We start from the raw sequence: 69,402 nt of genomic DNA, 5'->3' as shown, positions 1-69,402 counted from the left end.
TGCCAGTTTTTGGCAAGGGTGTCAGTGTGATCTTTAAAGTCCTTGTCTAGACTTGGTAGCTTCGAGTGTCCTTTTGCCTTCCAGTACACGATCACATTGTGTGTTTTTGTGATGTTATCACATTGCTGGAACAGGTGTTGGTGTTTTGACATGCTTGTTGTTTGCAAGTGTGAGTCCGAGTTCCACACATTCAGGTGAGGATTGGAAGAAACCCAGCGTGTGGTGTAAGGTTTGAACACATTGCAGGTTAAGCCGAAACAGCGACCCCTTTGGTGTAAGCTGGTACCACCGTACCATGTATGTTGTCTAGGGTACAGAGGCATGAACTTGAGCTTGTCGTAAGGGTGTTGTACTCATGGCTGGCTGCTGGGGTTCCCGTGACCTCTGTGACCTGACCGTCTGGCTCTGTGGGAATTAAAGGTTCTCGCACTTGAGCAAAGTCTTTTTAGCTGTTTGAAGTTCAGAAAAGGGTCAAAGTGTTCTAGCAGGTCTTTGTCGATGAGAAATGTATGAGTGTTCATTGGTGGGACATACATTGGACGTATAAGACTCATCAGAACGATTGTCAGGTGAATGGAAACAACCTGTTCAAACTGGATGTCATTCTGTCTGTACGCCTGTACATTCAGTTCATAAGTTTGAGGTGTAAGAGTTCGATCTTGTCTCTTAGCTTCAAATTGGAGTCTTTTGAAAAGGTGAGATGGGATCACCGTCAGGTTAAATCCTGTGTCGATCAGGGTCTTCCCTGCTGACTCCTTTTCGGTCCACCCCCTTTTTGACCAGGCTGCCCAGGAATGTTGGCATCAGGGCAGGTGTGACGATCGGTGGGTGGTGAGGACCGGTCTTGTGTAGCTCGCTGCGAAGGCAGGTAGTCAAAACAGCATTTTCTGGTACCTTGTGTTTGTGGTACCTGGTGTGAGGACCTGTGCTGTCTCGTTCAGGGTGTGCAGCTGTCGGCTGTGGAGCTTGGGTGATGCTGTCACTTTGTGCTGCGACGGTTAGCTCTGTGGTCTGTAGATGACAGCAGTGTTCTGGGTGCTTGGCTCATCTTCCTTGTGAGTTTTCATGTGAAGAAGCTCTTTCAGCACCCTCAGGATCTCTGCTGTCTCAGACGTGGCTGCACTGTGTTTTTCTGGACCTGGGCTCAGGGTTGAGCTTACCAGTGTCGTGTCGAGAGTGGTTCCACTGCCGGCTGTTGGGGCTTTGTGTCCTGGCTGTAGGAATCGCTCGCTCTGGTGCGTTGGATGAGCACCACCACGATTGTGTTGCCCTCTGCTGGCTTGGAACGGTATTGACTCTCTGTGAAAATGTATGTGACTGTGGTGTTGTAGGGCGCCATCTAGGGATAACTCCAAGCAGTGTTCAGAGACAGAGATTTGGGGTTTTTCACAGTCTTTTCACAAATAGTCTTTTGCTTGGTGCAAGCTTTGTGGGCTAAGTTCCGTAACTCTTGTGTAGTCCTGTTACGTGGACACGCTGGGACTCTGAGATGAAAACTCCAACTGGCATGTAGGTTTTAGGGGAACAGAGTTTTTAAGTTGACATCCTGCTCCATACCTGGTTCGTTGCATGCTCCGAAGTAGGGCTTTTCGTAGTTGATTACAGAAAGTCTGTGGGTTTTCAAATCGGCCCTGTTTGAGGTCCATAGCAATAAGGAGCCCATGGTCTGAGTTTGGGATCAGAGAATTCAAGAATCAAAGTCTGTAGCGGTTGCTGGTAGTACGCTTTGACAGTCTCTAGTTGACGATCCAGAAGACAATGCACATCATGGCTGGACGTGATTTTTAACAGGTACAATGTGTTCACATCTGTCACGTTGGCGACAGTTTGCAAATGAAAGTCAATGGCTTGTAAAGAAGCATGAACGTCATGTCCTCCTGCAGGATCTAGATTGAATGTAGAGATGCTTCTGGCTAGCTTGTGAAGTTCTCTGTGAGCAGTGCAGGGTTTAGTGACATGCGTTCTCTGGACGGGTTCTCTCCCCTCCGTTGTTGACAGGTGTTCTTGTAAGCTGGCTGGTGATTTCGTTAGAAGTGAGCTTACACCCCGTTTTTCAGCTCTGGGTTCTTGGCTGAAAAGGTTGGAGTGGCGGGCCGGGAGAAACTTTGTGGTGTGCGTTTCTCCGATGCAGCCACTCTGTAATCTGTGAGATTGTCTCAGTTCTGTGTGAACAGTGTCAAGTTCATCTTGGAGCTTGTCTCTCTGCAGAATAAGCTTGTTTAATTTAGCTCGGGCCGCTTGCAAGTGTGTTTTGCAGGCCCAGGTTTTATAGTCTCTTTCTTTCAGTTCACTCTCTGCTCTTTTTAGGAGAGCGTCACCTTGCTGGAGTTTTTTGTTCAGTTCTTTTCTGGCTTCTCTCTCCAGCTGTTCTTTTTGATCTGTGTCGAGGCGAAGATCTTGCAGGGCATTGTGAAGTCTTTCAACTCCTTTCTGTAGCTCTGGATCTGTGTCGTCCTCTTTCTCGCGCTGGTTCTGGGTCTCGAGGAGGAGCTGATCAAGATGACTCTGGGTTGGGGCCTGGTCCTTCCAGGCCTCCTCCGCGATGTTGCTCCGTTCACTGAGCCGTGCCTGGGCGACGAGAATGTGAACTAGGCTTCCGAAGATCCTGGCGAGTTCTTTGTAGTAGTCGCTTTGGGTTGGATCGTGTGCCGTCAGTTCATCTAGCTCGGTGTCTAGTTGCTCTGGGTGCTGCAGGTTACTGGCGTCCTTGGGCAGGAAGGGGGTCGTCACTGCTTTTCAACCATGTCGAGAGGTGGCCCCCATGGACTGCTGGACTGGATGACTGGAACATCCTGATTCTCTGTCAGTGAGAGAAGCACAGCACACACACACACAAAAAGACCAATGCAAGTTCGTTCTACGTTTAACGAGCTATACTCATACGGGCTGTGCCGTTTATGAGAATTTTGGGGCTAACTGATGCAAACAGTCAGACAGTTAAGTAGCCAATTAACTTGGGTCAACGAAGGACCTGAAATGGAGATTTGACAGGCAGTAGCCTAGCGGGTCGTGTGATGACACCGGCTGCTGGTGGTCGCTCTACTATTTCACTTCGTTGGTGGCTCACAGGTTACTGTCTCTATGTGAAAATGAAAGAAACAAATCACAACAGAACAGAGGGTGGAAAAAAAAAATCAAAGTGAAACAACACTTGAAATGAGATAAAAACAATAGAAACACAATGTGTTAGTGAGAAATAAGGAGGCCTAAGCCTACTGCTAGGTTTTAAGATAGGGCCAACAGGTGAGTGGGCTATCTGGGTAGGAAACCTAGAAATATGGTGTGGCTTAAAGAAGCAAAAGGGTCAAACACTTAAAATATATCCGGGGAATATCTAATATTCTGTGGCTTATAATAAGTGGATGGGTTTTATCACATTTGGTTCACCTGGTTGGAATCCAGCGGCACGGTCAGCCTCCCTGGTGCTCCCAAACACTCAACCGCAGTGTCCCCGGCCCTCCGTTACTCTGACGCTGCGCCCTCTCAAACAGCTTGTGACTTTTAACACAACCGGCAACACCAAGATGTCAACCGCCAGACAGCACTACAAAATTGGGCTGTTCCCCAGAACCCTCTCTTCGAAAAGAAAGTGGGCCCCGATTTAGCCCCCGGTTTAGGTACTGGTCCCAGAGATTGCGTCGTGTGTCGGCTGGACTGATTGATCACCGTTGGAGTGCCAAATTGCTGATGTCTCCACTGCGTGCCGCAAACGAACAGAGATAGGAGGGACCGAGTTTCACTCACAGCCAGTGTTGGTAACGCCGGTCGGCCCCCTTGCTCACTGGAAACCTGAGATGATTGTCCAATCACCAAGGGAGTTCTACAATCAAATACACAAAGAATGAACAAAGGAAACTTTAAGTTAATTAAGGTTTGGTTTGTTTAACATCAATTGAGTAACTATGTAGAAAGGAAAGGTAACAGCTTTACCTAATAATGATAAAACAAAGAAAGGGAATTATAATAATGGTAATTATTAAAATAACCTAAATCAAAAGAGAGAAGAAAAAAATAATACAAATCAAAATAAAAGACAGGAATGAAACAAAGGAGAAGGAGTAGCTGGTTTTCACCACAAGGTGGGGGTAAGTACTGCTTCTCTGTCTTTAACCTGCTGAGCAGAAAACTTAATTCAAATTAAAAATTCAAAACTGGTTTAAATCAAAATTTAAAATAAGCATGTAAGAATTAAAAGGAAAATCTGAATAATATCCTATAATAACCCATTAAAGCTTGTAAGTTATCATTAATAATTATGAAATTAATCAAACAGGGTGAGATTAATTAAAAAGGGTAGAAGTGGGCATGCACTTCAAAACAGAATGGAAAAGACAGAGGTCTGTTAGTCGATTTAACAGGGGACTGCCACTAGATGGCTTACCTTCTAAGTGGGTAAATCAGTAGTTGACCTGAAACATCTAGATTTCCACTATTAAACAATTACAGTTTAACTCAAATCATGTTTGAACCAAACTCAAAGTAAATGTAAACAATCAAAGGCAGGGAAAAAAAAAATTGTTCCCTGTAATAATATTCGCACTAGCAAAGCTGTAAATGCAAATAATTATCGAGAATTTAAACATCTAATTCAAATACATCACAGGGGATTCGAAATTAGCAATCAGAGCGCCTTATCTGAAACGGCCACAGGATGGCGACTTTGCACTCATGCAAGCTGGAATCAGAAGACAGGGCAACTTGAAACTCCTAAACTTCCCTCTGGTGTTTAGATAGCGGAATTACACCAAGTTTCACTATGATCTAATCTCTGTGCGCTCGTCAGCGCTGATTTTCTGCATTAAAATCGCAACTCACAAACAGACACATTAAGGTGCTAGATTAAACAGCGCGTGAGGCTTTCACTAACCAACACACGACTGTGACAAAACAGGTTTTGTCCATCTGTTGACCTCCCATAAACATTTAACAAAATAGCACTTATGATTTAAATGTTTTAGGTTCAAAATCGGGTAGCTAAGCCAATTTAGACCAGGAGTTTTTTATCGTTTAAATTTTGAATATTACTGTGGTTCACCACGAATTCAATAACGATACTTAAGTAAGGCCTTTTTAACTGAATCAGAGGAACATCGCTCTGTTCAGATTTACATGTTGCAACTAATAAAAGATTTCTTCATCTTTTAATTATTCATATTAAAATGTTCTCACTGTAAAAAGATTTTGGTCTTTCTTAACAGGATACTTTTAATATTATACTGCAGTTTACTTTCATTAAAAATAACAGTGACTATACTGTTAAGTATACCTAGGTGCTTACTGACCAGCTTTTTGCCTCAGTCAGTTAGGAGTGAGTTCGCGTCTTGCGACTTATCTCACAAGTAACGTTACATAATTTCATAGCGCCCGTGCAGAAATTATTAAAAACCATATACACAGATTGATTGCTCACAAAACGAAGTTTGAAATAGCCGCGTTCCTCCACCATTAAATGTAACAACAATGAGTTTTACATAGTAATTAACTCAAATGATATATAGGGAATTCGAATAATTAATCAGGAATATGATTAATATAGCTCTCAGGTGACAGTTACATTTAATTTTATTGATTATGAAAAATAGCTCAATTGCCTATACTAATAACTAATCACAGGGCACTGTAACTTACTCATTAATATGTCAATATGCCATTCTTCATATCAATTATTGTGATATCTCTTACTGTAAATTACTGCAAATCAAACGTGGTTTGTCCAGCAAACCAGATTGACCTATCAATTTCCAATAACGTTATCACTTTTTATAATTCAAGGAAAAATATTCTCTGGCCATGAAAACATTATCCTATCATTATGATAATTTTAGTTTCTAAATTTAAAGCTTGTAGCTAAAGACCAAAACATTTCAGTGACTCGTAATGTGAGTGGGGTGGAGTCCAAGCCAATCATTTATATATGGGTTTTTAATAATTCAACTAGTAATACATCAAACTACAAATCACACAGAGTAAATATGCGTACGAAAATACAGACAATAAACATTTACAAGACATAACGGAATCCAAATAAAAGAGAGAGAGAGAGAGAGCGAGAGCGAGAGAGAGAGAGAGAGAAATGGAGAAAGCGAGAGAGATCACAGAATAAGCTCAGGTATGAAAATCAGTCAGTAACCTTTTTGGAAGCCAACAACGATCAGATCATAGCAACACTTTAAAGCAGCATTTAAATCTCCATAGAAAACGATACTTGCATGGCCCAGTGGGTGAGCGTGGTACCGGCGACGCACGTGTGATGTCACGTGGTCCTTTGAAAACTGCGCGCGTGGGCCGGAGGCCATGTGACGCGCGTGCAAGCTGCGCTGGATCTTGGCGTGAGCGTGGAGTCACGTGGTCCTTTGTTGCAAAGAGATGTTCGTTCATCTTCGCGCGGTGTTTGAAAGGTTCAACAAACAATGTTCCAGAATTCGTCTTCCTTGTGTGGCGAGGCGAATAGTTGAATAAACTTAGTAAAGAAAAGAAAAGAAAACAACGAAAATGAAAGTTTCCAAATGAGCCATGAAAATGGCTTTCTTCTCCTCAGTCCGTGTGCTGAGGGGGGAGGAGAAAATGAGCGCGGCCCGACGTGTCCGAAAACCAAGAACAAGAGAAAAGAACTAGGCGGGCCTTGTTCGGTCGACTCTTATAGATTGAGATGTTCACGCCCCTTTTCACGTGAACCACCCAATGAACATCCGCGATCTGAAGCGGCGGGAAAGTTCCTTTGTCTCTGGAACCAACCCCCTGGATGATTTAGGACTTGTCAGATTTCGTAAAGGGATTATTCTAGCAAGTTTGTAATTCAGATTACATACATTTTTCATTACTTTGCTCTAGATAAATGGGTTTGTCAGAACATGACGATCACAACGATACTAAACATATGTATAAATGATCAAAACATGAAGTTACATTCAAATGCAGAATTACACATATTTAAAGATTTGATTAACACATGATAACACTGCAGATCGTCCCAATTTATAGGGGAAACCTCTAATGTACCGCAAAAACAATACTATACACATTAAGACTACATTTGAGTATATTTTATAATTCTTTTGTAAGGACTAGGTTTCCTGTCCTGTGGTCCTGTGTGGTCGTAGAATTTTACGAGCTGCCCAGGAGTGTGGGGGTTGCAGAACATTTCTTTTTGAGAAAGTATAAGAATGAAGTCAAGCATTTCCACTCATAAGTCAGCACTTTAACCATTTACCCAGGATTAACCATTTTATGCAATACACAAACATTCAAAATACATATTAATAAAGGACTTACAAAAGTAAGGAACAAAAAGAAAGGTTTCATTTTGTGTGTGTTAAGGAATTTGGTGGGGGGTTTTCAGGTTTCCTTTGAGGCTCGCATGGGTATCGTAAAATAATTTAAGTCCAGCCAGGCTGGCGCCAGGCCAGGCCAGGGTTTATTTGTAAAACAGAATTTAACCCATGAATCGCTGACCTGCATATCTGTTACACCATTCACCAGTTTTTTAAGTTCCTTCAACTTAGTGGTGTGACCCAGTCGCTGGTGCCACAAGCTGGTTGCTACTAATGCACTTGATGCACAGTGACAGGTGGGCGAACTTCCCTCAACATCCAGCTGATACAATCCATCAGATCTTTGTGTTCCCATTCCTCTGAGATTTCCATTTTTATCACGGATGTAACAGCGAGACTTCTTGAACTGTACCGTATTTCCTTTTTTTACAGCAGCTCCCACTGAGAAGAGATTCCCGGATAACTTGGGAACATACAGCACATCAAACATTGTGACATTTTTTACATCACTGATTTTTAATGCCATTCTCAGTTTAACATTACCAAGTCCTAGAGCGTCAACCACTCTGCCATCACCAAGTTTCACAGACTGTGTTTTTGGAAATTTCTGGTAGTCTTGAAGAATTTCTTTATGACACGTCATGTGCTTTGAAGCTCCAGAGTCGATCAACCACTCTACCTGTTGTGTCATCTTATCCTGATTTGCCACACTGGCGACGAAGGCACTCTCAGATGAGTCTTCATCATGTTCACATGTTACATTTTTGGCTTTGTGAGTTTTAGTCTGTTTTTTCTTACTTGGACAGTCACGCTTGATATGTCCTTCTTTCCCACACTTGTAACATCTCCACGAGCCGGATCTGTCAGCTCTCACTGCCTTGGAGTTAGCCTGCATATCACTACGAACTTGTGTTGACATTGCTGATGCGCCTCCAGACGCAGCACCACTGGACATAGCACCGCCATAGTTACCATCAGCAGACACTCGTTTTTGTTCTTCGTTTATTAATGCTTGCTGAACAAACTGCAGTGTTAAACTGTCCAACTTAGTTTCCAGTGCAGTAACAATTGTAGCATAGCTTGCTGGCAAGCTACCCAGCAATGTTACAATCTGGTCCTCCTCTTCAATCACCGCACCTATTGCCCCTAGCTGGTCAGTTAGCTCCTTCATTCGTTTCAAATGTTCAGTTATGTTTTCTCCTTCCTTCATTTCACATCTGAAGTATTTTTTCTTCAGAAACAGCTTGTTTGCAAGAGTGTCTCTCTCAAACTGTCCTTTTAGCGTGTCCCACGCTTCCTTAGGGGTCTTACAGCTTGTTATCAGGTACAACTGAGACGTACTCACATTCAGCACCAACACAGAAAATGCTTTTTCTTTCCGTTTTTCAAATTCTGCTCTTGCCTGTGCATTTGCTCCTTCTGCCACGTTGTCAGTCTCCATCACCATGCCCCATAGTCCTTTAGCTTTCATCAAATGTTCCATTTGAAATTTCCACGTTGCCCAGTTCTATGGCCCACTCAGCTTTTCAATAAACAGTTTTTCCTCCATTGTGAGTTCCACAACACTGTCTATTTCACACACAAAAAAAAAAATTGTGTAAAACTACCTCTTTTTTGCTTTAGCGAAGATCTGGGCCCATAACCTATTGAAGTTGCATGTGCTCTTTATTATATCCAACGAAGAAGAATGAACAAAGAAGAAGAATGAATAACAGAACTGTAGTGACACAACTACATGGCAATACAACAGTGACACCTATTGGCAAATTACTATATTACAACAATAATGCCACTAATAATATGCATAACATATTAAAGTGTCTTTGGGGTTTCATGTTTTCAACAAAATAAAACCAGAAAAATAGACAATTATGGCATCATTGACAGGCGACGCAATGACATTATGGATACTGTCCATTACACTAGTTAAAATTGCTTATTTCTCTGGATTTAAAAATCCTTCAAAATATTTGAGAGAATGTAAGTAAGTTAACAAAATACATAACACTGTTTTAAGTGTCTAACCTTTTACTTGTAGTCTCTTTATTGTCTTTAAGAAAAAAAAAAAGTGAGGTTGGTTAGTGGTCACAGTCGCTGTGCTGGTCGAGTGGAGGTTCTTCATAGAGGTCAGTGGGGAACAGTGTGTGACCTTGGCTGGGATTTGGCTGATGCTGCAGTGGTGTGTAGAGAGCTGGACTGTGGAGACCCTGTAGATGCTCTGGGTGCTGCTCATTTTGGATCAGGATCAGGACCGATCTGGATGAGTCTTGTGTTATGTACTGGATCAGAAACTACACTGAAGAACTGTGGATCATCAGGATGGAGCAAACATGACTGTACTCACTATTCTGATTCTGGAGTCATCTGTTCAGGTAAATAATTTAACTTGTTGTCCATGGACATAGTGACACAAACTGGGAGATTAAAGATAATGGATGATGATCAGACATGGATGTCAGTGTGTGATGCCGCCTTTGACCAGCAGGATGCAGAGGTTGTGTGTAGAGAGCTGGACTGTGGGGCTCCTGTACAGGTGCTGGGAGCAGCTGCTTTTGACAAAGGAGACACTCAGATGTGGACACAAGAGATTCAGTGCAATTTTGTTCATTATCGTCATCACACAAACAGAACTGCAGCAGTGACAACATTGTGGGACTGGTCTGCTCTAGTTCAGTATCAATATTCAGGGTCTTTTTTTTTTTTTTTTATTAAGTATAATTTTTTTTTGTCAACTGGATTATACTTTATTCCTATTCTCTCTCTTCTTTATTCAGGTTACACTGATCTCCGACTAGAAAATGGTTCAGACTCTTGTTCTGGTCGAGTTGAACGTCAGTACTTTCGTAAATGGGGCACAGTGTGTGATGCATGCTGGGATATGAGAGCTGCCAGTGTCCTCTGTAGACAGCTGAATTGTGGGATTGCTATGTCTGTTGTGGGATCAGACTGGTTTGGAGAGGGCAGTGGTGAAATCTGGGCTGATGTGTTTGATTGTGACGGGAATGAAACAAAAGTCTCAGAATGTTCCATCTCTTCATGGAGTCGAGCTGAATGTTCTCATAGACGAGATGTTGGAGTCATCTGCTCTAGTGAGAGGATTTTAATGAAAAATATATTATAAATTGCCATGCAACATCTTAATAAATTGCCACACCTTCTTCTTAGATTCCTCTCTGGCTCTTCATGATGGTCTGGTGCGGTTGTCTGGAGAGAGACAGTGTGAGGGGGAGGTGGAAGTTTTCATCCATCAGGTCTGGAGGAGAGTTCTGCTGGACTCCTGGAGTCTCTCTGAATCCTCTGTGGTCTGCAGACAGCTGGGCTGTGGCTCTGTGCTGAACTTCTACAGCTCCTCTTCATCCAGTCCTGAACACAGTCACGAGTGTGTGACAGGCTTCCAGTGCTCTGGGAGTGAAGCTCATCTGGGGAACTGCAGATCTCCACAAACTCTCAACTGCAGCTCCACACAACAGCTGTCAATCACCTGCCTTGGTGAGAAGAACAACATCTGGACAGATTCTTCAGTTGTTTGTGATCAATAAAGTGTTTTTCTTTCTCTGAATATCAGGTCGGGGGTCCATCAGGCTGGTGGGTTCTGGGGGAGACTGTGCAGGGAGGCTGGAGGTTTTTCACAATGGCTCATGGGGGACAGTGTGTGATGACTCCTGGGATATTAAAGATGCTCATGTGGTGTGCAGACAGCTGCAGTGTGGAGTGGCCCTCAGTAACCAGCAGGTACCAGCCTGGTTTGGTCCTGGTTCTGGACCCATATGGCTGGATGAGGTGGAGTGTAAGGGGAATGAGACGTCTCTGTGGAGCTGCTCTTCTCCAGGCTGGGGAAAACATGACTGTCAAACAAAGGAGGATGTAGGAGTTGTGTGCTCAGGTAAACAGTAAACGATAATTTAATAGTATTTCAATAACACATATACAGTATGGCACCGATGGTTAGCATTATCCATTGAATTGGCATTGTATGTTAAGAACACCATTAATCAACTGAGAATTTATTCTTATTCAGATGCTGTGTCATCATCCATCAAAAATAAAATAAAAAAGCGAACTGATTCTGCACATCAAATGTCATGATGCAGATGGAATGCTGTACTGCTTCCATATTGGTGCTGCAGCACAACACTGCTGAACACAGCATGATCAATAGTCTAATTCCCAGATGACTCAAATGAATTGGTTATTTTAGTGATAGATCCAGTGTCTGATCCTATAATGAATAAGAACATGAAGTTTACAACTGAAGCTTAAATCAGTCTACTTAATGACTGGATATTCATGTAACAAAGGGAAGCTAAAGATACACATTATACATTTGATCAATAGTTTTAATGACTGAAATATTTTTGCACATTTTTTGTTTATTGATAATATATTCAAATTTCCTCTAAAAAGACTGGAATTGTTGAAATTATCTTAAAATATTTTATCATTAATTATATCATTATTTGTTAATGGAACTGGAATTTTTGTTTTTCCAAAATAGACTCTCTCTTTCTCTCTCTCTCTCTCACACACACACACACACACACACACACAAACACACAAATAGTAATGATGGAATTGTTAAATTATTTTTTTATTCAGATTCCTAATTAACACACTGGAGGTTGATTTTCATTCTTTTCCATCTAGAGTTTAAAGAGATCAGGTTAACTGAGGGCTGTGAAGGGAATGTAGAGGTTTTCTACAATGGATCCTGGGGTAATGTGTGCTGGAACCACATGGACAGAGACACAGCGAGTCTGATCTGTCAAGAGCTGAACTGTGGAAGATCTGGCAGTGAACCCGGTAATTCAGAGAGACTTAAGTCTCGTAACTGGCTTGATAAACTTAAATGTCGACGACATGATTCCACTTTATGGCAGTTTCCATCATCACCCTGGGGTCAAAACTATTGTAATAACGATGAAGTGGCCAAGATCACCTGCTCAGGTAAGATGATATTTAACTTATTTATGATGGTTTGAAATTATCATGTTTTGTTTGTTTAAATATGATTATTTTATGTATTATATATAAAGTAAAATATCGTTGTTTTGTGATGTTTGCAAATATAATTTTTTTGTAATGTCAGAGGAGGAGAGTGATGAGTCTCCGCGGAGTCATCTGACATGTGCTATCTCATCATCTCCTCACCAGAGACAGTGTACAAGTAAGGTTATTATATGTTTGTATTTTATAAATTATTTACATATGCACAGATTTAAACTGTTAGAAAACAGGTTGTATCCTTATTGTTGTTAATGTTGTGCTGAAGCTGGTCTGTTCTGGTTGATGTGTGTTTTAGATCATGTTCCTCTCAGACTGAGTGGAGGGGACGGCCGGTGCTCTGGGAGGCTGGAGGTGTATCATAACGCTGTGTGGGGCTCAGTCTGTGATGATCACTGGGACATCAGCGACGCTCAGGTGGTCTGCAGGCAGCTGGGTTGTGGAGCAGCACTGAGGGCTGATGGGAATTCAGTCTTTGGTGCTGGTGAAGGTGTTGTGTGGATGAACAAAGTCGAGTGCAGAGGGAATGAGATTCACCTGTGGGACTGTCCTCTCTCCCTGAATAACCACACTGACTGCTCACACAAAGAGCATGCTGGACTCACCTGTGCAGGTCACAACAAACACTTAGGAATAATATTACTTTTTAGATTATTTTATGTATTTGTGATTTTGAATGTGTTTGTGTCTGTTTTGTCAGATATGTCACTGTCCACTACTCCTGCCACAACATCATCAGCTTCTTCTCCAGTTTCTCCTTCAGTGCGCTCAACATCAGTCTCTCCTTCACAAACTCCTCCACCAGAGTCTCCCTCAGTGCTTGTGATTGTTCTGGGAGTTGTGCTCTTACTGCTCTTAGTGCCACTGCTTATACTGATTCAGCAGAACAGAGTGATTAGGAGAGGTAGGAGAGATCCAGAGACTGTCATATTGTGTCTTATTCAGTGTGTGATCAGTCATGTGTTGTGAACTGACAGCAGGTTTGTCTGTCTTCACAGCTACCTCTAAGAGGAGACACAGGATGGCGACTGAGGCCGTTTATGAGGAGATTCAGCACAGACCCACAAATAGCTTCAATCTCTTCACTCAGAGGGGTGAGTAAGTGTCACTGTGTCAAAATTGTGGATATCCATATGGTAATCTTTTTATTCAGAGGGTGAGTGGAGTAAATCACAATAATTTATTTGTGGGACCTTGTTTGTGTCACCCGTAATGAAATTATATGGTTAGTGTTAAGTGAGCTAAAGGATATGGGGGTGGGGAGGGGGTTGTTTAATGGGCTGAGGGCTGATTTTGATTGCAAACTTGTTTCTGATTGTCCTATTACTTAATAACAGGAAGTGTTGTTTCTACTGAACATCAATCTGGATATGAAGATGCTGATGAGCTTCTTTCAGGTTAGAGGACTGAAATATAATAATGTTATCATTTACATACAGAAAAGTATGTGTATGTGTATTAAATTAATTCAAAACATCCATCTTAGCAGAGTTTAAATTCTATAAATCATTCAGTACATAAATTAGATAAGGTATTATTATTATTATAATTATCAATAATAATAATAATATCAATAATAATAATAATAATATTAATATATGTATATATTTTCTTTTTCAAAGCAGAATCTGTCGTAGAAGTTAAAACTGACTACTATAATGACACCACCTTTAAAAGTCCAACAGGTCAGTGACTTTAAAGGGGGGGGGGGGGGGGGTGAAATGCTATTTCATGCATACTGAGTTTTTTATACTGTTAAAGAGTTGGATTCCCATGCTAAACATGGACAAAGTTTCAAAAATTAAGTTGTACGTTTGAAGGAGTATTTTTGTTCCAAAAATACTCCTTCCGGTTTGTCACAAGTTTCGGAAAGTTTTTTTCGAGTATGGGTCTGTGTGACGTTAGATGGAGCGGAATTTCCTTTTATGGGTCCAAAGGGCACTTCTGCTGGAAGAGCGCGCGCTCCCGTAGTGCAGAGCACTGAGAGCAGAGACATTCACTGATCAGAGCGACAGCGAAATGTCACAAAAGAAGTGTGTTTTTGGTTGCGAGGGCAAGACAACCCTGCACAGATTACCAAAAAAAAAAAAAAAAAAACATTAAGGAACCAGTGGACGGAGTTTATTTTTACAGAGCATCGACGGAGTTGTGCAAGTGTTTTTGTTTGTTCCCTGCTTTTCGAAGATGCTTGTTTTACAAACAAGGCCCAGTTTGACGCCGGATTTGCGCATCGTTTATTTCTTAAGGATGATGCAATCACAACGAAAAAGGTTCACGATTGTATGTTGGAACCACAGACGGTGAGTAAAACTGCTTCAAATATCTCTGTGTTGTTAACTTAGCTATCGGCGCGTAAGCACATCAAGTAAACAACATGCGATGTTGTCATCAAACTGCACTTTTGCACATGTACACCTTAAAAAAAAAAAGACGACATAAAGTGGAACTAAGTCATTTTCCAAAACCGCTAAGCAAATATATACAGTTTCAATACATACCACACAGAGACGTCCTGCTGTAGTCGTTGCTGCTGCTGTTCTCGTTCAGTTTCAGCCTCTGGATCAGATTCTGGATCATAAATAAACGGCTGAATCTGACTGTTAGCCATGGTTTGTTTTGGATGATGTTTTTTTCCTCACGGTAATGTCACAGCTTCCAAACGCTCTCAACGCGAAAGCCTACTCGTGCTCGTGATTCTTTAGCTCCGCCCACATGTCACACCTCCAGCGGCTCGTGTTTTTCCGAAAAAATTCGGCACAGACTATTTTTCTCTTATAAATATAATAAAACTAAAGACTTTTTGGAGATATGAAGGATGCAGTACTACTGTATAGGTACTCAAGATTAACAGGAGATTGAGTGAAATTAACTGATTGCAGGGTTTCACTTAATTTATTTTCCAAATGAGTTTGTTTATATTCATGTTAAATAATTTAGTTAGTAGAGCAACAAATCACACCAGAGAATTATGATGATGATGATGATGATGATGATGATGATGATATTAATGCTGAACAGATACATTTATATTTAGTCATTTAGCAGATGCTTTTATCCAAATTGACTTACAAATGAGGACAGCAGAAGCAATCAAAACTAACAAAAGAGCAACAATCAGTGTTGGGAAAGTTCACTTTCTACATGAACTAGTTCAAAGTTCAATTCACAAATTTTAAAATGAACTAGTTCAGTTCATAGTTCAAACTACAAAATTTTGAACTAAGTTCACTAAGTTCCAAAAATGAACTAGTTCATAGTTCTTTTTTTCCATATGTTGCTGCGAGCTATTATTATATTTTCACAATTATTGCCACAGCCCATATAGAATCACAGACAGCAATTATTTTATCAGTTTTAACAATGAAGCTATGCGTCAGATTTCGTCAGATTTCATCTTCATATCCAATTTTGATTCCTTATCCAACCAGGGTTTACATTAGCATTGAGGGGACAGCATTTCCCCATTGTTGCTTTAATGCTTTGTCTCCCATTCTCGCCGACCTTGTCATAAACATCATAAAATTATTTTAAATGATCATACGCCCTCTTGCTACATGCTGCTGTCGCCTCCATGCTTTTTTTTGTGTTTTTGTTTTTGATGACGCGTCACGCATGCGGCGGACGGCGGTGTGACACTGCACCCAGCAAACATTGGTCCGACGGCGACGTCGTGTGGCCGGCCAAAAATAGTCGCGGTAGGACGGCATAAATCGGTAGAAATATGTATGGCAGAAGATTTCCTAAAAATGCATTCAGATATGTTTGTACACGTTTATAGTTATATGGGGTTTCATGTATAATTGTTTCTTTGACTTTTAGATACGTGTAGTTCAATATTTACCCGCGTTGTGAATCGGTTGTGAGAGGACGTCACCTAGTGACGTCATTTACACGTGCGTTACACGTCCATCATGACCCTCTGTGAAATCCTTGTGGAATATGCAAAAGCTGTGCTTAAACACCTTGATTAATACTGCAATATTTAATTAAAGTGCACCAAGTAGTTTTTAAGAGGTTTTAAAGAGGTTGTGAATAGACGTCCACTGACGTCTTTTACACGTCTATTCATGGTTTGTGAAAAGATGTCCAAGCAAGACTAGCAGGGAAAAAAAAATTATATACAAAGTAAATATATTCACTTTATCTTGTTTAAAAAAATTATAATCACAGAGAGCCCAGTGTGGTTAAGTGATTGCAAAGCAATGCTGCAATTTAGTCATTATTTCAACCTGTTTTATGTATTTGTTGTTATTATTTTTATTGAATCTATGCATATACATGTAAAACAGATATATATACCCGGTCACAATTTCGGTCTGAGTTGGATGTAATTGCCAAAACGGTGCTGCCAAGATGTAGACACAAAACATACTGATGTATTTCGTGATATTACAAAATCCCGCGATAGGATAGATTATCTCGCGAGATCTCGCTTTCTTCCGGAAGTTCCCTTCCGGAAGTTCCGGTACATCAAGCAGGCAACCACCACGAGGAGGAGAGGACTCGAAGAGGGCTCTTGGAGGGAGATTTGTCGATATAAATTACATAAAATCTACCGTGGGGTAAGTACATTTTGTATTATTTGATTAACGTGCTTGAGTTTTAGTTGTTTGACACGAAGGAACCGAGAGAAATGATGCCCACGTTGTCAACTGAAATTCACGGAGTATGGCTAAAATTAGCTAAAGTTAGAAGGCTAAAAGTTACTTATATTTATGTGATTTTTATTGGTACGCTTTAATTAATTATTCAGGGACATCACAGCCCTCCTGTCTTATCAGAAATGTCCTGTTCACTTTCTCACAGTTACACTGTGAGTGTTTCTCAAGGGCATCACATTAAAGCATAACACCTTTTGTATAATAAAAATAAAATCTAATGCTTGTTGATTACCTTTTTTTCCTAATGTTTCATTCATGATTTATTCATCTTGGTCCAAGTTTTTTTTTTTTTTGTTGTAGACCATAAAGATATTTTGAAAATAAGTGCATGTCATCTATCTCAAATGTTTTATTTTATTTATTTTAAAAATACATGTATTCTCTTCCCTCAGATGCTGTGAAGAGGTGGAGACTCTGAATGGGATGCAGCGATGGCAGAACACCTGAAGCTCGCTCCAGGAAGAGATGGGGGTGGAGGTTACAAGAAATGAGCCAAACAACTGTAATGTGTTTAAGGGATAGTTCACCCAAAAATGAAAATAGTCATAATTTTCTCACCCTCATGTTACGATTGTAATAATTTTTCCTACAGTGGCAGTTAATGGATTGTGAGATCTGCTTGGTTACAAACATTCTTCCAAATATCTTTGTGTTTATAAGACAACTGTGTAAGTCAATGACAAGATTAATAAAGAATTGATAAAAAGAAACCATCTTTTATATATGTTATAATATTATATGATTAATGTATTTAAAAAAAATGCAATTAATATTGATTTATATTATATATTAAAAACATTAATAAACACTGCAAATATAAATTTTTAACAATAATAATGGACTTTAAGATTGAGTATTTCAGCACTTTTTATTCAGTGATGACCCTCATTAAATCATATTTCTGATGAAAAAAATGGTAGGCCTGTAAACGTATTTCAGAAATCCAAAATGGATACAAAGATAACATTTGAAAAACAAATTTTTAAATATATTATCATCTTTTTTTCTTATTTGTCATTGTCCCAGTAAAGCAAACATGAAAACAATATGGTCAGAACACAGAAAGGTATACAGGTTTGAAACATGAGTTAGAGTAAATGAAAGAATTTTCCCTTTATATAATAATTCCGTATTTTGTAATTAGTATTTTATTTTGGTTAACAGATGCTAAACTGTTCAAAAACAATAAAATGTGCTAAATCAGAACATGCTTCTTTGTTTGCATATGTCCACAAATAATGTGTTATTGTTAGTGATGTACACGTGATTAAGATGTTTTATGGACGTTCATGTCTGACTGGACCGATCTTGTACTTCTGTCAAGATGTGTTAAACCTCAAGACATAATTGATTGCCTTGCACGATGTTACACAGTGGGTGTGTGATTATTTTATATGCAGGCTTTTATATACATACACTTAAACTATGCAGCAACGCATTTAAAAATCCAGAAGACAACGACGTCCAGAAATCGACGCATTTAGACGTCCAGGGACGTGCAGAAAAGACGTGCAGTTCACGTCTAGAAGACGTCAAAGACGTCGGTTCTACTTTCATTTTGGAACTATTTTTCAACCATGACGGGACGTCTCGGATGGACGTCTTTTCAACGGTCAAAAGACGTCCAAATGTTTGCTGGGTGGTGGCGGGTGTTGCCAGATTGGGTGCTTTTCCGCTACATATTAAGACCCGTTTACGGTGTGTTTTAGCCGGGTTTTCGCCTGGGAGGCTCTATAGAAATCTGGCACCCTATTGAACGAAGTTAACCTGAGAGAGCGTGCCGTTCACAGACACCAAAATGTACGAGTTAACAGTAGGCTAATGTTCATCAGGCATTAATAAAGCACGTTCAGTTCACGTTCGTCCAAAATATGAACGAGTTCATGAACTATCGTTCAATGAACGCGTTCAGGCACAACACTGGCAACAATATAGTGCAAATGACAAGTCTTGGTTAGCCTATAGGTTTAGCCTACACACACACACACACACACACACACACACACACACACACACACACACACACACACACATATATATATATATTATATATATATATATATATATATATATATATATATATATATATATATATATATATATATATAAAATACTTATTTTGTACATTAATGGATGCATTTATTTTTTCTTTCTTTTGATGTAGATGACATACCAGGAGACTATGATGATGTCATCATTGTACCACAGTTCTGCAATGATAAAGCAGGTCTATATTTTGAATTATACACTTCTACATGAGAAAAGTTTTTTTTTTTTTTTGCTTATGTTTTATGTTATTAATAGTAGCCACATTTATTTCAGAAGGTGTTCAGGAGGAGTATGATGATGTTAAGAATGTCAGGGAATATATGAGTGACTTTGGTATGTTATTAACACTTTTTGTTACTGAATAATTTTGGTTTGGTTTTTATATAAGCTTTATCAGTTTCTCTTATTCTAACAATTTCTGATGTCACAATAGTTAATTTAAATGGACCGCAAACATTTTGTTCATTATACTTTTTAAAGCATGCATTGCTAATACATGAATTTCCCCTTGTTTTCTAATAACAGACTATGATGATGTGGAGGACGATCCAGTAAAACAGGGATGGATTGAATAATTTAAACCACACCCACTGCCTCAAAGCAGCATTTAAGTGGCCTGCAGAGTTTAAGTGTTTAAGTTCTATATACTGTATTTTAGCTGCAATCCACCAATATTCTGTCACATTGTGTATCAAAATCTTCTAAATCAGTTTTAATTTCTGGAGGGAAAAAATGTGTGCTTTCATGGCCTTTTCCAAATGTATTACTGCATTTTACATTGAAACATTTCTGTCATGTATCCTTTGCGAGAAAAAAACAAACAAAAAACTATTCAACCATTTTCTATATAATTGTGATGAGTTCAGAATTTCTGCCTTTAAGCTGCTACCACCTCAATCTGTAACAGTTCACAGAATCTTCAACTTATGAAATTGTTACTTTTAAATGTAGACCCACTTGTGGTGGACTTTTATACTTTGCTAAAAGTCATTGGAATCTACTTAGCGTGAAGTCTACTTTTAAAAACATAAGCTCTGAGCAATTATCGGAAAAAGCATGTTGTTCACTTTATGTCCTGCTGAGGGGGTTTCTGACAGTCAAAAATACATGACATGCACTCTGAGCTGATGTAATTGTTTACAATAGTTTTTTAAACAGACCTTGTTTGCTAAATATTTTTGTCTTAGGTTTGCTTGCTATGTGATTCTTTTGAATAGATTATGTTTTCTAATAAAGAGTTAAAATCAGACTACTGTATGTGCATGGGCTTTTTTTTCTTATTTTAACGTGTACACAAAAAGCAAACATTCAGTATAATTTTGTGAAATAATGTTTCTTGTTATTCACAAATTGACTTTACTATGTCTCTCTTTCTAAGCATGTGATAAACACCCAGTGCTCCTCAAACCAGGGCTGTTGTCAGTGTTTGTCATCAGCAGTTAGTTATCAGTGCTTGTATCTCTTCACTGCAGGTGTCAGACTTTGATGCTGAATGTACACTTAAGTGTTTCCCACAATCAGTCTCATGACAGCTGGGGGACTTTGTCAGCGCTTTAACTTTTGCAGCTTTTCTGTCTCTCTGAGGTGGAGGAGGAGTCCTGTTCATCAGTATTGAGGTTATCTTCATGTATAAAAAGAAAGCTGAAAATTCCTCTGAAGAGAAGAGAAGTTTATCACTAAAACTGTTAGGTGATTGTGTATGTTAACTCTTGAAAGTTCACCCTGAGTGAGACAAGACGTTTATTTTTCTTCATAATCACTGAGAGCTAATGAGAAGTTGTAGAGCACAGGAAGATGAAGAGCTGTCTGGAGGTCCTTTTAATGTCCACAGTCATCACACTCACCACTGCAGGTCAGTGAATCTTCAGCTAACAGCTAAAGAGTTTCTGGAAAAATATTTGTAGGGTTCAGTGTTTAACTTACAGATTTCTAACTGGTGTTAAATATTTACTTTGTTACTTATGTACTTAAGCTCTGCTTTATTAGGTTTAGTTTGATTAACTTCACTGTAGCCTATCATGGGGCAGGGGTTTTTGGGTTGTAGTTTCTGCTCTGTACTTCCACTCCTTGTATTGGGTAAATTACTCAGTAAGAAAAAATAAATAAAGAAATAAGTAATATTTTAGGTGCTGCTTTTACTGTTTTTATTACAGCAGAAAAAAACTTTTTCAAAGATTTTTATTTTCTTTTTTACATTTTGTCCCACTTCATTTATCAGGTAATTTGAGAACATTAATTACCTGTGAATGTTTATGCAAAAGACGCTTGTGTCTGTTGTGTACAGGCAATGTGAGGTTGGTTGGTGGTATCAGTCCCTGTGCTGGTAGAGTGGAGGTTCTTCATGATGGTCAGTGGGGAACAGTGTGTGATGATAACTGGGATATGACTGATGCTGAAGTGGTATGTAGAGAGGTGGACTGTGAAAAACCTTTACGTGCAGTTGGTGATGCTCACTTTGGACAAGGATCAGGACCAGTCTGGATGGATGAAGTAACGTGTACTGGATTAGAGTCAACACTGAAGGAATGTAAATCAAAAGCATGGGATGACAATAACTGTAATCATAGTGAAGATGCTGGAGTCATCTGCAAAGGTCAAACTTTCCAATCTTCCTAAATGCTTTGACAGAGAGAAAAAACTGAACAATAGTTTAATGATTTAATAAAATAGTTATGTTGATATTTATCTCTGTCATGTAAACACACAGGTCGCCGCCCCAGACTCGTTAATGGATCTCATCTTTGTGCTGGGAGGTTAGAGATACTTCAGATCAAGACGTGGATTTCAGTATGTGACCGTGCCTTTGACCAGCAGGATGCAGAGGTTGTGTGTAGAGAGCTGGACTGTGGGGCTCCTGTACAGGTGCTGGGAGCAGCTGCTTTTGGCAAAGGGGATGCTAAGATTTGGAAACAAGAGATTCAGTGCAGAGGAGATGAATCACACATTGAATTATGTTCTACATCCAGCTCTTCACATAAACACTGTTCCCATGGAAATGCTGTAGGATTAATATGCACTGGTTGAGTAATATTTGACATTTCTTTACATGTAATATACAGTATACAGAAAAAAATATCTATTCTCTTTTCCAAAGAAGAGTAAGTCTAAAACTTTTATGTTTTGTTTTTGTTTCACTAACTTTTGTCTAGGTTACACTGATCTCAGACTGGAAAACGGTCCTGACATCTGTTGTGGTCGAGTCGAACGTCAGTACTTCAGTAAATGGGGCACAGTGTGTGATGCATGCTGGGATATGAGAGCTGCCAGTGTCCTCTGTAGACAGCTGAATTGTGGGATTGCTGTGTCTGTTGTGGGATCAGACTGGTTTGGAGAGGGAAGTGGTGAAATCTGGGCTGATGTGTTTAATTGTGACGGGAATGAAACAAAACTCTCAGAATGTTCCATCTCTTCATGGAGTCGAGCTGAATGTTCTCATAGTGGAGATGTTGGAGTCATCTGCTCTAGTGAGAGGATTTTAATGTAAAATATATTATAGATGACCATGCAATATCTTAATAAAATGCCACATCTTCTCCTCAGATTCCTCTCTGGCTCTTCATGATGGTCTGGCGCGGTTGTCTGGAGAGAGACAGTGTGAGGGGGAGGTGGAAGTTTTCATTCATCAGGTCTGGAGGAGAGTTCTGCTGGACTCCTGGAGTCTCTCTGATTCCTCTGTGGTCTGCAGACAGCTGGGCTGTGGCTCTGTGCTGAACTTCTACAGCTCCTCTTCATCCAGTCCTGAACACAGTCACGAGTGTGTGACAGGCTTCCAGTGCTCTGGGAGTGAAGCTCATCTGGGGAACTGCAGCTCTCCACAAACTCTCAACTGCAGCTCCACACAACAGCTGTCAATCACCTGCCTTGGTGAGAAGAACAACATCTGGACAGATTCTTCAGTTGTTTGTGATCAATAAAGTGTTTTTCTGTCTCTGAATAACAGGTCGGGGGTCCATCAGGCTGGTGGGTTCTGGGGGGGACTGTGCAGGGAGGCTGGAGGTTTTTCACAGCGGCTCATGGGGGACAGTGTGTGATGACTCCTGGGACATTAAAGATGCTCATGTGGTGTGCAGACAGCTGCAGTGTGGAGTGGCCCTCAGTAACCAGCAGGTACCAGCCTGGTTTGGTCCTGGTTCTGGACCCATATGGCTGGATGAGGTGGAGTGTGAGGGGAATGAGACGTCCCTGTGGAGCTGCTCTTCTCTAGGCTGGGGAAAACATGACTGCATACACAAGGAGGACGTAGGAGTCATGTGCTCAGGTAAAGTCTCACAAATTTTAGCAACAACAATTGCCAGCAGCTGCTACTTTCATTATCTAAAAAAAAAAAAAAAAAAAAAAATATATATATATATATATATATATATATATATATATGGGGGGGGTCTTGGGGGGTTAAAATATATATATATCCGGGATAAAGATCAAAAAAATTTTTTATCATTAATTTAATTATCATTATAAAAATAAAAATATTTCAGAAATTAATTAAAATATATTGTATTTTAAATGTGACGCAAATATATATATTTTTTTCTACAAAAGCAACAGTGTTTGCAACAGCAAGACCACTTTAGCCTGTAAACTAAAATAAATGTAAAAATACCGATGCCAATAAAAAATGCATAATATACCTGACATCAAAGTGCAGTGTGAAGGATATGAATAACAAATGTAGCCTGTCATTTGTTTACATTGCAAAGGTGTTCAATTTTAGACAACTACAACAGTAATAATAATATTAATCACTATATTCCAGTTTATCAGTTTTTTTATGTTTTGTATCAATATTTAAGGTGGACTTATTGATTAGGTGTAAGAGTAGTAGTGATGGTTAAAGTAATAGATTAATGCTGAAAAAGTAAATTGAGCCTTGTTCCTAGATGGACAGAGAGTGGAAAGTAATAGATCAGATGAGGAGATGGAGATAGAGGAAGAAAAAGAGGGAAATGTATAGGCACAAGTGACAGAAAGAGCAGGTAACAGCAAGCCAGGAGACAGAGGCTGGTGAGAAAGAGGAAAATGTAGGCACAAGTGTTTTCTATAGTTTTTACTATAACCGCTGTGCTTAATTATTCTGTAGAACACAGAAGAAAAATCCGTCAGGTTGGGACAATTTAAGACATTTCAGTTTCTAATCCCAGAGCTATTATTATTTTAAACTTAAAATTGTCTTCTCTATTGTTTATTTTTCAAAACTGCATCAAAGCATTTGCTGCTGTATCAATACATAATCATCTATTTCGATACGCGAATCAGCAAGGAATGCATCACAATATATTGCTATATTGATATTTTAAACATCACCTTTTAAAGCCTTGTTCCATTTGCCCCTTTTATACTTTGAGCACCTGCCCCTCCAAAGGTCTCTGCACGGCCCTGCTCAGAGGGAGTGTCAGCCAGTTTAAAAAAGTTAACCGCTTAAGTCTTTTGTGGATTAATTCTTATCGGAGACGCGAACCGTTTAAAATGATTCAGTTCGATTTGGTGAACTGGTTCAAGAAGATCCGGTTACATCGAGTGATTCGTTCGCGAACCGGATATCATTGAACTGTTGTGTTTTGAACTTGCTCACAACAGACACGGAAGAGAAGACAATGTTGAATAAAGTTGTATTTTTTGCTATTTTTGGACCAAAATGTATTTTCGATGCTTCAACAAATTCTAACTGACCCTCTTATGTCACATGGACTACTTTGAGGATGTTTTTTTTACCTTTCTGGACATGGACAGTATACCGTACACACACTTTCAATTGAGGGACTGAGAGCTCTCGGACTAAATCTAAAATATCTTAAACTGTGTTCCGAAGATGAACGGAGGTCTTACGGTTTGGAACGACATGAGGGTGAGTTATTAATGACATAATTAAAAATTTTCGGAGAACCAACCCTTTAAAGTTTGAGCATATTGTTTGCAAACTGCAATTGATTAATTATTTAAAAACAAAGTAGTTGATATGCTGTGTTGTTTTTGTTGTTCAGTAGCAGTAATATGCAGTTATTAGCCGTGTCCACTGTATTTTTTTGTTGGTTTTCATGAAACCCCCCTTGAAATGACCAGGACCCCCCATTGCCCCCCCAATCAAAATTGTCTGGAGCCACCACTGTATATATATATATTTATACAGTACAGACCAAAAGTTTGGAAACATTACTATTTTTAATGTTTTTGAAACATTGTTCTTTTGCTCATCAAGCCTGCATTTATTTGATCAAAAATACAGAAAAAAAAATGTAATATTGTGATATATTATTACAATTTAAAATAAGGGTTTTAAATTTATTATACTTTAAATTATCATTTATTTCTGTGATGCAAAGCTGAATTTTTAGGATCATTATCACATGATCCTTTAGAAATCATTCTAATATGATGATTCATTATCAAAGTTGGAAACAGTTCTGCTGCTTAATATTTTTTCAGATCATGTGATACTTTTTTAGGATACTTTGATGAATAAAAAGAAAAAAAAATATAAATATTTTGTAATAACAATATAACCTACTGGTTAGTAATTTGGGGTCAGTAATTTTTTTTCTTTCTTTTTTTAAAATAAAATCAATACTTTTATTCAGCAAGGATGTGTTAAATTGATAAAAAGTGATAGTAAAGCAAATATAATATTAGAATATATATTATAATTTTTATAAATGCAGTTATTTTTAACCTTTTATTAATCAAATATATTAGACAGCAGAACTGTTTCCCACACTCATAATAAATCAGAATATTAGAATGATTTCTAAAGGATCATGTGATAGACTGGATGGCTGCTACATGTGACACTGAAGGCTGGAGTAATGATGCTGAAAATTCAGCTTTGCATCACAGGAATAAATTATTTTTTAAGTATATTCAAATAGAAAACTATTATTTTAAGTTGTAATAATATTTCACAATATTAGTGTTTTTTTCTGTATTTTTGATCAAATAAATGCAGGCTTGATGAGCAGAAGAAACTTCTTTCAAAAACATTAAAAATAGTAATGTACCCAAACTTTTGGTCTGTACTGTATATACTGTATATATATACATATATATATATATATATATATATATATATATATATATATACAACATATACAGTACAGACCAAAAGTTTGGACACACCTTCTCATTCAAAGAGTTTTCTTTATTTTCATGATTATGAAAATTGTAGATTCACACTGAGGGCTTCAAAACTATGAATTAACACATGTGGAATTATATATGTAATTATATACATAACAAAAAAGTGTGAAACAACTGAAAATATGTCATATTGTAGGTTCTTCAAAGTAGCCACCTTTTGCTTTGATTACTACTTTGCACACTCTTGGCATTCTCTTGATGAGCTTGTCAAGACTTCTTCAAGAGGTAGTCACCTGAAATGGTCTTCCAACAGTCTTGAAGGAGTTCCCAGAGAGATGCTTAGCACTTGTTGGCCCTTTTGCCTTCTGTCTGTAGTCCAGCTCACCCCAAAACCATCTCGATTGGGTTCAGGTCCGGTGACTGTGGTGGCCAGGTCATCTGGCGCAGCACCTCATCACTCTCCTTCTTGGTCAAATAGCCCTTGATGCCTTCAGTGTGACTCTACAATTGTCATAGTCATGAAAATAAAGAAAACTCTTTGAATGAGAAGGTGTGTCCAAACTTTTGGTCTGTACTGTATATAGTCACATTTAGAATCAAATCATTTCAGTGTACAAGTATTTACAAAATTAAAAATTACTGAATTAAATGCAATTACTGAATTAAATCTTTTATCTAGAGTTTAAAGAGATAAGGTTAACCGAGGGATGTGAAGGGAATCTGGAGGTTTTCTACAATGGATCCTGGGGTAATGTGTGCTGGAACCAGATGGACAGAGACACAGCGAGTCTGATCTGTCAAGAGCTGAACTGTGGAAGATCTGGCAGTGAACCCAGTTATTCAAAGGGGCTTAGATCTACTCCTAATTGGTTAGATTATCTTATATGTCGAAAAGATGTCAAAACTTTGTGGCAGTGTCCATCTTTACCCTGGGGCCAGAACAGCTGTTATGAAAATGAGGTGGCCAATATCATTTGCTCTGGTAAGAATTAATTTAATGATTAAAAATGCATTTCTTTCTTTTCCTTCCTTTTTTTTAACAGTAAATCAAAATCATGAATACGTTAGTGTTTGTTATGTAGTTTTCATGAAAGTTTAGTTTCCATCTTAATCAGAGGTTTGTTGGGTCTTGCATGTTATAATCACAGAGAAAGCGAGTCCTGAGTCTCCTCAGAGTCTTCTGACATGTTCAGCATCTCCTCACCAGAGACAGTGTTCAAGTGAGTAGGTTTTATTTTAGTAATGAAAGCAATAATAAATCAATGCCTAATAGCTTTTTTCTTCACTATATAGTTGTGAATTGTCTGGCTGGTAAGTGATAACTGATAAGTCTCTACGTTTATTTCAGACCATCTTCCTCTCAGACTGAGTGGAGGGGACGGCCGGTGCTCTGGGAGGCTGGAGGTGTATCATAACGCTGTGTGGGGCTCAGTCTGTGATGATCAGTGGGACATCAGCGATGCTCAGGTGGTCTGCAGGCAGCTGGGTTGTGGAGCAGCACTGAGGGCTGATAGGAATTCAGTCTTTGGTGCTGGTAAAGGGGTTGTGTGGATGAACAAAGTCGAGTGCAGAGGGAATGAGATTCACCTGTGGGACTGTCCTCTCTCCCTGAATAACCACACTGACTGCTCCCACAAAGAGCATGCTGGACTCACCTGTGCAGGTCACTACAAAACACTGAGGAATAATATTAATTTTATATCATTTTATGTATTCATAATATGTAATATGTTTGTTTCTGTTTTGGCAGATTTATCAGATGTGTCAGTGTCCACTACTCCTGCCACAACATCGTCAGCTTCTCCTCCAGTTTCTCCTTCTGTGCGCTCAACATCAGTCTCTCCTCCACAAACTCCTCCACCAGTGTCTTCCCCAGTGCTTGTGATTGTTCTGGGAGTTGTGCTCTTACTGCTCTTAGTGCCACTGCTTATACTGATTCAGCAGAACAGAGTGATGAGGAGAGGTAGGAGAGATCCAGAGACTGTCATATTGTGTCTTATTCAGTGTGTGATCAGTCATGTGTTGTGAACTGACAGCAGGTTTGTCTGTCTACACTCACAGCTCTCTCTCAGTGGAGACACAGGACGAAGACCGAGGCCGTTTATGAGGAAATTTATCACAGACACAATCACTTCACTCAGAGGGGTGAGGCTCCTGAAATGATCACCTTTATTATTAATATGAACATTTTTCATATTGTAGTTGTGAATTTATAATTGAATTTTTACAGTTAAAGTTAAAGATATGTTAATCCTGATAGGCTTCCTGCTTTTAACCACAGAATCCAGCAGTGGAAACCACATTGCTGTGTTTGTGTAAAAAAAAAAAGTTTGCGCAAGCTGCAGTCAGTGTGAGAGCACACAGGTGTTAGTCTGAGGGTGAGGTCTAAACAAGTGTAGATATCCAAATCAGTGTTTCTGAACTCTAACTTCACTAAAAACTTCACCTAAAAATTAAAATACTCACCCTCAGGCCATCCAAAATGTAAATGACTTTGTTTCTTCATTGGAAAAGATTTGGAGAAATTTAGCATTAGATCATTTGTTCACCAACTGTGTTCTCTGCAGTGTCTGGGTGCCATCAGAATAAGAGTCAAACCAGCTGATAAACCACAAGCAATCCACACTACTCCAGTCCAGTTAATACCTTGTAAAGTGGAAAAACTGTGTTTGTTATAAACAAATCCATCATGATGTTTTAACTTTAAACTGTTGCTTCTAGCTGAAATACAAGTTAATTTACTCCAGTGAAAAGTCCATCACCTGCACATCAAAATTCAACACTATATTTGTTTAGAACTGTTTTAAAGGACGTTTCTTAGTGTATGATTTATTGGTTTTTATTTATACAGACAAAATGGACCAAGAGGCTCCAGAAGAATATGTCAACACTGATAGACTGAATTGTGAGTTTGAGTTTTCCATGCTAAAATGGTAATTCTGAAAATAAATATGTAGTAAGGAGCAAAACAGCTTAATTCTAGTTTAGAGAGAGTGATATTGTATCTGTGTTTTTTTCACAGATGGCACAACTGAGGTCTATGATGATGCAACAACCATGAGAGAAGGTGATTTTTTTACGGTCTAGTTTTTTAGTGTGTTCAATGTATCAAGTGTTTATCAATTTGTTCTACATTTTTAGAAGAAAAATTATGATGATGTTATCTCAATATTTACTGATTAATCTTCTCTCCTTTTTTTGTAACAGAGCATGGAGAAGAGGAGCCAATTGAAGATGAAAAAAGCGTGTGATCAACTACTGCTTCTGCTGTTTCTTCTTATAATTGTTGTTGTTATTTGCTACCTGGTGCATTTTAATATCAGGTAATCAACTAAATCGGCATGTTTGGTATTAATCTGCTTAAAAACTATATATATATATATATATATATATATATATATATATTTGGTTTTTTTTCCCCCCATTTTCATACAACCATCAGCAAAGGCAGGCAGACAGGTAAAGCTGTCTCACAATTGTCTTATTTTCATTTCTTCATATTGCTTGTTCTGATTTAATTTCTAATTACTTTAATATGTAAAGTTGATCACACATTACTTTAGTAACTGCGTCATATTGAGTAATTTTCATTTGTGTCTGAGGGTTCGACTCAATCCTCCCAGAAGCCAACATTACACTGGTGCTGAAATGTAGCGGTCGCTGTCCATGGTGCTGCTTGTGTCCACACTGTAGTTCAGCTCATTTCCGTTGCCGTGTCATGAAAATAATTGACCACCAAAAACAAGAAAGCCAGAAAATATGTTTAGCTTGATGTAATGGTAGAAATATCTACGTCACATAAAATACATTCGAGCTGCCATCATTAACATGGTTAATTTAATCCAATATTTGGTTGTGCATAGTCCCACGAAAAATTACTGCCTCTCTTTGCTCGTGTTCTGTTTGTACAGTACAGAAGGCTAGGGTTAAAACAACCACACCCCTTGCTTAGGTGGTCTAACATTACTTTTCGTCTTTTATTTACTGCCATCTTCTGGATTTAAGACGACAATATAGTTGTTATCAAACATTCCTGCAGTTTTATTTTAAAATGATACTTGATTAAAATGATAAACATTTCTCTCTCTCTCTCTGAACAACTTTTCACAAAAACAAACGTGTGTGTGGGCATGTTTTTGTGACATATCAGGACACAACTTTGTATAATGACATGGGTATGACACAGGTATTACAAGGAGAGGGTGACTTATGAGGACATAACCCATGTCCCCATTTTTCAAAACGCTTATAAATCATACAGAATGAGTTTTTTTTTTTTGAGAAAGTAAAAATGCACAAAGTTTCCTGTGAGGGTTAGGGTTAGAGGTAGGGTTGGTGAAGGGCGATAGAATATACAGTTTCTACATTATAAAAACCATTACACCTATGGGATGTCCCCACTTTTCACAAAAACAAACATGTGTGTGTGTGTGTGTGTGTGTGTGTGTGTGTGTGTGTCAATGATTGAGCTTCCATTATTCTTTTTCCCCAAATATCCCTTTTTTTCCTATCCATTTTCCCAATGATAACATATTTACCCATACTTTGAATAGTTTTTGTGCTTTTCTGTGATGTCAGTTTCAAGCTGTTCAAACAGCCTAATCATTCAATTGTCTTTCTAAAATTATCACATAATGAATGATGTAGTATGTTTTTGTGTTGTTTTTATAATGTTGTTGTAATGGTTACATTTAAACCCCCAAAACAAATTTTTTTAAACTTACTTTTCTTAAGGAATATGGAATTTATCGGTATGTCATTTGAAAGTGACAGGGACAAATGAGGTTAGATGAGGTTACATCATGCACATTTTCAACTGCAGTTCACATTTTGAACACAAGATGGAAACATGTGACTGGCCGAGCATATTTAAACTCCTGAAATATGTGTGATGTCTCTCTCTCTCTGACTGTCTGTCTCTCTATCCATTCTTTATCCTAAAATAAGTTAAAAACAACAACAATAAAATTAACATCAAATTCTTAATTTAGATTTTAGCATTCGTTGGTATGTATTCATTCAATTGTTATCTTTAAACAGCCAAAGATTGTCAAACTAGAGTAACATGTTAGGTCACACTGCACTACTGTAGCCAAAAAACAAGAGATTGGTAAAATTCACAGCTTTGCTACACAATACAGATATTGTGCTCATATTAATCACTGGTCTATTTACTGCAGTTCAATGATGCTGTAATGCGAAGTGTTACTCACAAGCAATTAAATCACAAGTGTGCTCCAGCAATAAAAGAATCATTCTCAAAGAACAGCTGTGACTGATGCCAGCTTTATCTGCCATCTGGTCACAGTGGGAATGCAGGTATACCTGTTCAATTCTTGTAGAGACTGCAGAAGCAGACAGGGGTTTCCATAGAGACTGCAGGAGGCCAAGTCCACAATAAGCAATCCCCAAACTATCTTTACACCCTGCGGCTTCCCAGCCATTAATGAAGTGAACGACAGACAGACAAACAGATACAGTAGATAGATAGATAGATAGATAGATAGATAGATAGATAGATAGATAGATAGATAGATAGATAGATAGATAGATGAGTGAATGGGTGCCGTCAGATTGAGAGTCCAAGAAAAAAGTTAATTCCCAGTTATCCACTAACATCAAAATCCATCCACATATTTGTTTAAAAAGGTTTTAGACTGTTTTACCCTCTAAACTGATTGATCTGTGCATATTTCTCTCCTGATTCAGACAAGATGACCTTTTTACTGGCGAAAGCAATATTATGGATAGTATTATGAATATGTATTTTTTTCTGGATGGGTTTTTTCCTTACAAACACATAGTTTTTTGTTCCACAAGATTTTAATTAATGGACTGGAGTGATGTTGTGGATTATCATGATGTTTTTATCAGCTATTTGGACTCTCCTTCTGACGGCACCCATTCACTGCAGATGATCCATTGGTGAGCAAGTGATGTAATGCTAGATTTGTCCAAATCTGTTCCAATGCAGAAACTCATCTACATCTTAGATGGCTGAGGGTGAATATGTTTTCAGCAAATTTTTATTTTTGGGTGAACTATTCCTTTAATTGTGTTGTTGTGTGCATTTGTATGTGGTGCAAAAGGAGGCAGATGTGTTACTTGTGTCATCATATATTGGAGGTTTTTTGCACCTCGCTACCATAATATAATTTACTATGTAGGTTATATATGTCTGTAACCCTCCATCTCACACTCTCGCGCTGGGCTTCTTATCATTGTATTGGCACCAGGATGGATGGATCGGTTTTGCACAAAGCACTGGCAGGTTTATCTCCACTGCTCACCAAATTAAGATGGGACCTCTGTCTAGCCGACGGTTTCAAACAGGTTTAGCTCGACCACTAGGGCATCAATCTACCTTCCCCTTTATGATCCTTATTCTCAAATTTCAAGCCTGTCACTGCTCAAGCCAACAGCAGAGCTTTGCCTTCTCGTAATGGACATCAGACTCTGATCACAGATGTTTTGCCTGCTGTTAAAAGCCCAATGATTATGTGCCAGATGGTGAGCAGTCTCACTTTAGGGCATATTGCAGATATTTGCTAATGCTCTTTCAAGGCATTGAATGACCTGTTTTTTGTTTTGTTTTTATTTTTCTCAGCTGAGACTAAACACACATTTGAGAATTTGGTATTTGGGCTGATTTTCTGCTTATATTATAGGAGGGTTAAACTGCAACGTTCTAAGATTAATTATGAATAATTACTAGTTTATTTGACCTCTGCAACTGCAGCACTGATTCTAGCTTGTTAGAATTCCAGCAAGGCTGTGTAGTTGTGTTTTGGTGTGCATGTCTCACAGTGCAGTGATCTAACAGTGCACAGTTGGCGGCACCCACTGACTCTGAGAAACCAAGTCTCAGTCAATGACTCACGATTGTGTGGAGTGGGCGTCTGGACTCTCATTCATAGAAATAACATTTCCAAAGAACAGAACTTAGTTATTAAGTGTCACTGGGTGTAAGGATGAAAGAACCTGAGATACTTTGATCTCCTGAGAAACAGACAATACAAACATACACGGGCATCTTCGAGACACCCCACAGAGTGGAGGAGCAGGAGACCTCCTCCCCTTCTGGCCATTTGTTTCATTTTAAATCCCTTCACCCATTCTTCCTTCTACTCAGTCTGCTCAAAATGATTACATGAAAATGTCAATGCAAGTGAACTAACACTCATGTCTAGTATCATTGGAAATGTCTCAGTGTAACTGGTACAATGGTCTCACTCTCACAAAAGTAGATTAGAAGATAATACAGATCTGAAGAGTCAAGAGATATCTTGATTACTGTGATGGGAGTGCCCTTTCCTAGGGTCCTCCATGTAAATTACCCCCTGTTCCCATTGAGTTGTAAAACCACCCAGGCTTGGAACCTGAGTTAATGCAAATTCCAATGGTCAGTTCCTCTCTCCATCTCGGGGGATGTTTGTCTTGGTCTGAGGTATTTAAACGATTGCAGCAAGAGGATCAGGGCGATTTCTGTAGCCAGAAAGCCCGTAGTGTGTTGTGTGTCTCTTCACTTCATACTATGTATTTTCTAAGGTCAGGTATGCATATTTTACTTTTAGATTCATCTTTGAGAATTTGATGTTTTGTATTGATATGATTTGATGTGTTTCAATTGGATATGTAATTGGCAAAATACATATCTACCTGACTGTTAATAAATTGTTACATTTTGATTCTATTCTGTCTTACTCTGTAATTATTGACTAGTAGATTACGTTGTATCCTTGTTAGCAACATGAGCACCCGAATGAACAAGTTAATATAAAAATAGAGTTAACTAGAATAATCAAATGTCAGAAGAAGATTAAATACTAAAATGGAGTCAGATTTGAGTTTAACATAAATTGAATTAACTCTACGCGCTGAAAGACTGAACACGCAGGAAACCTTCATCCAGCACCGGATACCTTCCTTGGGCCGAGTGCCTGGACCTTACACTGGGTAATTTACAAAGAGAAAAAAAGGGTTGTAGTGATCAATAATCAGCTATTTTTCCTTGTTTTTTTCTGACATTCAAAGACTTTTTAAAATGCATGTTCATTAGAATACAGTGTTGATTTTTTTTTCTATCTATCTATCTATCTATCTATCTATCTATCTATCTATCTATCTATCTATCTATCTATCTTTTGTTCTTTTTGTCCATCTGTCATTCATTCTGTCATTTGTTTATCTGTCTAATCATTTTTCTATACATCTGCCTATCTGTCTGTCTTTGCATTTTTGTCCATCATTCTATCTATCAATTTCCATCCATTTGTCCATCCGTCCGTCTGTCTTTCTTCTTGCCCACCACTAATAGGCTCTTTTAAAACTGTATGAGTTAAAAGGAAACATGGCCATTTAGTATTTTATGTGTATAACAAATAGGCCATTTATGTGCTTATGAGAGCAGGACAGTGTGTGCAGAGAGCAGGAGAAAGACATGAGGCTGTATTTACCATGATGGCTTACTCTTCATTGATCATTGTGAATGTCATCATTAAAATTCACCATCACGTTTCTCTGTTCTCGCTAGCGATTTACGATATAGCATTCTCAGATTAGACGGGAACGGGAATAGGCAACCATGCTTAAATCCAAGACCACGCTGAATGACCGAATGTGACATGCAGTACTTGGATTAAAAAACATGTTTAGTGTCACCAATGCGAAGTGATTGTGAGTCAAAGTCAAATGCATAATTCAGGGAATTAGAGCTGGAGCTCTGTAAGTGATAGGAATGCTGTCATAACACGAAGTGGATGCAGTCACTAATCCTTGAGAGTTTCAAAGACTCAAGAAGACTGGATAGGACACAAGCTAAATAGGATGTGTGTCTTGAAAAATGTACCTGTTTTACTAGAACATCAAATAAATCTGAAGTGTGTAATTTCTTCCCCACCTGAGTCACCAAACACAATTGTGAATAACAAAGATTTTTAGGCTCATTGTGATGCTTAGACGATATTTGCAAATTTAATCTTTTCAGTAAATCATTCCTCCGTTCTACACAAACTGAACAAGTTGTTGTTTCAAAATGTGCCTGAGTTCAGACAGATTATTCCAGTGTTGCATGAAAACGGATTAACAAAAGCATGTGTCAGACAATTTCAGAAAGCTAGATGATGATCCATTCTATATTTGATCATGCCCTTAGTTTGCACTGCATCCCAATGTGAACTGTTTTCCCTCTCCTTTCACACACACATATACACCAGTTTTGTTCATTCACGAGTTTGTTTGTGTGGGTGTGTGTGTCAGAGTATATCAGGCAAGAGAGCTCTAATGAAAGATGATTTCTGTGCTCTGATCCAAGGGGCAAAATGTCTATTTCTGGTTCCTCATATCAATACACATCCACTGCCGGCATCTCTGTCAGTAGCTTGGAAAGTCATCGCTGCGCTTTATACGTGAGAGCCAGCATTTCAGGAAATAAAGACAGTAATTGATTAAATTGTTTAACAAACTGCATAATGCTCAATGAGAACCATGATAGAGATTCTCTAAACAGTCATTAGTGGTAAAATGCATATTGAAAAATTATACTAAGCTAGTAGCTTTACTAATTGGCAAGAATGTGATTTAACTTTAAAATTGCCTTAGAAAAATATGAAAATGTATGTTGAAATCACATTTAAACACATATTTCTCTAGATTGTTTACATTTTTATAAAAAAATATATTTTATTTGTATTTTCTCTAGTTTTTTTCTTTTTTTGTCATGCATTTTTATGCATGCTTTTTGTCACGATGCATTTTTTGTGCATTCTTTTTAGCCATCTCATGCTTACATGACTGTATTTTTGCACATATAGATTAAAGATGACTGAAGTTTATACTTAAAAATTCAATGCATTTTTTTTCACATAATATCAGTGAAAGCAGTCAGATTGAGCACATTGTTGACTGTGACTGCTCAACCAGAATGTGTGAAATATAAGCAGCAGACGTGATGCCCTCTAATAATTAAACCTTCAAATGACATAACAGTTCTTTGCTGAACAGAAAAGGACATATGGCATTTATGAGTCAGATGCATATGGAAGCATTGTGTTCAGATGTTCTCTGGGGCTATTATGAGTACAGCATTGCTACCTGTCCTCCCGCTTATTATTCAATCCACAACTTTTTGTTGGTTTTCAGCATTAAAATCATCTGGGCTTGGAAGGGTGACTGTGAAAAACCTCATAATGGAGAGATGAGCTCCCTGTCCAATACATCCTCTCATCATGAAAACACTCATATAACCTCTGTCTCACAGGGATAAGGTTAGCACTATTTCAAAATCAAAGATGAGGTAGAGTGACAGAAGACAGGATAGGTTTTCAGCAGAGCTAAAACTCTGTCTGCTAAAATTTTGTGTGAGGATAACTTCCCTCAAAAATGAGCTGTAAATGTTTATAGAAAGACGTTTAAATCAATGGAAGTTTAAATCAATTAGAAGCCCAAACCATTTGAGACTGATTAATTTTTGTTCAACTTATTTGCAAACTGCTCAACTAATCATAACAGTTAGGACTGAAGTTGTTATTTCTTGCTCTGGAAATGTACAGTCTGACAAGCAAATTGTTCAGACATGCATATTAGAAAGTTTTCTTCATTTTGACCTCAGTTTTGAGGACATTGGAGAGAAGTCCTCATTATAACTAACCCAAACAAATGCAGTGGACTCCAACCACCTCATGTGCTATTAGATGCTATTGAAGCCTTATTACATGCCTGATATTTTAATTTGGTTAACCTAATCAAATATTCTAACAGGGAAAAAAAGCTGTTATAAAGCTTTTCAAATAATTTCCAAACGTCACTCTATATAAAACTGGACCAATTAAACCTTTCAGATTGATGATAAAACAGTTCTTTCAGCATATACTTTATCCTACAATGATACTAAAATAACTCAATTTTCATCATATGGAAAAAAGCTTAAAAAATTATTTGAGATATCCTATTTTTTTGTAGGTTAATTATGAAAGAATGAAAAATGCCTTTGAAAACAGAATAATATAAGAATAAATGTAGATGTTTTGGATTAATGATAACAATTCCCATTAACACGTTCAGTCTAAAGCAGTTTCTCAGATACCAGGAAAGCACAAGTTGTTCACAATCATCGTCTCGCGTTGGTCTCCAGAAATGGTTAGAATGGAGAACATGTCAGACGTCAGCCCGAGGGGATATAAATGGACCCTTGTTGCCTTGTTGTGAGTGACAGTTCAACAATTAAACTGACAAGGTGAACACATTCACACTTGCTGGCCCTAAAGCCTCTAGGAGACTAAATGCACGGTAGATTTTCTAAGATGTAAACAGCATGCAGGCTTTGGCCACTCAGATGTCCAATCATTCCTGTATAATAGAACTCAAGAGGGCATTAAGATGACAGTAGCCTGAAACTCTTTCTCTCACACTTTATTCCTGGATGCTGTTGGAATAATTGATGGAGACTTGTTTTTTGTTTATTATTGGTTTTATTGAGCAGACTGGTGATGTGCTATTTTCACTCTGGAGGGGTCTAGCAGACATATCTATTGACTACCATTTCAAACCAATATTGTATTTTTAGAAGAATAATTAAAACCATTTTTGGAGGTTTTGTTTGTTTGTGTGTTTGGTGTGTGTTTTTCTTTTATTTTCTTTTTCTTGAAAATATTTACCGTTTTACACTTTGTTGATGTTCTCTCGATACTTGACTCTGGTCAATCATGGCAATCTGTATTTAAGTAAATAAATCTGGCTTAAATATTTGACAGTAAATATCCCTAAATATCCTTTGCAATGACTGTCTGACTCAATCCAGTTCCTCTTATATCATGATATTCCTCTTAGCTCATGATAACAAGATGTAAGCTCAACATTAGGTCCAATTGGTTTTCTGCCATCTCTTTCCCCAGCAAACCAAGTGGACTGCAAACCATTGAGACAGACGACTCTTTGATAACCGCAGAGATGAAAGAAATGGCAGTTGCCTGTCAGCCTGATCAAGGTTTTCTTAGGTGCGCCATTCTTTTGATGAGGCACCTTTTAGCAGTCCAAGGCTCAGAGGTAAGATAGAAAGCAACACCTCATTCACCAGCATCTCCTTTTTTGTGTTAAGCATGCTTTTTATTCTTCAATACATGCATCATCTGACTGGTGCTTCTATCTTCTCTTTTAGCCATTTGGCTCTGGTTTTTTGCTTAATGCATCCTTGATGTGGGTCAAACTCATGTCTCCGAACATGAATTGTTCACAACTGCTTCTTCACAGCCATTACATTTTGAGATTTTTTTTGTAATGTCTATCATTTTATTGTGATTCCATCAAAATAAGAGACAGAATAGGGGCTTTTCTGCATATTGTAAAGGTATTTTTCACTTAAAGATGATCAAATATGAGTTAGTTTGACAAACCGCTGAAATGTCTTGCCTTTCATCTCTTTAATAGGCTTGAGGTCTTTCTTTCTCATGCTCTCGCTCGCTTCCCCACTCTGTCTGTGTCATTAATTATTAAACATGAGGGAAAGCCTAATTACCTCTGAACAGTGTGACACCATTAAGTAAATTGTCTGAAAAATTGGTACAGCGCAGGGCACAGAGCTTTCTCTCTCACTTGCTGCTATCTGAAAGACATGCTTCATCTCTCAGAAGATACGGTGTCATACTCAATGGACCATTTTCTACTTCATCCATACTTAGTCACCATTTCTGAAATTGGCAAATGTGAAATTCTTCAAATGTGGAATATATCTGTGTACATTTTTAGTTTAAAAATTGATATTCTATAATAAGTGATATAATAGAATACTCTCATAATATTCCATATGCATGGAATTGAAGTCTAGAAATTATAATTGCAAGCAGGGCTTTTATGGTAAAATTAAACCCATATACATTTACATTAACAAGTTACATGAACTGATATTGAATAAATAACTAAATACATTTTAGATTATTTCTTATTTTAATTTAGTTTAACTTGATGAGCAAAAACTAAAACAAATAAATGAAATAAATTAATAAAAATGTGAAATATCAATAAAATCTATATAGACTAAAAAATAATAAAAATGACAAAAACTACAAAATTGCTAATACTACTAAAATGAAAATGAAAAATAAAAATAAAAACTGATGCAAAATATTTATACAAAATTTAATAGCATCTAAGTGATGCTAAAATAACACTGGCTGCAGATGTTCTGCGTAAAAGTTTTCTAGCCTTTTTTTTTTAAGTTGACACTCTAAGCAATAAAACAACAATATATACAACAATTGTAAAATGCACTTTGACAATTAAGAATTTATTTAGTTAAAATACATTTGAAACATCCAGTAAAATTATATTTCAAATATTTACTGCATTTGTTTTTTTGCTTTGTTTTTTTTTTTTCATTACAAAAGTTATCACAAACTGTACACATCATAACAACATACACAGCGATCGTTTTAGTTGTCAGGTGCAAGTATGACAAAGAATGACTGAGAAGCAGGTCATCAATAGCAAGAACAAGTAGTCACCTCAAATAGTTGAGTGCTAATCAAAACAGTTGTACAATTTTTAGAAGCCATTACACAATATATGCAAATCGTGTATAAAGTCATTCAAGATCACGAGCCCATAGTACAAAACAATCACCAAACGATCCATAGAAATGCACTTTAACAACATAATAAATCAAAGAAATCCTCAATTATATATACACACTTGAAATGAAATAAAAAATTATAACTCTGAGTAATAATAGGAGTCTACGTTTCTAAACAATGTTTAATGTACTGGTATCAGCATGCTACAAGAATACATCATCTTTGTTCTATCACATCGACCGGGCTCTGGGGCAGAAGCACTGTCTTGTGCAAATTAATGTTAACAGTACACAGCCATTTGTGTAATTGCCATGATTGTATTATTACTTAATGGACACACCAGAATACAGTCAGAAAACCCAATCATGAGGGTCCAACTTTAAAACATTAGGTGTGCAATATTATAGGTGTACCATATTATTTGCATACCGACTTGATAGATGCTGGATGTGTTCACACAAAGAATACTAAACTTGACCACATGGCTATTAATCATCACGAAATTTCACTCAGATGAAAAGTAAATTAAAGTTCTCTATTGTCCATCCATTCTTAAATTACCAGAAAGCGGATGCTTCATGAATTGTACTTAATGTTTGTGCGGTTGGCAGTGTTCCACCTCTCATTTTGCAGAAAAAAAATAAAATAAAAATCTATCACGTTAATTGATTTGATGTTATTAATTCTTTGAAAATTACGACAATTCATTCTTGACCCCCCCTAAAGGAAGCTCATCATCTTCATTTTATTTTTATTGTTAATGACACATCAGCACTGATTTCCTTTTGAATGTCATCTGAAGTCTTGGGAGTAATTGATCTGCATATAGCATATTTCGCTAATATTCGCCTGATGGAATTATTTATAGCATCTTAACAGAATTGCATGCCACTTTCCAACAGCGGGATCTCTCTGCATGTGCCAGACACCATTAAAAGTTAATTTACTTGTCTAGTTTTACAAACACAATCAGAATGTTTTTTCAAGTTTAAGAGTTTTAGAAATGGTAAAGGAACTATTTTTTGGTTGCAAGCAGTGAAATTTAATAATACATCAATAACTCTAGGAAATGAGAACAGGAGTGGGATGATTGTTTTTAGATTTGAGAATTTAATGTTCGGTAAGATTTTCATATATTTAAAGATAATATCAATTTATATTAACATTATTCTGCGTGTTGATGATATTGGGAGCAATCAACAATTTTATCCAGTTTGTTTTTCTTCTCAAAAACGACTACAATAAAACATGCTACATTGGCTACTGTTGATTTTGACCATAATTTTCAGTATATGCTTTCTAAGATTTTTTTTTTAACACCTTATTATTTGGTATATCATGACAGCTCTTAAGTTAACTTTCAGTGCTTGCTAAATTTGATAAACATATCAATTCCTTCATGAAGCTTCTCATCCTCTTATCCTATATACATATATTATTTTTAAAGCTGAATTATTTTTTATACATTTTCCATTTATTTACCAACTTTGAGACGTTCAAGTATAATGAGCACATCATTAAATTATAATATGTGATTAAATTTAATGTTTATACCTTAAAATCAGTGTTACAACAGTTTTATTAACATTAAGTTTTTAAAAGCATCAATTAAGGAGCAAATTATGTCAGTCAGTAGATTTGGTATTTATGTATTGTAAACATGCTTTGACAATGCTTTCTCCTTCATAATGCCCCTCAGAGTCATAATGACAGACTCTAGAAAGAAGATCTATCTTTTCTCAGTTGTAGACTTTTGACATCTCAGCATATTAGCTGATATAAAGAAATGTTAAGCAACTGTAAAGTATTCTTTAAATGAATATAGACATATTACAGTCTTGATAAATAATTGTAACAATGTTGACAACTTCATTGTTCTCCATTTGGTCTTGTATGAATGTACTGCATACCAAACAGGTCTTGATTTCATATTCAAACACCTCTTTATTTTCACTCCCCTGACCCTGCTTAAAATGTGTCAAATATTTTCACCAGACAGGGGAATATGTATCTGAAATGTTTAAGAATATGAAATTATAAGCACTCTCTTTTCATGTGTCTGTAAATTTTCAAGGAATCATTATACTGTCAAACAGCAAGAGGCGTAACATTATTTTTTATTTTTTTTACTCTCAGCTTCAAAGTGACCTGAAAACTATTGTTTTAGGAGCCCATAAACTCAGCACCATTAAAACAAAATGTCGAAGAATCAAATACTTGATTGGGTCTGTAGCAGGGATACCAGTATTAATTAGTCATTTTCCTAAATAAAAATGCAACGTTACAAGCTACAACTGGAGAAAAATATACCCTATTAATTATACAAACCAAATGTGTTTTGCAGTTAGATTCGTGTGGACTCCAGGATGTTAAGGGGTCTGTGAAGGTTTTGGGGATGGACATGATCCTTGACTCTCAAAACTGGATGCTCTTCCTGGCCACTGCAGGGACAGATAATACCAAAATATCAAGTAGTTTATGGCATATTATACTTAAATGCACTTGGCAAATGGATCAGAATAAGCCCAAAGTACAGATATTTATTGCATTAGGTCCATTGCAAATATATAATATTTGATTATTAATTAGTTATTGAAAAAGAAATAAAAAAACTCACATTCAGTAAATCCCACAAAATAAAAATAATATACATAAAAGCCATAAAAAATATCACATAATGCAACACTTTTCCTATAGGGCAAATGACAGCTGGTTCCTGCGTTCTGTTCTGATTCCTAGTTTCTCACCTCACAAAGTGCATGCCAGTGGGTGATGGGCTTGCGTGGGTAAGCTAGCATCTCGTTCCAGTGGTCCCTCCCAAGCCCCTCCGCATCTGGCCCTGCCCTACACACCCCTATCACTTCATTGTGTCCAACTCTGAAAGAGAAACACAACATAAGACTTGTTTTAGAAACCGTTTGCAGTGACGTTAGCTAGCTATCTCAGGACAGAAAGGATGTGCATCCAGATAAAAAGACTAAGGAAATCAGAGGAAATATTATACTTGATCAACAGGACCTTTGTAGAAATTGTCCCACATCCACCCACATATATATTTACTCCTTAATGGTTGAGCAATGTTTTGATGCCATAATCTGCCCCTTAATTACAGTGTAGCTGTCTGATTTAATAAATTTACACAGCAGTGTTTACAAGAGCAGACTGAAAGATCGCCATTAAGATGTTTGCTGCCAATATTTGAATAACAACTGCCAAGCATGAGTGGTTTCCTGACATAGTATCTGACTTAATATTATAATCATCATCATTATCATCTCTCATGCCGGAATAATTTGTCTTCAGCATGCTATGAATTCGTATGGTCACAGTTTTGATATCATCCAAAGGAGCAAGGACTGACCTGTCGTAATCCATCACCGTGATTGACAGGCTGACCTGCTCCACATTCTCAGGTGGGATGTCGAAAATGATGGCCTCATTATAGACAGGGTTCAGTGTGTTCTTTTTGGTGGTCGTCTTCCGCTTCTTCAGTCTCCGACCATCACATATGAGGGAGACTTTAACATATGGATCTACGGAAAGCAGCAAAGTGAATGTGTCTGAAGCTTTTCAGATCCATAACACAAAGAGTAAAGCTTTTTTCCACAACCAAACAGACCTAAATAATAGTTTATGCATGGAAGAACATAGTTTTATTTGCATTTATACAACAGTTCTTTCTGGTTTTAGAATCTAATTGGCTGAGAGCCATTTCCAACAGTGTGATATTCAGAATCCAACCATTTCAATGTTTGTACCACTCCGCTTGCAGTATTTCTCATGGTGGTTCATTTGTGCCGTTGTAACACAATATCACACCCGGAGCAATGCAATATGACTGTATATTGGCACGGCTGTGAAGTAATCACAGCATGCTGATATACAGCCATACTGCATTGCTATGAGTGTGATATTGCTCACTTTAATTTATTTTCTTTTTAGCTGTCTTAACCTATGTTCTGCTTGCGATTTGACAGACCCCACGGACATTTTAATATCTTACCAAATGTACTTAACATTGATGTGTCTAGCTGATGGTTTATGAGAACTCATACATAAACAAAATGTTAACCTAATAACATGCATCAAGTGTCCTCTATAAAAAAAACTGTATATCTTTTTGGGGGTTTGCAGAGACCTAAGGCATAAACAAAATGCAATTAATTTTCACATTTCTTCTGATTGACTGAAGAAAGAAACTTCTGCCTGTAGTTTAATTGGATTTATTTTCCTACAATACATTTTTGCAGGGGCGTAGAATTGGAGGACTTGTCCTTACCAATATCCAGCAAGTGCCAAACTGTCCCCAGCAATAATTTTGTTTAAACAATTAAATATATGTATGTTTAGTATTGTAATTTCGGACGCATTTCAATTCAAGACAGCAGTTCAAAACAGTTCATTTAAAAGTTCACTTCAGGAATTAACAAAGTTGCATCGATGAGTTTGACGTTTTGAAGGTGTTTGACAAAACAGAGCAAATGAAAAGAGAAAGCGCAATATATGGCTATTATTAGCTCCCTATATAAAAGCATATGGACAGAAAAAGGTTGTGCGATAAGACACACAATCTTCCAGTCTAGGATAAAGTCATTATTAGTGGATGAGGAGATACCCCCTGGCAATGTAAAGCGCTTTCAGTTCTTAGAAAATGCGCTATATAAATGTAAATGCAGTCAATCAGATTCGCATTAAAGGTGTTTTTTTTTTTTTTTTTTTTTTTACAGCGGAGTAAATAAGAATTAGAATAATCCTGGGACCAATTTGATTCATTTTTAAATAAAGTGATGCGTGATAAAGACAACCAGCACTCTGATGCTGATGTTGTTGGTTCACAAAATAACAGCTGTGTAATCATTGGGTCTCATTCATGAAACACGAGCAGAACGAATTTTTGTGTAAATCGCGTGTAAAGTGGTTCTGGCGTAAATTTTCGGATTCATTAAAACGTTCGTATTTTCCAAATGTTAGTTGGTACGAAAGAAATCTACACCTGCTCCCAGCCACGCGTAAATAGTGCGTTTAACGTCTGAACGTTTTGCTCATTAATACGGCAGCATTTTAATTCTTAATCGGGTACATATTTACACAGCATTTTGAAAAAAAAAATTATATATAGTAATTACATACGGTTTTTCTTTTCACTTCTGAGACTGTTCGATTAACAGATGAAACTCTATTAACATCGTCTGTAATATGCTGCCAAGCATCCTTTTTTTAGGACCTGATACGCCACTATGTACGCTTGAAAATAAAACGTGGCGTTTTGAATGAACTTCTGATAATAAAACTTCAATTTCTGCAGCTGAGAAATTTTAATTTTCATTCGCTTTTGAAAAGACGTGTTGGAATCATTCGTTTGGTGTCATAATATGATGCTCATATATAGTTGTCAGTCGGATTTAATGGGAGGGATTTATGGTAATTGAGAGTGAGCGTGCACGCGCGTCCCATTTACGACTGATTGGAATTCATTAACACACACACACATTTCACTATCACATCTGACGTTTACGAAGTTTTTGTGAATCAGGAGAAGAGTTTTCGGGAAGTTCTCTTTACGCGCAAATCACTCACATATTTACTCGTATATTTACGAATGTTTCATGAATGAGACCCATTGTCTGTTAAACATACTTAAAAAAAGTGTTTAGGAGTTATGAATATGTTGGCAAACATAAGCTATAGTTGAAGACTTTAGGTTACATGAAACTGTGATCAAAGGTCTATCAAAACAGCAAAAATGAATGGGTGTTTTTTTTTTGGGGGGGGGGTGTCTTGGGGGTACTTGGGTTTACTGTATGTCCTCACCAATTTTAAAAGCAAACCTACGCTCTTGCATTTTTGTATTTAAAACCTTAATATATTGGATACTATTGACATTTTTTTCAAAAGTGCATGTCTAAATTGTGATTTAATTGATTATTTAGGTCTCAACAGTTTCTGTAAATAAGAAGAGAACTGATTCAAAAATTCCAATTATTATTTTCACTGTCATTGGAGTTTCTAAATCAGGGGTGTCTAATCCTGCTCCTGGAGGGACACTAGTATGCAGAATTGAACTCAAATCCTAATTAAACAAAGCTAATCAAAGTCTTTAGGATATTAGCAAATATTCTGGGGTAGGGAGCTAAACTTTGCAAGGAGCAGGTTTGGAACCCCTAAGCATAAAGACAGTACAATTGTGATGGACAGAAAATGAGGGTTAACACTGACCAGAGTAGCCGGTTATGTCCATGGCTTTCAGATTGCGACACTTGATGACGGTGAGGGTCATGCGTCCAGCCGTGGGAAGATAGCAAAGAGAATACATAATTTCACCCAGATCAACACTCTCCTGAAAGAAAGAAAGAAAGAAAGAAAGAAAGAAAATAGCATTACAAATGATTGATTGAATGATCTGCAGGATCTTCAGCATATTGTAAGAATATTTTTATTGTAATATATTGTAAGATGAGTCTTTCTCGAGAGAGCACTTCATGCGACTGCAAACAAAATCCTTATCGACTGACTCTCCAAATAAACTTTTATTTGCCTCGTCAACAACAACATAGCTTGGGAGGTATTGGATTAATGTTTGCTCATCAGGTTTAAACAAAGCCATATTCTATATTAAATCTATAAAAACTTCAGGGAGAAAACAGCTACACAGTTGTGGAAAGAAATCTGACTTTTCTAATAAAGCAAGCATTTTCCAGGAAGACATTAAGACTTTCATAACAGCTGTGTTTGTGCGTGGAAGCGTTTCTGTGGGATGTATAGTTTGGGTGGCTGGTTCCCGTGCGATTAAATAACTCAATTTTGAAAGAGACAAATCTAGCTTCTCTGACCTTTACTAGCTTTCCAGAGGTGGTAAAGATTATTCTAAAAGGCCCGTGTGTATTTTGCTATTTACAGCCCTTCAGTCCTGGAATAAGACAGCAATAACTGCTTCAAAGGCAGCTACAAATAATTATTAATCTGTCAAGTAACAATATAAATGTCTTTACTGTCACTCATTATTTCTGACAAAGCCATTTGTTAACAAATGCAGTTGCCCATAATTGACAAGATTATATCTCAACACTGATTATATATCAAACAGATGTGGTACCTCCTCTGTTGTATTATGACGTCAGATCCCTTTCTGTCACATCCTATCCCCTCCTCTGACTGCTCTTGTTATCCACACCACAACTGTTGAATACAGAGAGCCACTGGCTAGTTCTGGAGTCACATCTACGATCAGCATCTATGTCCAAAACAATTCACAAATCTTTTTGGGGCAATAATACCCTTCCTGTTTTGACTGGCCAGCTTCCTCTCCTCCAGATCTGAATGGCCTTGTGCCGCAGTAGCAATGTGCTCCAAAAACAGAGAACAAAATTAGACCTTCAAACGTCAGCTAAAGATAAAATAGAGGGTTTCAATGTGCAGGCGGAAGTGTATAGGAGCAGGGCTGCAATCTATGGCTCCGACTATTTTAGGAATTGAGAGTTACTAGCTTCTTTCCGCAGTTGGGGGCCTTAGAGCAGCTGGTCTGGTTCTGAGAGTCAGTTTTTGTCCCTAAAGGGCAGTTGTAATACTCTTATAATGGAGCACAACAGGTCGAAATCTCTCCACTGCCTTTCCAACACTAAACATCAATACTTCAGAATTGTAGCTATGAGGCAAAGCAAAGTAGCTATGAGGCATCTCTTCAAAGTTGAAGAGATGAGAAGGAAATGGCATGAGAATGATCCAAATGTTAGAAAATACAACATAAGTGCTTTGACAGACACCGAAATGTGCATCCCTGTCAAGCAGACAACAGAGAAATGAATAAATATGCTGAAAACAACACAATGAGGAAATTAATGAGCCTGAAAGAGAATGATGCATCAATTAAGTAGGAAGACGCAATTGCATTTCCCAAACAGGAATGACTCATCACAGATTCTCTCTGTGGTGAACAAAATGAAACGCTGTCACCACTTACTTTGTCTTTGAAGCAGGAAGGCAGAGGGAAGTCATTGTTAAATGCATCTGAATCACTGTAAGTGAGGTGAGTGTGACAAACTATGCCTTTCACCTCTACACATCATCTAGCAATTTAACAAGTCAGTAATGTAATAATATATAACATAACGTCAAACCCGTGTGCATATTACCACTTAAAAAGGGTTTAATGTTTCAGGTGCTGTGAGATATCATAGATTCTGAACTAAGTGCCCAAACCTTTTTCTTTACCTAACCTTTACAACCTTTTTTTTCTTCAGATATCTAGTAGTATATGCCTATTATAAGGCTAAATACTTTTATATTATTCCAACGCTAACTATTAAAGTGATAGTTTATCCAAAAAGAAAAAAAATATTATCATTTACTCACCCTCATGTTGCTTCAAACCTGTATGACTTTATATGTGAAATACAAAATAGGATATTTTAAAAAATGTCTCGTTTTGCAGTCCAAACAATGAAGGTCAATGGGGTCCACTGGCGTTGTTCTGGATCCCGTTGACTAGTATAATGATAACATATGATATATATTATATGAACGAAAAAAGTTATATCACTCTTTAAAATATATTCTATTTACTGAAGAAGAATGAAAGTCACATAGATTCTGAATGGCATGAGGGTAAGTAAATGATGACTGAATTTTCATTTTGGGGTGAACTGGTCCTTTAATAAAAGCTGTCCTTAAAAATCCCTCATAAATGTCATGACTGGTGCGGTTACATAAGCTCTGATATATTAACTCAGGCGTAGTGAGTAGGATTCATTATCATGTAGGCCAATCTGACTAAGCAACCTAAAAAAATACTACAGAGGAAACTGTTTATGTTCCTTTGACCTAAAAATGTACTGCCAATAACATTTCTTATTGTAGTCTGCAGTCAGTGGGACGGTAGAACCAACTCAATTCCACACCTGTTGGATTAGTCATGGCTGTCGTTTGAAGGCTCTGGCTTGATAATCATGCTTCCTGTGGGTCTGGAAACTGGCAAGTGTATCTATATTTGGAAGGGGTATGTGGGTGCCCTGAAAGGGTGACTCAGTTTGCCGATGAGTCTCCCCTACACCTAGCTTTACATAACAGATCAATCTATCCGTCAATCTATCCGTTCACATGTGTGCAGTCAGTTCCCCTTGAGCTCTGTTTGACTGAAGAAGAAGTATGTGACCAGTTAGTACATATGTGAATACAGCTGTCCTTGTACTTCTGTTCATCCATTTGTTTGTTTATTTTCCAAAGAAATCTTTGTCTAGCCAACATTCAGTTTGTCTTGACAAATTTGGTTACAGATACATTTCTTTGAGTTTGTATTCATTAAAGTTACTCTTCCTAAAATTCAAATTATACTTCCTGTTTGCCACCTTAACTCAAATTCAATACAAATTTAATTAGAAAGACGTTCCCAATTGAACACTGAATGGCGGACAACGATTCCAAAAATCTGGTCTAATTAAGATATCTGAGGAAAGTACTGGTTATGGCCTTTGATTTTCTATATGGACTGTACTTACTGTAGTTGCAACAAGTATGTCCTTCCAAACCACAGCTTCGCGTGATAGGTCAGACAGCTCAAACAGGTTATCAACCACCACCTCACCGATCATGTCATGACTCGTAAAGCGGTCAAAGTCGAACACGCTGAAGTGCAACTTGCGATTGCACAGCTCACTGTACTCCACAGGGAAGCAGAATGTCTCGTCGAACGTGGGGTTAAGCGTCTTGCGGTGGACCCTCGTCTGAAACTTCTTTTTGCGCTCTGGAAGCAGGTAGATCTTCACGTAGGGGTCAGAGGTGCCTGTGAAGTCTTTGGCGGGCAGGTCCAGGGCCTTTAGAATGCGAACCACTAGAGCTTGTTCCTCGTAGTCGTAGCTGAGGGCAAAGCTCAGCTTGCCGCACGTCTCTACCGGCTCCTTGGCGCCCTCTTCAGAGTCCACAGACTTCTGCTTGTACAGCTCAGGTTTGATACGACCGATACTGACTGTGGACGACTGGCGCACAGGTAGAGTGTCCATGGTGAAGTCCACACTGGTCACATTCATCTGCCGCGGAAGGTGTCGGCGGAAAGAATTGTGCCTATAACAAAAGAGAAGAACTTTATTGCTACTTATGAAAAAATTTATCAAAATATTTTGTAGTTACTAATGGATCTTCTGTAGTAAAAGGATGCCATCAGGATGAAAGTTCTAACATGCAGAGGATCCATTTGAGGAAGTGAGCAAGTGCTAAATTTGACCAAATCTGTTCTGATGGGAAAAACCTCGTCTACATCTTATGGTCTGAGTGTGAGTTAGTTTTCAGCAAAATGTAATTTTTAGGGGAACTATGCCATAGTAGCAAGGTTTCTTTTAGATAGTTACTCCCTAGCACTTAAGTATGGCATGTTTGATTTCATTTTTAGCAACCTTTATATTGTAGTCTTGACAATATTTCAATATCACAATAGTTAGACTTGGATCTTTTTTACTAGAAAACCTATTTTCAACACTCATCATGACTCATGAAGAAATCATAGTTCTTTATCCTTGGTGTTTCCTAGCAACTAGCACCTTTAGGACGATGACAACAAACATATGACAATGACAGCATGATACGAAAAAGTGATGTATTATATCATTTAACATAATTAACTTGTGTTATATTAATCATAATATTTACCAAATGTTTACTTTTTTTGCTGCTTATAAGTCTGTAAAGAAAAGCTCTCTCATTTTAGTTTGTCCAACTCTGGTCTGTCACCTGCACGTTTACTGTACATTACGCCTTGCAATTTGCACAAACATCCTGGAACAATGCAATGATGAATTGAAGATAGACCGTAATTAACTGCTGTCTTTGGATGTTTGGAAGATCACTTCTTTTTTATTAGAACATATACCTGTCAGTCACCTGTTGCAAAATAAACTAAAACCGTATCACTACATGAAATAAAACCTCTCTACTCATTTGATTTTGGTTCATGCGAGCTATCTAACAATAGTATTTTATCTTATTACAACAAAAGTTCATTTTTGCAGGAATGGGCATCATGCTCATGCATGGTTAAATTAACTGTACATACTTCAATAAAACATTGTAACTTAAGCACTAAAGAAACAGACCTGAATTCCAGCTTAGATAATAAATGCATTTAATTGATATTTTTTGCTTTATACGTGGAAAAAATTATGTAATTTCTTACTGCACTTAATGGGTTGTGGCTGTGAGTCAAATCTTTGAAATCATCACTTGAGGCATTGTAAAACAATAAGGAGTTACATAATAATAACAATTCACATATCTTCAGTTTCTTCTCCAGAAAACTAAATGATTAAAAACCTACAATAGTGCATTAACTCATTAGAAGTAGTTTAACTTGATCTTCTTCACAACATAGTTCTGCTCACTTTAGTGATCAACCGACCATGAAATGACCATCTCAAAGAAACTAGCTTACATTTAGCATATTTTAAAGTCTTTTGAAGAAGGTTTGCCATTATTCCAAGGCATACAGTGTCTGGCTCTTTATTTATTTTATTGTTTCTTTAATATTAGAAGTGAAACTCGAATCCATGTGATGTATTTCCAGATAAGTTAATATTTAAGAAATGACAGAAGAATGGGTGGGGGGGGGGGGGGGGGGTGTCAACCCAAGTACAGCCAAACAGTCTCTCACAATAACCTTTAAGTAGCTTTACCTAACTTTTTTATGCACCCCATCAATGTGCACCCCATCAAGGACACCTTATTTGTTACAGCACGTTGAAGTTTTTAATGACAGTTCTTTGGCTTATCAATAATGGATTCCATGAAAATCTGAGCACAGCTGTTCCTCACCTCTCCAATCGGGCAAACGGTCACAGCATGTCAGGGCTATTGCGTGGCAACACTAATTACATCCCTGCTTTCTTTAAACACGGTTCCACGTGAAACAAAGTGAAGAAAAACTGATTGTTTAATTGCTGGGGTCATGTAATTCTGTTGCCATGGCAATGTGACTCTAGGGCTCTGATTGGTGAACTATAGTGATTAATGGGCGTATGCAGCAACCAGGAGATGTGCCATCAACAGGGTGAATATGTAAAAATAGAGTTTTGATAATAATAACAAAGAATAAAAAAACTATTTTATCCCTAAATTCCTTTTATTTGGATATATATATAAATATACAGTATATATATATATATATATATATATATATATATATATATATATATAGTTAACATTTAATAAATAGAGAAATGTAGATGCTGTACACATACACAGTACTATACACACATACATACATACACACATACATACATACATACATACATACATATATATATATATATATATATTATATATATATATATATATATATATATATATATATATATATATATATATCCATCTATATATAGAAGCAACATTTTTCACTTTTACACCAATATTATTTTACATATATTGTTTAACTAACATTTAAATTAATTATTTTTGTAATAATATAAATATTTTAAAATTATACTGTATAGATTTTTTTTGTAGTATAAATAGATGCTCAGTAACAGAAAATGGTTTTCAAAATGATTTTTATTTTAAATGCTGGTGCAGCTTAGGTTGTTTTATTTCTAGCTGGAAGGCAGCCATGAAAAACATAAATGTGGATATCTCATAAATGAAAAAAACAGCTGCTCTGTCATTTGCTGCATTCAAAGGCACACAGTGATCAAAAACCATTCAGTATGTGTTTATCATTCAGTAAAGGCATCCCTGTATAAGCATATCCTCTCAATTATACCAAGCATATAAGTTATTTACTCAAGTGGCAATAATGAAATGATTAACTCCCTTCTGTAGTGTCATACAATGCGCAATCCAGCATCAAAAGTAGATCTCTATGTACTGTACTTTATCATGCAATTGGCATTCAGATGTGTGCATCACCTGGAGGATGATGTAGGTTCAGTGGTCTGCCTCTGGATTTTGGCCTGCTTGCTCAGATGGTTATGCAGGGCCTGCTGCACCTCAGCAGGTATGTCTGGTGATGTCTGGCTGATCTTCATGGCTGCCTCCAGAATCTTAACCGAGCTGCGCCCATTGACCTTCACTTCTGGTACCTTCCTCTTCTTATCGTTCTCATCCTCATGCTGGATTTGCGATGGCTGCCTTCCCACAGTTCCAATTGCCTTGGCCTCAGGATGAGGAGAAACGGAACGAGTTACCGGAGGTCGGGCTGGGGACAGGGGAGCCTCAGGCAGCACCTCCAGCCGGCAGCTGTCAGCATTGGATGAGAGCGCCTTGCTTCTCCAAATGGGCCAGCACAGCTTCCAAAAGACAAAGAGAGAGACTACCAAAAGGGCGAGCCCACAGAAACCTACGACCACAGCTAGGAGACTTACAGAGATGTCTACAAGCAACAAGAGGAAGAGAGAGAGAGAGAGAGAGAGAGAGAGAGAGAGAGAGAGAGAGAGAAAAGAGGCAAGATTGGAAGGAGAGTGTGTTGAGGAGATTGTGAAGAACAGAAGGCGAGGGGAAAAGGAGACGAGGACAGGAGAAAGAGATAAATGATCACCAGACAAGCAGACAGAGAGCACCAGCAACAATAAATTATGCATGACAGACAAACAGGAGAAAGAGGGAGAGAGAAAAAGAAAAGAAAGAGAGGGCAAGGTATAAGAAAAAGAAGACTAAAAATGTGCTTGTTTAGTAAAGCAGAGATTAGAGTCATTTTACTCCCCATTTTGGTGGTCCATGCAACCAAAGAATAAAAAAGTTGTTTCACAGGGACTCAAAAAACTTAATTTAAAAATGTTAATTATCTCAGTCACAATTTTGATGCTAAAAGGTCTCTGAATGAGTGGCACTGTTGAACCTACATATGTGTCCAACAGGTGCAAGAGTTTCCGCTACTTAGTGCACTGCACAGTGCAACACATAATTATAGTTGGTTGCTGTATCATGAAGAGAGTTTTAGCACCATACTGCTAATGGTGCTACTAACCAATTAGAAATGAGCTACAGAGATGGACTTATTCTCATACATTACCACTTCCCTGAAAAATAAAAAATATGATTATAAAAATATATTGATATCATTTGCATCAGCATTCTGTCATGTAATTTTATTTCTGGCTTCTGATACACTTGGCCATACTTCATTGTGAACCTTAGTCCCCACTGTATGCAGTATAGAACATCTTGTGCTGTCTGATGTTTCAAGAGACTGTTAAGCCTATGTCACTTGTAGCTCTGTATTTTAATTTCGGTTTGCTCTGGGCTTCAGGGTTAAAACAAACATATTGACCAAGATTTACACAATAAATTAATGCACAAAACATTAATGGATTGCATTAGTGTTACTCATCCTAGTGTGGTGCTGTAGGTTACACACTTAATTGAATAGGGATACGTTTTTGGCAAACAAATCAAATTACATATATTAAAACATGCAGATTTTGTAGATCAAATATATGCGTTATTCACGTGTAGTACTTAAAGTAATTTACTACGTTTTATCGGGGAAAACTAGCGAGTTTTTCATGCAGTATTTTTTTACGAAACGTCTGACGCAAGAAATGTTACACCTTCAGAAAAAAAGGTTAAAAAAAAAGAAAAGTACTTCAGGCACTAATATTTACTTTTAAAGTTCTAATATGCACCATTTAGGGGTAAATGGTGTATCTACACACATGTGTATCTTGCAGCTTTTGTACCTTAGTATACCGGCCCAGTGAAATAAAACTGAAAACGAATAGTGTTGCTAATTTCTAACTTTTTGCTCACTGAAAATGAACAAGTGGAACCGTCTGCCAGCGTAATGGATGATTTCAGGTAATGTTAAGAATGTTTCTATAACCGTGAACAAACTTTTCAAACTTTCAGCGATCTTACTTGGCGCGCTCGTGTGAGCTTACCTCGCTAATAAAGTTCCAGGGGAAATATGTTTGTAAAATGATGATAAAACATCGTTTAGGTTACATTTACCTGAACTTCCTTTACCTGGTATGTTGCTCTCCAGTGGAAATATATCCGCGCATTTCTCCCGGTCGACGTGCCCGGCGAGGCACAGCTCCGTCACTATTTGGATAGCCCTTTGGCACAGGCTGATGCCGTCCTCTGTGCGGACATTCATGTCTTTCCTATTAATCCATTGTATGTTGGACGCTGCGTGAGGGCGAGGGTTCATTGGGGCCACCATGTGAGCTGCTAAGCGCAGCTGATGCATAAGGGAATGGAGAGAGAGTGATGAATCTAAGTCCATGTCCTCCGCGCAAAGGCGCACCAGATTCTTTGGCGCGGGGAAACATTGTTAGGGGCATTTCTACACTGCCCAATCGGAGACACGCGTTGTCTAGAGAGGGAGGAACATAAATAGAACGCAAAATATACATTATGTTCTCATTATTTGAGGGAAAACAAGTTCTTCCAGTGGAACATGCTTTTTCTTTGAGAATGAGCTGTAAGCAAACTGCCCTGTATGCAGTATGATGTTTATTTCTATTTTATATGCATATATGCATCCTATACATGACCACTCATTTCTTCATAATTGTTTTTTTTTTTTTTTATTGTACTTGTATTTGCTTTACCTGATCTACTTTAAAGCTCTTTGATAAAGTTCTGTGTAATAGTTCATTGAACGTATTTTTACTTTATTATCAATTATTTATACAAAAGGAGTTTACAAATGAAATGTAAACATTAATTTTCAGAGGTAGAAACAAGTCAGATATGAATAGACCTTGTATTTAATAGAAAACAAGAGGTTTAATGAATGAGAGAACACTATGTGCTTGACTCAGTGCTGCTCATACAGTCTGACAATCTCCTTGACAACCAAACACAAACTGGGGAGCAGTAGAGGCATCATCCTCATGCAGACCCATGTGTATGTGGCTTTGCCCTGTAAGACCATCGACTTCAGAGAATGCGCTTGTCTCACTAAACACATGGACATAGTTTTGCCTGGTTGATTTATACAGGCAGACTGGATATAGAACAAAAGTTTCTGGGTTCAGTCAAAACCCTGACTGACCCAGTATGTAGCAGATCTTTTTTGAATAAGTGACCGCAATTGAAAATCTCCACATAGTTGTCTCTGCAGTTTATTAATATTATTATTAATGTTTCTAACATATTTAATTTAATCACGAATTTAATATCAGTGTGGATTCCATTTCATTGTTCCTGTGCCACTGAAATGTCAATAAATAAATAAATAAATGAAAGTAATCAAACTGTTTTCCAATTAGTTTAATGTAATCAACATTTTCTTTGCAGTTTATGCATCCTTGAGTCTCGCTTCTGTTCTGTTTGGATGTGACCATTTTCTTTCCTAATGCATTTGTTGAACACAATAACAGTGTAATGCTATAGAAAAAACGTGACCTGGTTTCTTAGAGGTGTGTGCGTGTGTGTGCACGTGCCCTGTGCTGGGAATATCTCTTTCCAGGAATGACAACCATGAAAATGATTGCCATCAAGTACTTACTCTCAGGCTTAAGTGGCATGTTATTCTCTCATGAAGTCTACTCAGTCTGCTAGCAATGGGGGCTGTCCGTGGTGCTGAAATGTAATTATAATAGGCTGTACTTACAGCTAAGAGCCACTATTGTGTTGGATAAAGTTCAGATGAATGTTAATGTGCAAGAGCTAATGTAATAAATGCAGCACTTACAAATATTTTGCTCATATCAGCATAGATAAATGCAGGTCTCTTACCAAATTTGGGAATAAATGCAGGTATTTTACCACATTTTAGGAATATTTCACCAAAAAAAAAAAAAAAAAAAAAAAATTGCTGATAATTTACTTAACCTCAGGCCATTCAAAATGTAGATGAGATTTGGAGAAATTTAACATTAAGTCACTTGCTCACCAATGTATCATGTGCAGTGAATGGGTGCCGTCTGAATGAAAGTGTAAACCACTGATAAAAACATCACAATACTCCACACTATAATCCATCACAATAATCCAATTGACATGACTCTAGTCCATTCATTAACATCTTATCAAGCATAAAGCTGTGTGTTTGTAGTAAACAAATCCATTATTGAGAATTTTTAACTTCAAACTGTTACTTATGGCTAAAATTTGACTCATCTATCATTTTGGCAAGTGGAAAAAAGTTGTCTCATTAGAATCAGCACAGTTCAAGCACTATTTACAAGTTAAAACAGTATAAAACAATTATATAGAATGTCAGTGTATTTTTATTTGAGAGTACAACAAAAAATTGACTTTTTCCCTGGAGGAAGTGTTTTTTATGGATTATGGTTTCATATTTTGTCCAGAAGTGACAGTAAAAAAAAAGGCATTTACTGCAGAGTATTCATTGGTGAGCAACTGATGTAATGCAAAATTTCTGTAAGTCTTTTCTGATGTAAAAAAAAAAAGAAAAGAAAATTAAGGTGCATTTTGGATGGCCTGAGGGTGAGATTTTTGGGTGAACTCTAACTTTATGATATAGTCAGTTATATCTGCATCATTCTCAGTAATAATGCTGATAAGTATGAGAGACTAGTGCAGCTTCTGGTCATAAAATGTATTTATTTTTGAACCAACACCATTTGGCACATGTAAGAACAGAATGGCTGGTTCGGTTCAATAGGTCAGTCAAAACACTGTATTTATACAGCATTAAATAGCATGTGCAGATTCCATAACCTAAAATAATGACGAATATATTTAAGATAAGTAATGTCAATTAGCATTTCAATGATACGGTTCTTATGGCACGCCATTAAGTACAGACGCTCCCATGGCTCACATGTCCATAAACATCCATTAGAGCAGCAGGAAGATGCAGAAACCCAAATTACTCTTGTAACTATCTCTTTATTTACAGAGAGAATCTCACACTCTCGGCATGGAGGAAATATCACTTAGATTTGTTTTCATGACACTGAAAGCTATTTGGGAGATGAAACAGTAAAAACAATGTGCAAGGACTTGTTCTTAAATGTTGGCACATTTCAGGCATGTAATTTTGGGTTTATGTTTATACAGCAGTTTTTTTTTTTTTTTATTCCTGATTTATCTTAGCAATACTGCATCTATGTTCTGTCACTTCTTTAACTTCCAGTTTTTATCCTTTGTGCAATCATACTGTGTAATTAAGATATACTTCCTCACATGCTATTTTGTTGTAGCCAGAAAGGAGCAAGATAATGTTGTTTTTCGTACAAAGTATATGGTGATTGCATGTTAAAGGATATGATGTGTTTTATTTTGTGTTTAAATTCATATACAGTATAAGAGGTTGCAAAACATTATATTTTAAAGGAATAGTTCACCCAAAAATATTAATATAATAACTGCTGAATATTTTCTTACCCTCAGGCCATCTAAGATGTAGATGACTTTGTTTTTAAATCGGAACAGAAATGTAGCATTACATCACTTGTTTACCAAGGGATCCTCTGCAGTGAGTGCCGTCAGAATGAAAGTTCAAACATCTGATAAAAACATCACAATAATCCACAACATGACATCAGTTAACATCTTGTGAAGTGAAAATATTACTTGTGAATTATAATGGTTTTTATCAGTGCAGAGATTCCATCGGTGAGAAAGAGTTTTAATGCTAAATTTCTCAAAAACAAACTCAAAACAAACTCATCTACATCTTGGATGCCCTGACAGTGAGTTAATATTCAACAAATTTTTATTTTGGGTAAACTACCCCTTTAAGTCATTTTTGTTTTGCGGTTCAAAGAAAGCATGCTGACCTTTAACTAAGTTAAATTCGACTCCTTGTTTCTCCTGCCACTAATTAGAAGCTGTTGTTTTCCTTTAATCACAGGGTTAACAGACAGTATCCTAGGGCCACTAGTATAATTTGCTACATCCTTTCTCATTCCTTGAAAGGTTAAATTAATTCTTCATCTGTGTTAAGGTTCATTGCCCAAGAATCCCATTGTAGGATTGTAAAAGTCACCCTTTTTATAACAAAGTAACTGCTTACAATTATTTTTTTTAAAGATTATTTTCTGTATTTCCCTAGCTAGCTAGTACTAATTCAGTGACAAAAAGACAATAATGCATTGAATGTGCATTCCAGAAAAAGCTGTAAATACATCAGCAAAAACGTGTTGTTCTCTTAGAATAACTGCTTCTTGACTATCAATAGAGGACCTGCATAAGCGCACATTCACAAACACACTCTGAAATTGCTGATCATCTTTTCACACACAACTACATTGTCATGCGCACACACATACACACATCTAAAGATGAGAAGAGGTTAGTTAGAGCCTCATACCGAGCTGTCCTGAGTGATTACCTCTGCATGGCTAACCCGCTGGACACCCCCTGTGATTGTGAAGTCATTATTCATAAAAGAGGCGATTCTTGCATAACTACAGTAAACATTTCTTGTGGTGCATTTCTATCAGTCATGTTCTGATTTAAAAAGCTCAATCGCAATTGTTCGGTAGTGTTCTTTTTGCAAGATATTAGTATCCATGAAACAATGTTTTGAAGGCTGGTATTTTTTATTTTATTTGAATGTGAATTCAGAATCTTTTTTTTCAAATGCATATTATCATTTCCATCATTATTTTTATGCATTTCATCGTAATGTGTGTCCTGTAATGTATATGTCAAAGTCAAGTGTATTCTCATTTATAATTCATTTCAGTATAACAAAAAAAAAAAAGCTAAATAAATTAATAAATTAATAAAAAGAGAAAAAAAAATCTGATTCTAAAATGCATATTCTAATTATCATAATTGACATAATTACCTAAGTATACTAATTGTTTTGCCATTTTCAAACAAAAACACTCAATTTGTATTTTTCTCTTATTACAAATCTTTGTTTTCTCCCATTGTCCATGAGGGAAAAAATCAAAAGGAGCAAGCCTGACGAATAAAAACAGTTCTTGCATCCTCTTGTTGGTGCTATCGTTTCAAGGATCACCATGGTAACAAATGACATTAAAATGTCAAAACAGAGCCAATTGGAAACTGTATGCAGGCTGTTACAATCATGCTCAATTGTTTAGTAGCTGATATTTGTCAATGTATAGGAACATCTTGATTGTTCTAACAATATGTGATTAGAATGACAATAGGATGCCTTTTTATAGTTATTATGTTGACAACATCTGTTTTAGCACCAATGGAGATTTGTGCAAACAAACAGATGTGCTACTTCATATTAATGTTGTAACAATGAGTATGAAGTATTTTCTATATCTATATAAGGTCAGTTATTAGTGTGGTTTAGCATGACAACACAAATAAATATTAAATCTGAAGATATCCCCATCAGTATTTTAAAATGGTCATATTTTGAACATAAAGAGCATTATACAGTGATTGTCAATATGAAACACCCTCACAAGACTCCCAAAGCACATCCATGGTGTGACATTTGCATGTGTGTGTGTGTATATGCCCATGCAAGAATGCTCTGGACCGCAGCTTTACTCTCAAATAGGCGTTTCCCGTTCATCAGTCTTGCTCTTTGATTGCCCCGTTGCCAAGGCAACCCCATCGCCAGTCAATACTGGGGACTGCCGGTGGAGGTCTTCCTTACTGTCTGGCTGAGCTATAATTAAACTCCAATTAGACTGAGCATCCACTGCAAATCTTCGCCACTGGCTTTTTCGTACAAGGAGGTAGGAAGAGATGGAAGAAAGTGTCTCAGCAGGAGCACTCCAACTGCACGTGTGCTTATTGGATGTGTTCAAACCTTATAACACACTGCAGTACACTAGCGACAATCACTCTGCACTGTATCTGATCGGTTAATGGAAACATTTATAGAAGAAACAGGGACATTTTGGGGAAACTGGCCATTTGCTGCTTTCATCTAAATCAGCTATAAATGTGGAAAGCTGGTTCCAGGTTGAGACCTCCATGGAGTGGCTTAGCTTGGAGCTTAAAGCAACATGATGGAAAAAAGATGTCTGTGAGCAGCAACTCTCCAGTGACTCGCTCATCCTCATTCAGAGAGAGATTAAACCCTCATGCTTACAGCTTCAGATCTTTTACTTGAAGAAGAAAATCACCATATGTGTTATATAGAAACAATTTATTATATTTAAATATTTATTATATATAATATAATATAAGAAATAAACATGAAAAGCTCTGATTATTGGGTCTATTGTGTATGAAACAGGTTTTGCAACTCTTGAATATCTCATAGATGACAGAGCATTCTTAAAAGTCTCTGAAGCTGCAGTGAAATCTAGTTATTATCCTCTCAGCATTTGATTTTTAAAAGAGTAACGCCAACTTCTTGATTGAAGAGTGATGATATTCACTCTTAGCCACAGCGTATTTTATCAGCATAACTGTTAAAATGTTAAGATTATCACAATGTGGTTTACTTACTCAATAACAAGCCTTTTAAAACCAATATATGCTCAGAAATTAATTAGCGTAGGATGACATTGATTTGAACAGTTAAACAAGAATTTAGTACAGAGCAACTTAGATTTTAGAGGCAGTATTGAGAGTTACTTTGTGTGCTTGAAAGCGTTTTGCTTGAAAAGTGTGCTCTTGTCTTTCTTTAAAAAAAGGGGGGGGGGGGGTGCTTGGTTTGATATTTTGGTGAAGTAATGACATCAATACATTTTCAGGTTTTGAGTAAATGGCCAAGTACTCTTTCAAGATTAGTTTTATAGCTCTCTTGGGAATATATCTGACAGAAGCATTCATGTGAAACATTAACCAGTGAGACATTTGGTCAAGCGTAGCCGTATAAGTGAGGGCTGAATTGCTTTTACAGCGCAAGTCATGACCAACAAATCCATGCTTCATAAATCTCTCACTCATAAACCGGGGGTGAAATATTGAAAGATATTTTCATTCATTCTTCATTGATACCGACCCACCAGCAGATCCACTAAGAGAGTCTATTCATGAATGCAAAGCACCCCAATCTCTTCCCTTCAATAGAGACTAGTGAGAGCAGTTCTGTGACAGAGGTGTGTGTTATGTATGGTGGTTCTGAGACTGTCTAAAAGTTATATCTACACCTTACGTAATCAGGTACACTGCGTTATATAAGAGAAGCTTATGTAAGCTCACTGGACAGGAGTGAATGATAGCTCTTACTGAGAAGGTATCCTGTGAATGAATAGCTGATATTTGATGAGCAGGATTAGGATTAGAGTATAATCTCATTGTTATACATCACATCCTGCTTGGAAACACTGTTGCTGCTTTTAACAGAGGTTTAAGAAATTTATAGTGAATGCTCATCCCAGTCTTTCTCAGCCTATCTTCCTCATGTCCTGAACAAATGAAACAGTAGATTTAACATGTATTCATATTAATAATCTGAGTACTGGTGTGAGTAACTAAACTGGGCAAACAGTGAAACAAATGTACACTGTTAATCTAATCAAATAGATGTAATAAAACTGGGGGGGGGGGGCATTTTATTTGAATTATGTTTTAGAATTATTTTATACTAATCAAACCAAAAATGATGAATCATATTTGGTTTAGCATTTGTTTATTCATATTTCTTTCTTTCTTTCTTTCTTTCTTTTAAAAGATGCATACAAGATTCAATACATACAAATTATTAAATAAATGTCTTATTGTTGTGATTATTTTATCATTAGATGTATCATTTAAAGCAATAAGGTTTGAGATGTTGTACTGTTATTGCAAAAACAGATTCTTGTCATGGATTTTAGCACATTTGGAACATTGTATTGACAACTCAAAAATTTAGCAGTCACTATTCATTTTATAATTATAAATTACAAGAAATGTATAATTTATAATAAGTATTCACGGTATCCGAGTGTTTTATTGGTATTCTCTTTCACAAACTATTAAAATTTACACACATTTCAAAACCATAATGTGTACCATAACTTCAAAAGCATGTGCAACAGTAGCTAAAAGCATTCAGCATGCAGTGAGCACTTGCCATTAGATGCAGTAGGAATGACTGGAGCCTTTCTCTTTGTATGCATGTAATGTACTGCGCCACTGCTCTGTGGGTGATCTGTGAGTAGAATAACCACTGGCAGCAGCTGTACGTTTCACCTCAGCCTTTTATGTGCTCACTGCCCTTTTGGGTCCGCTGTCGATGTTATCAGACCTTTTCCTTCTAGCTGCCATGCCACACCTGACAGTGAGACAGTGAGACCAAAGGTGTGTAGAGCCTGTTTTCATGGTGTGATCTTTTGTGGTTTCCTGTTTAACTTTATCTGTTTGCTCGCTCAGGTTTATCTAGACACTTGTTCACACTGAGACACTGAGACAAACAGAAGCCAAGAGTGAGGAGAGTATGAATGCACTTTTGTTTAATACTTGCCTTTTTGAAATTTGACATGTAGTGCATGGGAAATAAAGTGAGGTTTCTCCATTGGTCTTAAAGGGGGGGTGAAATGCTTTTTCATGCATACTGAGTTTTTTACACTGTTAAAGAGTTGGATTCCCATGCTAAACATGTACAAAGTTTCAAAAATTAAGTTGTACGTTTGAAGGAGTATTTCTGTTCCAAAAGTACTCCTTCCGGTTTGTTACAAGTTTCGGAAAGTTTTTTTCGAGTATGGTTCTGCGTGACGTTAGATGGAGCGGAATTTCCTTATATGGGTCCTAAGGGCACTTCTGCCGGAAGAGCGCGCGCTCCCGTATTGCAGAGCAGAGAGAGGCTGTGCACAGACAATCACTGATCAGAGCGAGAGCGTCGCGAAATGTCACAAAAGGAGTGTTTTTGGTTGCCAGGGCAAGACATACCTGCACAGATTACCAAAGAAAAAACAGCATTAAGGGACCAGTGGATGGAGTTTATTTTTACAGAGCATCAACGGAGTTGTGCAAGTGTTTGTGTTTGTTCCCTGCATTTCGAAGATGCTTGTTTTACAAACAAGGCCCAGTTTGACGACGGATTTGCTTATGGTTTATTTCTTAAGGATGATGCAATCCCAACGAAAAAGGGTCACGATCGTGTGTTGGAACCGCAGGCGGTGAGTAAAACTGCTTAAAATATCTCTGCCTCCTTGTTAGTGCGTCCGCCTCCCATCGGAGACCCGGGTTCGAGCCCCGCTCGGAGCGAGTCGTTGCTGCTGCAGCTCTCGTTCAGTTTCAGCCTCGGGATCTGATTCTGGATCATAAATAAACGGCTGAATCTGACTGTTAGCCATGGTTTATTTTGGATGATGGTTTTTTCCTCAAGGTAATGTCAGAGCCGTTAAATATGTTTTTCAACGGCTCTGGGTAATGTCACAGCTTCCAAACGCTCTCAACGCAAAAGCCTACTGGCGCTCGTGATTCTTTAGCTCCGCCCACACGTCACGCCTCCAGTCGGTCGTGTTTTTCCGGGAAAAATCGGTACAGACTATCTTTCTCTTATGAATATAATAAAACTAAAGACTTTTTGGAGTTATGAAGGATGCAGTACTACTCTATAGGTACTCAAGATTAACAGGATATTGAGTGAAAACTCGCATTTCACCCCCCCTTTAAGAAGTATTCTAATTTGTTGAGATAGTGAATCTTTTTGCCAAAATCATCACAATTAAAAGAACCAAAGACATAAACTACGTCAGTATGTGTGCACTGATTAAAATGATTTTGTGGTGCAGTAAATACCACATAAAAACAAATTTAATTTCTACATTAAATAATTAAGTTAAGGCAAGAATTAAAAAATATAAAGTAAATTCTATGTTAGTGCTCAATTTAAGATTGCAGAAATTAAAGTTGGAACTCCTACTGTAAGTATATTTTACTTGGAACTGTTTGTAATGTTTACTAGGATTCTTTAAGTAAATATGAAAGTTATGATCCCATATTTCCCATCATGCAATGGGACATGAATAATAAAAAAATTAAATGTTTTCACTCTTTTTGAGTTGTATTTACACTGTTTTATGGTTGCTTTTGTTGTTAGTTGTTTAGTTTAGATGATAGTTGTTGTTTGTTTTAGTAACATACTGTTTTGTGACACCTGAAATTCATTTTCTACTCAAAATGACCCACTCATTGTCAAACACTAATCACTGATTGTTACAGTCCAAAACAACATCACTCCCAAGTCAGATATGGCACAACAGCAAAAAAATAAAAATAAAAAAATAAACAATAAAATAAAATTATAGGCACATTTTACAATGAACCAACAGCTCAAGTAGTTCTCAAGTTCTCACCAAGACAGAATGTAACATGAAATAAAATCTGGATCTGAAATTGATCCCACTGTGTATTCAGCTGTCACACTTTCTTTGAACTCACGTCCCGTCAAATCTGAAAGTTTTTGCTGACAGGAGATAAATGGACCAGGCTTTTAATTTACAGAAAATGTCAATCAGAAAATGTCTGGGACAGGACGCTCCTGCTCTGTGCTTCTTCTCACTGCTGGTATCATGAACACAGAGCATGAGAGCAAAGAAACAGCATGTTCATTCAGAAACAGCACCTACTGATGGAAAGATGCCTTGGACAAGTGTAACATTCTCAAGGAACACAGAAGGAGAAAGACTTTCTTCTGATTTTTTTGTATATTCCAGCAAAAAAAACCAGAGACCCAAACCAGAACCCAATTCATGTTTTATAATCATAACAACCATAATCACTTAAAATACAATTACAATGAAAATCAGTATCTAAACAACGACTAACATTTGCATACTAAATTGCAGCTGACCTTGTGTTCAGCACTTATTTACATATTCATGTAATTGGGTGTCTATTTCTTATCCTTTTAACCATTTGTTTAACTATTTCAGATGCTTGCGTGATCTTTAATTTCAGCCAAGAGGTCAAACTGTGATGTTTTGATCCTTTTTTTGGTCAAATGACTTTGTGCTTTAGATGTTTTGTGCAACTTTGGGATACAAACGGAAGGTGAAACTTCTATATGTGAGCTTGCATTTCTGTTAATGTTGATTTGGCTAAACACTAAAGCTTATTTCAACCATTTATTGACACCTTTTTGGAGGCTTGTTTTTTGCATTTCCTTTGTGGATCTCTTCAATCGCAGTGGGCTAGATTATAAGCTTAAAAAGTCAATTCTGTGTTATCTAAGTGGTTTCTGGTTAAAACAAACATAGATTAAATGCAAAAACTCCAGTTAATTTAAAATCAATATAAAGAAACTGCATCATTGCCTTTTATAAAAGTTAAAAGCATTCAGTGCAGCATCTCTGCATGAGAACGATATGAATTGGAACCTGTGAAACGAGGCCTACTGTGAGAACTGATTAGGAAGTGATATGGTGGGAGTCCTAACTTCACCTCCAGCATGGGGGAGGTTCTGAGTTAAGAAGAACATTCTAGGCAAATGCAAAAGTGTGAATTGCAAACATGAAAAAGGCAGCCAGCATGAGATCAATATTGGCCTTATAGCTGCTCCAAAAAAGACTTAAGCATGGTGTGTTTGGTCTCTTTCCTCTAGCGACAGTGAGATTCTCACTGGTTTAATTGGACACTTTAGTGGATTAGAGGATCCTCAATAGCTTGACTCTCAGTGTAGCATGTTAAAACAACAAGAAACCTTGTTAATGCACATCACTCAAAGTATAATAAAAATATGTATTTGTAGACAACACTAATTGATTATTTTTTTTTTTTCAGAGTCTACTGGTGCTTTTCATTCAGTCTTTATAAAAAGTGAGTCATGGTTTTCTAAGCTTCGGATCAGCTCTGTGAATCATGATGATGATAATGTAGTTTGATTTTCATGAGCTTTAGTTTCTTAGCCTCATCCCCTCCAAGGATGTCTTGTTTATGAATTGCTCACAGATAAAGCGGTAATCATATTTGCGTCATGGATGATGCTGAAAATGGCAATGATTGTGAGTCAGAGAACTGTTCTATGCTCAGTGTCAATGCATATGATATGAACTGACCTGGTTTCACACCTTGAATGTGAATATTTGTATTACTGTATGTGCCCATACACTTAAAAAAAAAAATTAAGCTTTCAAAAAGGAGTTTTCATAGCAATAATAATTACAATAAAACCTTTTAGTGAACAGTTGTTAAAAGAGTAAATTTCTTTCTCTGTGTTAAGAACACTTGAATTATCAAAAAAAAAAGCATTCCGCTATAAGAACCTTTTGTCCAGTTCAAAGGATCTAATAATGTTAAAGATTCTTTATGGACCCATAGATGTTAATAAAGAGCCTTTATTTTTAAGCCTGGTTTTACACAAAATCCCACTTTTAAAAGAGATTATACTCAGTGTTCTGATGAATAGCCTCATAACTTTGGTAAATTGAAGTGCTTAACAGTTTATGGACTTTATTCAGGGAAGACAAAGAGATTATGATTTTGCTGGTTGGCATGATCTGAAATCATTTTTCTCAATTGACAATGGTAATTCAAAAGTAGCTATGCATTCTGCAAAAAAAAAAAAAAAATGCCAGATTTGTATTTTCATTATATTATTTTTTTTTTTGCTGTGTCCAACTTTTGATGGGACTAGAAACATGGACTTTTTGTGGTTTGATCTAATGATAGTATACTTATTTATTTCGGATTTAAGGATAACAACTTTTTCGCTATTTATTAATAAGTGTATGTAAATTGTTGCATAGAATTCAGTAGGTTTCAGTAATTTTTTTCAGAAATGATTTACGTACATATATAGAGAGAGTTTTAATTCAAGTCACCATCTGTGCCTTCATGGGATGTCAATTGCAATTCTTATTAATTCTGTCAGTGTGCCACTGACCCAACCATTATCACTCCTCATTAAACTGGGAATCACATTGCAAAATGATGTGGTCAAGAGAGGCCCTCTTCAAAGCTGAAGTGCAGAGCATTGTGGTCAGATTGGAAATAGAGCTAAAAATAAATCAAGAGGGAGTGCTCTAGTGTTCTTGCTTCCTTTGTTCAATTCATCAAATCTTTATTTTAGCAGTGCCAAAAAGTTATCTGGTTTATCCACAGTGTGAAATTACCTTCTCAAAGCCGACATAATGTCAAGAGCTTCTGAGCACACACTTAAGTCCAGAGTGAGAAAACATAAAGCTGTGTGGGACTAGCTGGATAACAGCTACAGTGTTTCTCAGCCATTTGTAGTTTAAAAGTATCACTTTATGTAAAAAATATGGGAATGCAGTAATGAGTCTTTTAAAGTGAAGTTTTTACACGCAGTCCATTTTCTAAACCACTTAAACTATACTTAAACATGTATGAATGCCATAGTAGCCTATTGAATAACTTAATATAAAACTGTGGTATTTATTGAAATAAAGTATCACTTTGAGGCAAAAGAAGTTCTTTGGTAATAAAGTCTAAAACAATAAAGCAATGTTTCGCAACCATTTTTTCATATGAAATAATCACACTGTACTCCATTAACCCTATAACCAACATCATGGTAAAATGGTAAAGTGATTTAATTAAATTTTATTACTGTTTCAAAGTGATACTTAAGCTTGTTTTGATGTTCTTTGTCATCTATTCTAAACATTTCTTTTATTTATTTATAATATTACTTACCAGCTGATTAACAGTCATTGCAAAAAAAAAAAAAAAAAAAAACACAAAACTAAAAAAAACATTAGTTAGCTAATGGTTAAGTTATCTGGGAACAGGATATTTGTAATAGATGTTACTTAGATTTTTTTGTTATGTAATGCAGTGTTGCTTATGTGACAAAATACAAATCTGTATTTGAGGTTTCCGGCCCATGGAAAAGTAGTTTTTCTGTGTGCAATGGGCTCTTTCAATTTGACTTGTGTTTAGCTTGGTCATACTTTACTTTCTTTCTTTTTAACCTCCCAAGTCTAGCAGAGTCTTTCTATCCTTTTCTATCCTTTTATCCTCCTGAGTTCCTCACATAATTGACTCAATCCTGCTTTTGCCTGCATCAACAATCTACATGAGCAGTCTTTGTCCTGGCTTTTGGCTCCCCTCTAATATTCAAAACAGTGGCGGTGACCCATAGACATATGTTATTCATTACAGCCAAGCAGAAAATGGCCTCTTTTCAAGGTGTTTTTGAGCTGCGAGATATTTACATTACAAGCTGCCTTATGTCTAGCGCTGGAAAATAAGTATAAAGCTTCTGTTCATACAAGAAAACATATTGCACATTAACACAGGTAGAGCAATTATACGAATTAGAGAGGGACATGATCTTTGTTTTTGTCACACAGATGAATCGCAAACATGAAAGAGCATGACTTTGACTGTGCCAGGGGTTTTCCCCCCTCTAACCTTTAGATTAATTTCCATTTCTCAAGCTGGGCGATGTGTCTCCTATCGCCCTAAAGGTTAATTGATTTCTCCCCTTGAGCACCGAATACTCCGGAACACGGACATGAATAATAGAACAGGACTGTGAATGGTGCCGGCACACTGGGTGACGTGTGCAGATCATCAGTGTGTTGTTCAAGATCATGTAAAACAGACGTCTCTACCCCAGCTGACTCATTCAGACCTGAGAGAGAGGAGAAGGATCTTAGTAGAAAAAAATCATGGGAAAAATTTTAACCCTCAGTGTGCAGACTAAATCAGTTTGCATAATTATTTGAGCTGAAGAACTGGGTTATTTTTGTGTTTTATAGGTTATAACTGTTGAACGCTGGATTCTGATTGGTTGATGAATGTTATAAGGTGATAATTATTTATCAATGAGCACACTGCTATGAAGTAGTTACGGGTTTCATTATAACTTTTGTGTGGGACCCCCCTGTCATTTTGCACCCTTGGCAACTATATGTCGCCTGCCTGTATGAGGCTTTTGTGATCAATAGATGTTAGGTAATTCAGAAACATTTTGTATAATTTAATTTAATATAAAGGTACACAATTTGTATTTGTTTAGTATTTGACTGGTCACCTGATCTTAAAATTGTCTAGGTTTTTCTAGACAACTGATAAGTCAGGGGTTCATCTCATGTGAGTGTG

General features: G+C 37.2%; 2 protein-coding genes and 1 long non-coding RNA gene across 3 annotated transcripts; 2 read left to right on the top strand and 1 right to left on the bottom strand.

Moving 5' to 3' along the window:
• Positions 1–8,716: 8,716 nt before the first annotated feature.
• Positions 8,717–28,372, top strand: LOC113083326 (antigen WC1.1-like). Its single transcript, XM_026254479.1, has 15 exons — positions 8,717–8,726; positions 9,329–9,547; positions 10,046–10,275; positions 10,851–11,154; positions 12,655–13,139; positions 13,271–13,370; positions 21,267–21,382; positions 21,812–22,001; positions 22,132–22,328; positions 22,523–22,574; positions 22,923–23,240; positions 26,733–26,797; positions 27,440–28,002; positions 28,137–28,198; positions 28,314–28,372. Exons 1-15 carry the CDS (start codon positions 8,717–8,719, stop codon positions 28,370–28,372), a joined length of 2,970 nt encoding a protein of 989 aa, XP_026110264.1.
• A 531-nt stretch (positions 28,373–28,903) lies between these two features.
• LOC113083327 (uncharacterized) lies at positions 28,904–29,351 on the top strand. The gene is made up of 3 exons (XR_003283176.1): positions 28,904–28,958; positions 29,076–29,120; positions 29,261–29,351. It is a non-coding gene; the product is annotated as an uncharacterized LOC113083327 (long non-coding RNA).
• Positions 29,352–41,760: 12,409 nt separating this feature from the next.
• LOC113083325 (synaptotagmin-10-like) lies at positions 41,761–54,751 on the bottom strand. Its single transcript, XM_026254478.1, has 7 exons — positions 54,556–54,751; positions 52,501–52,963; positions 49,110–49,671; positions 45,835–45,955; positions 42,980–43,151; positions 42,366–42,495; positions 41,761–42,059 (listed from the first exon to the last, which is right to left on the bottom strand). Exons 1-7 carry the CDS (start codon positions 54,740–54,742, stop codon positions 41,988–41,990), a joined length of 1,707 nt encoding a protein of 568 aa, XP_026110263.1. The 5' UTR covers positions 54,743–54,751; the 3' UTR covers positions 41,761–41,987.
• Between the last annotated feature and the right edge of the window lie 14,651 nt (positions 54,752–69,402).

This window comes from Carassius auratus, unplaced genomic scaffold (genome assembly GCF_003368295.1).
Source record: "Carassius auratus strain Wakin unplaced genomic scaffold, ASM336829v1 scaf_tig00037770, whole genome shotgun sequence".
Taxonomy (NCBI): Eukaryota; Metazoa; Chordata; class Actinopteri; order Cypriniformes; family Cyprinidae; genus Carassius; species Carassius auratus.
This window is presented reverse-complemented; position numbering and strand designations above follow the sequence as displayed.

Bases quoted from the DNA above. Each gene is read 5' to 3' on its own strand.
- LOC113083326 (XM_026254479.1), top strand. The intron at 23,241-26,732 runs GTAAAGTCTCAC...TCTTTTATCTAG, and splicing joins CGTAGGAGTCATGTGCTCAG to AGTTTAAAGAGATAAGGTTA. The intron at 28,199-28,313 runs GTGAGGCTCCTG...TAATCCTGATAG, and splicing joins CAATCACTTCACTCAGAGGG to GCTTCCTGCTTTTAACCACA.
- LOC113083325 (XM_026254478.1), bottom strand. From the start codon at position 54,742: ATGAACCCTCGCCCTCACGCAGCGTCCAACATACAATGGATTAATAGG. The intron at 52,964-54,555 runs GTAAAGGAAGTT...TGTTGCTTGTAG, and splicing joins ACTGGAGAGCAACATACCAG to ACATCTCTGTAAGTCTCCTA. The intron at 42,060-42,365 runs GTGAGAAACTAG...CTGTCCCTGCAG, and splicing joins ACTGGCATGCACTTTGTGAG to TGGCCAGGAAGAGCATCCAG.